At 50.8% G+C, this 64661-nt stretch overlaps 1 protein-coding gene across 1 annotated transcript; it reads right to left on the bottom strand.

Annotated features, from left to right (window-relative positions):
• Positions 1-30788: 30788 nt before the first annotated feature.
• LOC117870000 (hydroperoxide isomerase ALOXE3-like) lies at positions 30789-62339 on the bottom strand. Its single transcript, XM_034757138.1, has 14 exons — positions 61099-62339; positions 53038-53242; positions 48920-49004; positions 48619-48741; positions 47452-47555; positions 46873-47045; positions 46163-46306; positions 45596-45799; positions 45141-45227; positions 36205-36374; positions 33457-33578; positions 32717-32817; positions 32028-32198; positions 30789-31192 (listed from the first exon to the last, which is right to left on the bottom strand). The coding sequence occupies exons 1-14, from the start codon at positions 61243-61245 to the stop codon at positions 31013-31015; spliced, it is 2016 nt and encodes a 671-aa protein (XP_034613029.1). The 5' UTR covers positions 61246-62339; the 3' UTR covers positions 30789-31012.
• Positions 62340-64661: the final 2322 nt, after the last annotated feature.

The following is a 64661-nucleotide window of genomic DNA, read 5'->3' as shown; positions in this document are numbered from 1 at the left end:
CTCCAGACTGCCGGAGGCCCGAACATCCAGCGACCTGCGAATGCAGGGAGGGAGGGAGTGATCTCAGCTGCAGGGGAGAGGAGGGGGAAGCGGAGGAGGGGCTCTCTCTGGCTGCCGGAGCCCAGTGCAAGTGGCACCATCCGGCCGGCTCCCCTGTCAGCCGCGCGCACTCTGCATGGGGGGGGAAGTCCGGACATTTACAAATTCCCCCCGGACGCTATTTTTAACTCAGGAAAGCCAGAAATGTGCGGGGGGAGGGGCTGGAGTCCCGGGGCCCGATCCTGCGGTGGGAGAGGAAGGGACTGGTGGCACTGGGCCCGATCCTGGGTAACCCTACCCAGACACAGCCCCACAGTGAGCCTGTCAGCAGACAGGGGCAGACAGCTTTAACTGCTGTGTAGACACACACCCCCACTTCCCCTCCCAGCATGTGGGACACAGCAGCTGCTAGCCTAGATAGGGGTGTGGGCTCTGAGGTGGGGCCAGAAATGCGGAGTTCAGGGTGCAGTAGAGGGCTCCGGGCTGGAGCGGGGGTTGGGGTGCGGATGGGGGGGTGAGGGGCCCAGCTTGCAGTGTGGGCTCTGGGGTGCAGACAGGTGGGACCAAGGGGTTCAGAGGGCCGTAGTTTGCTCACCCCAATGTAGTCTGACCTGCTGTATAACACGGGCCGTAGTACCACAGCCAATAATAGCGACGTGGAACCAGAACGTGGGCTTAGGCTGTGCGATCACTTTTAGAAGCTCTCCAGGCTGCACGGATTAAGGCAGCGAGGGGTGGGGAATACAGCCGCCCGGCAGAACGGCCCAAAGGGAACAGTTAGGACCTGACCAATTATTTCTCATGCTAGAAAAAAGCCAGAGGTTGTCCCAGAAAGCAGCATGGAAACGTCAAAGACTGACAGAGCTGCACGAGCCTCAGGCCCACGGCTTCACGGGGGGGCCGGTAACAAAGGCAGGGGCAGCGATTGGTTGGATAATTCATCCCGCTGGCTCCACCCAGGCTCCACCTGGGTTCAGAGGAGCCTCTGGCGGAAAGTCCCCCACAGACTGCAAGCAGCACGGCCTGGTTCTCCCGGCTCCAGGCGGGGAACAAGCCAGACCCTCCTGCGCACTGGGTCCGCTGGAGTTCACCGGGAGGTGAACAGATTTTAATCCTCCCCAGTGAGGGCAGCTGCTGCAGCTTCAGCAGATGTGAATGAGCATGTGTGTGAGCCTGACCCTGCTCTGGCTGGAGTCCCGGGGCCCGATCCTGCGGGGGGAGGGGGAGGGGCTGGAGTCCCGGGGCCCGATCCTGCGGGGGGAGGGGCTGGAGTCCCGGGGCCCGATCCTGCGGGGGGAGGGGGAGGGGCTGGAGTCCCGGGGCCCGATCCTGCAGGGGGAGGGGCTGGAGTCCCGGGGCCCGATCCTGCGCCGCCCCATTGTTCCGACTCGGCTGTGGATACAAATTTTGTATCTGGAGCCCGGCAAATCTGCGGTTCCGACCCGGTCGCCTGCCTCCGCTCGCTTCCCCCGTCACAGGCCGGGGGCGGGGCCGGGAGGCAGGAGCAGGGAGAACAAAGCCCAGAGCCTGGGGGCGGGGCTCTGGCACAGACCGGGGGCGGGGCATCTCTTAGGGGCGGGGCTCTGGCACAGACCGGGGGCGGGGCATCTCCTGGGGGCGGGGCTCTGGCACACCAGACGCTGCTGCTGCCTCCGTGTGATCCGGGGGCCAGCTCCTAAGAGGAGGGGGAGCAAACATAAAAAAGCTGCCCCCTTGGCTCCTCCTCTGGCCACCTCCCCCTTGGCTGACTCCCCCTCCGGCCACTCCATGCCCCCCCCTTGGCTGGCTCCTCCGGCCGCACCGCCCCTCCCCCCATCGCTTCTCCGGCCCTGCAGTGCCACTCCCGCGGCCCCCCTGCTCGCTCCTCCGGCCGCACCCGCCGTCCCCTGTGGCTGCCGACCGCCAGCCTGCGCCCCCCCCTCCTCCGGCCAACGGTGCCGCTTTTGGCAAATTTGCTGAGGGGAAGCAACTGCTTCCCCTGCACCCCACTAGCTACGATAGTTGCTGGGGCTGGGCAGGAAAGTGACTCTCCGCCCCGGGGAACCTGGGAGAAGCCTCGGAGCTGCCTCAGCCCCAGTGGAGCTGCAGCAGGATCTGCCCCCGGCACCGCTGGCATTGGGGGGGCAGAGACTGGGGCCCGGCGGGGGGTCCCCTGTTCTATGGGGAGGGGGGGTGTCCGGCAGGGGGGGAGATGCCGGAGTTGCGAGGGGGAGTTGAACTGTCTCTGTGCAGCCAGGAAATCCCCGGGGGAGAAGTGGCGGGCGGGGGGAGGGGAGTTAATTGGATCCTGTCCCTGTTTATGTCTCTCGCCTCTCACGCTCTGGTACAAATTCTCTCCAGTTCTGCCCCTTTTCTCTCTCAGGGTCTCACACGTGGCTGTAAAATCCAGGGAGATCCCCCCCCCCCTTTCCCCCGATTTCCACCGTTCTCTCCATACTTCTCAAATGTCCATTGACAATCTCCTCCCAATTCGGGCGGTTTCCCCACCCATTTTATCTGCACTAATTTGTGTTTGTTTAGTGGGAAATTGTTGCCCTGAGTCAGGGATCGGGGGCTGTTCGGGGAGCCCTGAGACACGGCTGACTCTGGGGTGGGGATGTGGTGTCTGTTCTCTGCCAGCAACAGGGTGGGGGAAGGGAGGAGCCAGTGTCCCCCCCTGGAGTCTGCCCACCCCCTTTGCTTCTGCTCTTTTCTAGCATTTTGTTCAGATAATTTGTTACTGGGGAGGCTGAAAAATCTCCCCGTGGGCTTAGCCTGGCAGGAGGGGCCAGGTCTACACTGGAATAAAGAGATCAGCATGTTCCCAGCATGGCAGAATCGAGGGTGTCTGTCTGCAGGGAAAGGGCCTGGGGGAATCATGCTGTGAAATGAACTAAAGCCTGTTCTGAAACCTCCACAACTGCCCTTCTCGCTCTGCCAGGCTGCAGAATGATGTCCATGTTTCGCTCCACCTCATCCTGTCCTCCCGTGGGACAGGGGAGAGAAATGTCTGCAGAGGAACCCGTTCAGGTAGGGATTATCAGGGGGTTGCTGGTGGGTTCCTGCAGGAGGGAGAGGGATAGCAAATACACCAGAGATGGGAAGGTTTGCACAGTCTGGTTTGGAGGTTGGAGCAGGGCAGATTTTTTAGCCAAAGGAAATGCAGTGGATCTAATGCACCTCGATTTCAGTAAGGCATTTGATACGGTTGCACACGGGGAATTATTAGTTAAATTGGAAAAGATGGGGATCAATATGAAAATTAAAAGGTGGATAAGGAACTGGTTAAAGGGGTCATACTGAAAGGTGAACTGTCAGGCTGGAGGGAGATTACCAGTGGAGTTCCTCAGGGATCGGTTTTGGGACCAATCTTGTTTAATCTTTTTATTACTCACCTTGGCATAAAAAGTGTGCAAATAAAGTTTGCGGATGACACGAAGCTGGGAGGTATTGCCAATACAGAGAGGGACCGGGATACCATACAGGAAGATCTGGATGATCTTGTAAACTGGAGTAATAGTAATAGGATGAAATTTAATAGTGAAAAGTGCATTTAGAGATTAATTACAAGAATTTTTGTTATAAGCTGGGGATGCAACACTTGGAAGTAACAGAGGAGGAACAGGACCTCGGAGTATTGATTGATCACAGGATGAGATGAGCCGCCAATGTGACATGGCCGTGAAAAAAGCTAATGCAGTCTTGGGATGCCTCAGGCAAGGTATTTCCAGTAAAGATCAGGAGGTGTTAGTACCGTTATACAAGGCACTGGTGAGACCTCATCTGGAATATTGGGTGCAGTTCTGGTCTCCCATGTTTAGGAAGGATGAATTCAAACTGGAACGGGTACAGAGAAGGGCTACTAGGATGATCCGAGGAATGGAAAACCTGTCTTATGAAAGGAGACTCAGGGAGATCGGCTTGTTTAGCCTAGCCAAGAGAAGGCTGACGGGGGATATGATTGTTCTCTATAAATATATTCGAGGGATAAATACCAGGGTGGGAGAGGAATTATTTAAGATCAGTACCAACGTGGACACAAGAACAAATGGATATAAACTGGCCATCAGGAGGTTTAGATTTGAAATTAGATGAAGGTTTCTGACTATCAGAGGAGTGAAGTTCTGAAACGGCCTTCCAAGGGGAGCAGTGGGGCAAAAGACATATCTGGCTTCAAGTCTAAGCTTGATAAGTTTATGGAGGGGATGGTATGATGGGATAGCCTAATTTTGGCATTTAATTGATCTTTGACTATTAGCAGTAAATATGCCCAGTGGCCTGTGATGGGGTGTTAGATGGGGTGGGATCTGAGTTACTACAGACAATTCTTTTCTGGGTGTTTGGGATTGCCATATTTGGGGTCGGGAAGGAATTTTCCTCCAGGGCAGATTGGCAGAGGCTCTGGGGGGGGTTTCACCTTCCTCTGCAGCGTGGGGCACGGGTCACTTGCTGGTGGAGTCTCTGCATCTTGAAGTCTTTAAACCATGATTTGAGGACTTCAATAGCTCAGACATAGATTAGGGGTTTGTTGCAGGAGTGGGTGGGTGAGATTCTGTGGCCTGCGTTGTGCAGGAGGTCAGACTAGAAGATCATATTAGTCCCTTCTGACCTTAAAGTCTATGACTCTAAGATTGGACGATTGAGATGATAAAGGAGCACTCAAGGACAATTAGGCCATTGCGGAGAAACTAAATGAATTCTTTGCATTGGTCTTCACGGCTGAGGATGTGAGGGAGATTCCCAAACCAGAGCCATTCTTTTTAGGTGACAAATCTGAGGAACTGTCCCAGATTGAGGTGTTATTAGGGGAGGTTTTGGAACAAATTGATAAACTAAACAGTAATAAATCTCCAGGACAAGATGCTTTTCACCCAAGAGTTCTGAAGGAACTCAAATGTGAAATTTGCAGAACTACTAATTGTAGTCTGTGACTTATCACTTAAATCAGCTTCTGTACCAGATAACTGGAGGATAGCTAATGTGAGGCCAATTTTTAAAAAGGGCTCCAGAGGTGATCCCGGCAATTACAGGCCAATAAGCCTGACTTCATGCAAACTGATTGAAACTCTAGTAAAGAATAAAATTATCAGACACATAGATGAACATAATTTGTTGGGGAAGTGTCAATATGGTTTTTGTAAAGGGAAATCATGCCTTACCAATCTGCTAGAATTCTTTGAGGGGGTCAACAAGCATGTAGACAAGGAGTACCCTCAGGAAGTTTGCAGCTGACACTAAACTGGGAGGAGTGGTAGATACACTGGAGGGTAGGGATAGGATACAGAGGGATCTAGACAAATTAGAGGATTGGGCCAAAAGAAATCTGATGAGGTTCAACAAGGACAAGTGCAGAGTCCGGCACTTAGGACGGAAGAATCCCATGCACTGCTACAGACTAGGGACCAAATGGCTAGGCAGTAGTTCTGCAGGAAAGGACCTAGGGGTTGGATGAGAAGATGGATATGAGTCGACAGTGTGCCCTTGTTGCCAAGAAGGCTAATGGCATTTTGGGCTGTATAAGTAGGGGCATTGCCAGCAGATCGAGGGACGTGATCATTCCCCTCTATTTGACATTGGGGAGGCCTCATCTAGAGTACTGTGTCCAGTTTTGGGCCCCACACTACAAGAAGGATGTGGAAAAATTGGAGAGAGTCCAGCGGAGGACAACAAAAATAATTAGGGGACTGGAGCACATGACTTATGAGGAGAGGCTGAGGGAACTGGGATTGTTTAGTCTGCAGAAAAGAATGAGGGGGGATTTGATAGGTGCTTTCTACTATCTGAAAGGGGGTTCCAGAGAGGATGGATCTAGACTGTTCTCAGTGGTAGCAGATGACAGAACAAGGAGTAATGGTCTCAAGTTGCAGTGGGGGAGGTTTAGGTTGGATATTAGGAAAAACTTTTTCACTAGGAGGGTGGTGAAACACTGGAGTGGGTTCCCTAGGGAGGTGGTGGAATCTCCTTCCTTAGAGGTTTTTTAAGCTGAGGCTTGACAAAGCCCTGGCTGGGATGATTTATTTGGGAATTGGTCCTGCTTTGAGCAGGGGGTTGGACTAGATACCTCCTGAGGTCCCTTCCAACCCTGATGTTTTATGATTCGAAGGAGGATCCAGTGGATATAGTGTACTTAGATATTCAGAAAGCCATTGACAAGGTCCCTCAGCAAAGGCTCTGAAGCAAAGTAAGCTGTCATGGGATAAGAGGATAGGTCCTCTCATGAATTGGTAACTGGTTAAAATATAGGAAAAGGGTAGGCATAAATGGTCAGTTTTCAGAATGGAGAGAGGTAAATAGTGGTGTCCCTCAGGTCTGTACTGGGACCGGTCCTATTCAACATATTAATAAATGATCTGGAAAAAGGGGTAAACAGTGAGGTGGCAAAATTTGCAGATGATAGAAAACTACTCAAGATAGTTAAAACCAAGGCAGACTGTGAAGAGCTACAAATGGATCTCTCAAAACTGGGTGACTGGGCAACAAAATGGCAGATTAAATTCAATGTTAATAAATGCAAAGTAATGCACATTGGAAAACATAATCCCAACTGTACATATAAAATGATGGGGTCTAAATTGGCTGCTCACAATGACTCCAAAATCTTTCTTGAGTGGTGATAGTTCTCTGAAAACATCCACTCAATGTGCAGCGGCATCAAAAAAAGCGAACAATGTTGGGAATAATTAAGAAAGGGATAGATAATAAGGCAGAAAATATCATGTTGCTACTATATAAATCCATGGGACGCCCACATCTTGAATACTGTGTGTAGATGTGGTCGCCTCATCTCAAAAAAGATGTATTGAAAATGGAAAAGGTTCAGAAAAGGACAACAAAAACCATTAGGGGCATGGAACAGCTTCCATATGAGGAGAGATTAATAAGACTTACTTTTCAGCTTGGAAAAGAGACGACTAAAGGGGATATGATAGAGGTCTATAAAATCATGATTGGTGGGCAGAAAGTAAATAAGAAAGTGTTATTTAATCCTTCTCATAACACAAGATATAGGAGTCACCAAATGAAATCAATAGGCAGCAGGTTTAAAACAAACAGTATTTCTTCACACAATGCACAGTCAACCTGTGGGACTTCTTGCCAGAAGATGTTGTGAAGGCCAAGACTATAACAAGGATAAAAAAAAAACAAAAAACAAAAAAAAACTAGATAAGTTCATGGAGGATTGGTCCATCAATGGCTAGCAAGGATGGGCAGGAATGGTGTCCCTAGTCTCTGTTTGCCAGAAGCTGGAAATGAGCAACAGGGGATGGATCACTTGATGTTTACCTGTTCTGTTCATTCCCTCTGGGGCACCTGGCATTGGCCACTGTTGGAAGACAGGATACTGGGCTAGATGGACTTTTGGTCTGACCCAGTATGACCGTTCTTATGTTCCTCTCCCCCACGAATAGTGGTGCTGTGAGTGGGGCAGCAGGTATTGAGTGTTGGACCCTTGCTCTTTCAGGGGCCGGTGACCTTCGAGGAGGTGGCTGTGTATTTCACCAGGGAAGAGTGGGCTCTGCTGGACCCCATTCAGAGAGTCCTCTGCTGGGATGTCATGCAGGAGAACTATGAGAATGTGACCTCGCCGGGTAAGGATTCCCATCCCCTCGGTTCTTAGAAGGGGAAAGGAAGAGTTAATATTCACAACACCCCACAATGCCACCTCTGCTCTGCCCTGTTTCAGCATCACCCCAACATGCCAGTGACACACACACTACCAGAGACCCTCCCCTGCTGCAGAACACTCTGGGAACAGAGCACAGGCGCAGTACAGCACAAAATCTAACACAGTCTCTTTGCAAAGGCCAAATTTGGATATAGGTCCAGCGTAACAAACAGAAGCTTCCAACCCCTGGCCGGCACTCAAACACTGAGCCTACTGCACACGCACCAGCTTAGCCTTGCAAAGCAATACCACTCTGCAAGCCTGCGTGGTCGTCTCTCTGGGTCTAGCCCTGGGGGAGGCCATGCTTCCTCGTTGTCCAGCCCTTAGCACTACAATCAATTAGTGGGGAATTAGCAGTCTTTAGACTGCTCAGTCTACTTGATCCTGACTGAGCAATAGTGAGTCTATGAACCCCTGCACTCAGGCAGGACAGGGCAGCAAGTAGTCAGGGGCTCTGGCAAGGCCTTCTGGCCTAATGTGGGGAGGCTGCCACCCCAGGGGTTGGGGAGTTAGGGGGACCCGGGCCCACCCTGCTCCATTGGGTCCCAGCCCAGTGCCCTAACAGTGGTGGAGTGTTCCACCACTGGGTCAGCAGGGATCCACCTGCAACACGCCAACCTATCAGGCCAAAGCCCAACCAGACCATCGTCTAGTTTCCCTGGGCTACTTCCTACCACCCCCGAGCTTGGTACCTCCATGCTATAGGTGTCCTGTGTCTCCCTGGGATGGGTGGTCAGGGGTAGCCCCAGGCGTTTGTCAACACTGAGCTCTGGCCAGGCATCCTGCGGCAGTCCTGGGATCTCCTCCTCCATGTCCTGCTCCGGCAACAGGGGGGAAGCGTCCATCTCCCTTAGCAGCTCCAGCGCAAATAAGGGCCAGCAGTACTTCTGCTTCCTGTCCCGCCTCTCCACGTCCGGTGGGATGGGCATGGCTTTCCTGGTTCTGAAGCCCAAGGGGCCAGTTACGGTCCTTCCGGGTCTAGCTCTGAGGAAGCCACGCTTTCTCGCTACACACTCCCCTCCCCTCCCCGTGAGGTTTCCTTCAGTGTCGTTGTCTTCACTTTGCCATTGATCGACCTTGGAGTCCGCTAGCACGTATGCCCCTAGGCTGCTGGCAATCTCCATGACAAGAACACACCCTTGTGCACCTTCACTGACACAACCTGCAACACGCAGCATGGGAATGAGGCAGGCTGGGTCCCTCAGGGTTCACATGTACCTCTCTTCATCCCACAGTCTCAGCTCTGCCAAGCTGCTCCAACTAATCCATTCTCCTTTCAATTACAGCTGACACACTGTACACAGCTGGAGGGCATGTGGATAAATGCCGATGTTCCGATCTGTGGAACACAACACAAACAATGGAATGTTCTTAGTCCTTCCTTGTGTCTATTGTAGATTCATAGATTTTATGACCAGAAAGGACTATTCGTTCATCTAATTTGGCCTGCTGTATAACACAGGCTACTGAATTTCATCCAGATACTGCCTTGTGTTTGACTAAATCATCTTCTGGAAAGGCGTCCAGTCTTGACCTGAAGACTTCCTGAGATGGAGAAGATGCCACTGACCTTCCTAGTTTGTAAACCTTTGCACCAGCCTTACTGAACTGTTTCCAGTGGCTAGTGCCAACTCAAGGATTAGAGAAGGGCAGAGTTAAGGTTGTGTTGCAGGTATGGCATCATTTTCTAGTTTTCAGAGGTTTAGCTCCCATCCACATGCTGGGAGGACATGAGGCCGCACTGGGCAACCTTAACTCTGCATTAATGTACTTTATGGGTATTTTACCCTGATCTTTTATTTTTAATGGATTTTTTGCCACTATACTTGTGTCTACCTTACAGCTTTTCCCGGCACAGCTGTGATGGTTAGCGGTGTGATTTTTACACCTCTAAGTGCCAGTGCTATGCTGGCAAACTTGTAAGTACAGACCGGGCAAGACTCTGCATATGGACTTTAGAGCACTTTAAAATAGGTCTCTGAACCCACATATTTTGTAATCAGAGGGGAAAACTTCCAAGAGGAACTTCTGCAGAATGCAAGAAAAAGGCACAACACACATTGCCTGAAACTATCAGCAGTCGGGCTCCATCTCAAATTCATGGGTGTGGTTTGGTTCAGTGGCCGCAGCATAGACCCTCTTGACCCACCCCAAAGAGGCAGTGGGGGCTACGTACTACCTGAGAGAAATGCCAAGTGATGGAGATCAGTCCGGGGACAATGAGAACCGGAGTTTCAGCCCCAGCTGTGTGTAAGAAAATATGACAAAAGGAAGATGATTTTATAAAAAGCTGCCAAAGGAGGTAGGGGGCTGTATCTTAGGAACCTCTTTAACAAATCTCCCCATATTTGACCCACTAACCCTTCCCTGAATGCCCATGAAAAATGTGCCCTGCTAATTTCAAGAGAATCCAAATAAACATGTGGAAATTAGGGGAGTTAGAATAGGTGGTTTTTAAACAGAAAATAATGCTTCCGTCGAGCTAGCTACTGCCTCCCGCGGAGGTGGATGACCTACGCTGATGGGAGAACCTTTCTCCTTGCTGTAGTGAGCGTCTACACTGATGCACTACAGCAGGACAGTCGCAGTGTCTCCAAGTGTAGACAAGCCCTGAGATACGACATTCAGTGACACCCCTGTCCCTCCTTTTCCTTACTGCGCTGAATCCCACCAGCCCGTGCTCACCAGTCCTGGCTTTCCTACACCTCCCATTGTCTCAGTGTTTCTCTCTGATTAAGAAGCAGATCCAGGGTGATTTCCCCTCTGGCTGGAGTCTTTACTTCCTGGAACACGGAGTTACTGACTGTGTTTTAGGAGCTGCATTGCCAAGATGGCCAACGGCATATTGGGCTGCATTACTAGGAGCATTGCCAGCAGATAGAGGGAAGTGATTATTCTCCTCTATTCAGCACTGCTGAGGCCACATCTGGAGTATTGTATCCAGTTTTGGCCCCCCCCTCTACAGAAGGGATGTGGACAAATTGGAGAGAGTCCAGCGGAGGGCAACAAAAATGATCAGGGGACTGGGGCACATGACTTACGAGGAGAGGCTGAGAGAACTGGGGTTATTTAGTCTACAGAAGAGAAGAGTGAGGGGGGATTTGATAGCAGCCTTCAGCTACCTGAAGGGGGGTTCCACTGTTCTCAGTGGTGGCAGATGACAGAACAAGGAGCAATGGTCTCAAGTTGCAGTAGGGGAGGTCTAGGTTGGATATCAGGAATAACTATTTCACTAGGAGGGTGGTGAAGCACTGGAATGGGTTCCCTAGGGAGGTTCTGGAATCTCCTTCCTTAGAGGTTTTTAAGGCCTGGCTTGACAAAGCCCTGGCTGGGATGATTTAGTTGGGATTGGTCCTCTTTGAGCAGGGGGTTGGACTAGATACCTCCTGAGGTCTCTTCCAACCCTCATATTCTATGAGTCTACGAGCAGTGTCTGGCTGTGTGTGTTCCCAGCAGAGATGGGGATAGTTAAATCCCTCATACACAGAGTGTTCTGCACCTTTGAGCACCTGAGGAGCTGCCCCCAGGATTTGACTGCTTTAAAATGGGCTGGGGCTAAACCAATAGACTCTTCTTTGTGAGAAATGTCCCATGAACTCCTCTGATCTCCCTTGTTTTCTGTCCCCTCAACAGGGTTTCCCGTTTCCAAACCTGATGTGATCTCCCAGCTAGAACGAGGGGAGGAGCCATGGGTCCTGGATCTCCAGGGCTCTGAGGAAGGAGACATCCCGAGAGCTGCCTGCGCAGGAGAGGGATCATTAAACAGATTCAAAAACTCTCCGTGCCTGAAGGAAAGAGCTGGGACTCCTTAAAAAGGCCTTGGGAGCTCTTGGAGTTCAGGAGTATCCCCAGGAGGGCTTGTACCGTATGGGCAGCTATCCCTCCCGGCTTCCTACCCATCCTCACTGACACCTGGCAGCAGCTCCCTACTTGATGGGATGTGGAGGTAGAATTGTTCCCCTCCTCTGTCCCCTAAGGAGAAGAGTTTAGGAGAATTCAGCTACTAGGTTTTTTCTGTCTCTCCAGATCGAATTTTGGTTTGTTTTCCCCTTTTCCACCCCTAACCTACTCCCTTCTCCAGTGAGTCTTGGGAGTGTGTGTCCCTCCTGCCAGGAGTTTCCATCAGCCCCAGGTGGGGGAAATAGGGGTGACCTCAAGTAGCTAAACTGAGCTAAAATTGACCTGGGCTTTGTCTCCTCCAGGATTTTGCAGCCTGCTGGAGGTAGCTATCCTAATGTAAACACCCTGCTACATGTGCAGTGCAGACATAGTCCAGGCACAGGGGTTAGCTAGCACTTTCCCCTTTGACCTGTCCTAATCAACACCAATTTTCCTGGTCTGGACAAGCCCTGAGCATCACATTTATACTGTCACCACACTAGCAGAGCGATTGTTACAGTCACCAAGTTCCCCCTTTGGCAACAGATTGTTTCAAGATCATAGAATATCAAGGTTGGAAGGGACCTCAGGAGATCGTCTAGTCCAACCCCCTGCTCAAAGCAGGACCAATCTCCAGACAGATTTTTGCCCCAGATCCCTAAATGGCCCCCTTAAGAATTGAACTCACAACCCTGGGTTTAGCAGGCCAATGCTCAAACCACTGAGCTATCCCTCCCCCCGTTTTCTCATATCCAGTTGTTCTCACACTGGTCCAGGTTGTGCTGGGCAGCAGGTATTTTTCTTTTTACCACTTTCCTTATTGAAAATCTATTTCAATATTGTGACAGGTTGGGTCACAGAAACCCCCTTGGGAACTGCAAACTGATGTGCCAACACTGCTTCTGCCCCTGCTTTCCCTGCCACCTTGGGACTCCAGCACCCTGTCTTGTTGAGCCAGACACGCCAGTCTGCTCCAACACAGATCCAGGATCTGAATCACGTGCCCCAAAGCTGCAGACTTAACTGAAAGCAACTTAAGAAGTGTTTCTGTCTTTAACACTCAGATGCCCAACTCCCAATGGGGTCTAAACCCCAAATAAATCTCTTTTACTCATAAATTGTTTGCCCTCTATAACACTGTTAGAGAGAGGTGTACAGCTGTTTGCACCCCCCGCCCAGGTATTAATACATACTCTGGGTTAATAAGTAAAAAGTGATTTTATTAAATACAGAAAGTAGGATTTAAGTGGTTCCAAGTAATAGCAGACAGAACAAAGTGAATTACCAAATAAAATAAAATAGAATACGCAAGTCTGAGTACAGATAAAAACCTCACCCTTAGAGGAGTTCCAGTAAGCTTCCTTTTACAGACTAGTCTCCTTCTAGTCTGGGTCCAGCAATCACTCACAACCCCTGTAGTTACTGTCCTTTGTTCCAGTTTCTTTCAGGTCCCCTTGTGGGTGGGGAGGCTCTCTCTTTAGCCATCTGAAGACAAAATGGAGGGGTCTCCCAGGGGTTTAAGTAGACTTTCTCTTGTGGGTGGAGACCTCCTCCTCTCGCCTATGCAAAGACCAGCTCCAAGATGGAGTTTTGGAGTCACATGGGCAAGTCACATATCCATGCATGACTGAGTTTCTTACCAGCCAAACCACATTCCTGTGAAAAGCTCCGATGTGGATTGGCGTCTTCGAGTTCATTGTTGGCTTAAGTGGTTCTTGTCTGGGCACTTAATTTGCACATTCCTTTCTCAATAAGCTGACCAAATGCTTTACTAAGGCTACTTAGAAATCAAGCAAGCATACAGCCAATATTCCTAACTTCAAGTACAAAAATGGCACATGCATACAAATATGTGCCATGTATTCATGTATTCAGTAGATCATAACCTTTACAGAGATATGTTACATGGTATATGTAGCATAAAACATATTTCAGTTATCATATATACATTCATAAGCATATTCCCATGAAGCCTTATGGGGTAGACCATCACACCCTCCTCCTGAACTTAGAGCCAGAGACTTGGACACTGTCCACAGCAGAGGCAGTGCATGTAAAATCCCTGTTTGTCTTTCGTCACACTCCCTTTCAGTACCTTTAAACCATATGCTGTCATTCATAAGGGTTCTAGCAAGTTTTGTGGTTCGAGGTCCCTGGGTGCCTGAAAACAGGTTGCGGTGTAGTATTTCTAACAGAATGCAGTTCTGAGGAATAGTTTTTGCCGCCCTCAATAAGGTTAATGCACCGGTGCTGAGGGGTGTTTACTGCCTCAAATAAGAAGCGGATCAGCAGAGCCCCCTCCAACCAAGACATCGCCACCTTCCTGAGCGGCTCCCTGGATGGGGAATTCGGACGGGACGGGCGCGACATCGCTTCACTGTGGTCCCGCACTTGCAACGCCACATGTCACCCGGGGAAGCGCATCGGCTGCTGCTAGGAGTAGTACAAGGAGAACCAGGAGCTGGGAGTCCGGGTGCCGCAGATCAGGTCCGATGACAATACCATCATCACCCCGAGCGCCAGGGGCTTGTTGGAGAGGACTCTGAAGGCCGCCATCCGCTCGCTGTATGTGGAAACCCTGAAGCGTAAACTGGACCAGGGTAAAGCCTTTGAGTTGACCAGCAAGTGGGATGCCAGCAACCACTTCCTCGCCGGGGGCAGCTTCACCCACTTCGCTGACTGGCAGTTCATCCACCGTGCCCAGCTCAACTGCGTCCCGCTCAACAGAGCCGTCCTCCACGGGAACTGAGACAAGCGTTGCAGGAAGTGCGGCTACTCCAACAAGACCCTGCCCCACGTCCTGTGCAGCTGCAAACCCCACTCCAGAGCCTGACAGCTGCGCCACAACACCATCCAGAACCGCCTGGTGAAAGCCATCGCGCCACACCTGGGGGAGATCTCCGTGAACTGCACCATCCCCGGTCCTGACAGCCAGCTACGATCTGACGTGGTCGTCACCAACGAGGCCCAGAAAAAGATCATCCTCATCGACGTCACGGTCTCCTTTGAGAACAGGACCCCGGCATTTCGCGAAGCCCAAGAGCGTAAGCTGGAAAAGTACGCCCCCCCTGGCTGACACCCTGAGACCGAAAGGCTACGAAGTGCAGATGGACGCCCTGATTGTCGGAGTCCTGGGCACCTGGGACCCCTGCAACGAGCGTGTGCTGCGGACCTGCGGGATCAGTCGATGCTACACACAGCTCATGCGGCACCTCATGGTCTCAGACACCATCCGATGGTCCAGGGACATCTACATCAAGCACATCACCGGCCACCGACAGTACCAGGAGTAGGGTGACCAGACAGGAAGTGTGAAAAATCGGGACAGGGGGTGGGGGGTAAGGAAAAGACCCAAAAATCGGGACTGTCCCTATAAAATCGGGACATCTGGTCACCCTAACCAGGAGGCGTGAGTCAGAGTGCCATCGTTCTCCCACTACAAGAAAGGGACCAAGTGACCTTCTCCGTTGGATCATATGAACTGGAACCATAAACTCCCTGAACATTAAATCTCACCAAATGAGGGTCAATCCATCCTCATCATCATATCCACTCATTATACTCCACACCCGAACATAGCCACTTTATGAACTTCATACCCTCATATCTCAATGTCTGTACTTTGACCCATCAATCCTTTACCCCCAATTGGGGATATTACAGATTATGTATTCTTTATGCCACCAGACCTTAAACCAAATTTTGCACCCTCGATAATCTGTACGTTATTCTCTGATAACCAGAAACTTCTATGCTCAAACTCTGTTCGCCTTTTTTTTAAACATCATCTTAATAAAATTTTTAAATCTGTTGCTAACAGAATGCAGTTCTGAGGAATAGTTTTTGCCACCCTCAATAAGGCTAATGCACCGGTGCAGAGGGGTGTTTACTGCCTCAAATAAGGCAAAGGTTGTATTGAGTCTGGACATAATGAATTAAGGTTATTGTTAAATGAGATGCATCTAGATATGGGGAATGAATGTGTGTGTGTGAATGAATGAAGGGGGCCTATGAGCTGCTGACCAGGTCTAAGACTAAGCTGACTCCAGCCACCCCAGGGCTACCCCATGTGGGAGTTCAGAAAGCAAGGGGTGGGAATCAGCTGAACCTTGTGACCCAGCGGAGAGGTTTCCCTTACTTATGAGCTGCTGATCAGGTCCAGACATAAGCCGCTATTCGGTGGAACCCGTGGCCCAGTGGACCCTTTCCCTGGGATGTGAGAATTTTCTCTAGCTTATGAGCCACTGGTCTAGTGGACAGGGCACTCCCCCCTGTGTGATTGAAATATAGGAGGAGGGAAAGGAACAGGTTAATTTGAAAATTCATCTTGGCCTAGAGATAAAGAGAAAGCTGCTCTGCATACAAGGTCAAGAATCAACACAGTCTGCCTTGCTCTGCATGCCAAGCACCAAAAAACCCAGCTGGCTGTGAAAAACATAGAGGCAAAACAAAGGCAACACAAGTTAGAGGACTGAGATTACATTTGCAAAGGTTGGCCACCCAGTGAGACCCAACAGTCTGCCTTTGCGACCCTGGAGCCGTGGTGGTTGGGGGACTGTGACGGGGTTGGAACTCACCACTGCGATGCCTCCCGCTGGTTGCTCCGGCAATTAGCTCAGTCCATGGGGAGCGCCCTCTACTGGCAGTGTCCCGTCCATCTCTTGTCCTCCATTGGTGTCTGGACCCACGTTGCTCCCCGCTTGATGATGTCCTTCTTTAGTCCATCCTCACCCCCTTCCAAGGGGGTGGAGGGTGTTCAGCAGTCCTTGCACTGGCCTCAGTGGCCAACCACAAACTCTAAAGTCTAGCCCCTTGTCTCAAGGGCCGGTTGCAGTTTGTCTCAGCCACACTACTGCATGACCAGGTGCAGTACAAGGGGGAAGGGGAGGATCCAGGCCCGCCCGCTACTCTGGGTCCCGACCCAGGAACACTCTAGTGGCAGCCTCCCTGCCCTCCTTCTCTCCCCTTGTCCAACTGTCCCTGGGCCACTTCCCCTCTGGTCCCTCACACTCTCTAGGCCCTTTCTCTCAGGGCCTGCAGTCTGGCAGCCTGCGCAGTCGCTCTGGCCTATTCTAGCCCCATCTCACATGGGGGTGGGGCACTCGCCCCACCACAGGATGCTGAAGAAGCCACAGGCAGTTGGCCTGGCCTGGAATACTGAGCAAAGGTCTCTGAAAGGGATGCCCCAAGAGACCCCAGGGTGGAAAAAACCCAAGAGCAGAAGGAAGTTGGAGATTTTTTTGCAGTGCTCCTCTGGACAACCTGTGCACAGGATAACCTCCCATCCACCTCTCTCTCTCTCCCTCTCTCCTACCTCCAGGTCTGGCCAGCCTGGGCAGTGTGTTTGTGAGTATGAAGAGGGGGAAAAAAAAGGTTGCAGGTGGGTCTACCCCCAGTCGTAGCAGGACCGGGCAATAAGAGGAGTTGGAAGAGAAAAGATGTGTACCTAACAGCTAGAGAAAATTGAACTGTTAAAAAAATGGAAAACCAGTTGGAAACCTTAAGGGGCATGGTGCAGGACTAAGGGAAAGCAGTAAATATAGGCATGGGGAATTTAATCCCCTGGAACAATAATTTGAATGATAAAATCTGAGTTGATTGGGGTGTCCTTTTGCGAAAATAAACAAGTGATTTAAGGAAAAAATAAGTTAACTCTGTAGTTGCTGGAAGGAATTATCAGTTATATTTTGAAAAAACGCTAAAAAGAAAAAGAATTCTTGGTTTCTTTGCAACCATTCTGAAGGAAAAATGGGCCCTTTTCCAAAGAAATGTCTGTAAATAAATCCAGGCAAAGAGACTATTTAATTAAAATCATTTGGCTATGAACATTTTAGTTGGATTAGAAAAAAACATACAGAGTGTCTATTGGAATTTAACCACCCAAAATGTATGAAGGAATATCAAGGAAAAGAACATGTGTAGTGTATATTGTAAAAGGGGCAAGGAAAATAAAAATATGCAGTGCTACTTAATTAAAATCCTATTAGGCTCCAAGGGGCTACAATAGGTGGTGTTTTCCTTTTTGGATCACTGTGTGGTTTTGAAAACAGGAGTTAAAGGTAACAGGCAATCAGAACTCTGGTAAAAGTTAATTGTGTCCCTTTTAAGTAAAAGATTTTAACCTGTGAATGGCTTGATACCGGCTGCCATCTAGACATTGAGCCGTTGATCACTATCCGTTGAGCCCGATGATCTAGCCAGCTTTCTATCCACCTTATAGTCCATTCATCCAATCCATACGTCTTTAACTTGTTGGCAAGAACACTGTGGGAGACTATATCAAAAGCTTGGCTAAAGTCCAGGTATATCACGTCCACCTCTTTCCCCATATCCACAGAGTCAGTTATCTCATCATAGAAGGCAATTAGGTTAGTCAGGCATGACTTACCCTTGGTGAATCCATGTTGACTGTTCCTGATCACCTTCCTCTCCTCCAAGTGCTTCAAAATGGATTCCTTGAGGACCTACTCCATGGTTTTTCCAGGGATTGAGGTGACGCTGACCGGTCCATAGTTCCCTGGATTCTCCTTCTTCCCCTTTTTAAAGATGAGCACTACATTTGCCTTTTTCCAATTGTCTGGGACCTCCCCCGATCGCCACGAGTTTTCAAAGATAATGGCCAATGGCTCTGCAATCACACCAGCCAACTCCCTCAGCACCCTTGGATGCATTAGATCCGGCCCCATGGACTTGTGCATGTCCAGCTTTTCTAAATAATCCTTAACCTGTTCTTTCGTGACTGAGACTGCTCACCTCCTCCCCACACTGTGTAGCCCAGTGCAGTAGTCTGGGAGCTGACCTTGTCTGTGAAAACAGAGGCAAAAAAAGCATTGAGTACTTCAGCTTTTTCTACATCATCTGTCACTATGTTGCCTCCCCCATTCAGTAAGGGTCCCACACTTTCCCTGACCACCTTTGTCTTAAACATACAGTGAAGGGTAGCATAAAATCCCTCCTTTACCTGTAAGGGGTTAAGAAGCTCAAATAACCTGATTGGCACCTGACCAAAAGGACCAATAAGGGAAGAAGATACTTTCAGATCTGTGGGGGAAGGTTTTGTTTGTGATCTCTTTGTTGTTCTCTCTTGGACAGAGAGGGACCAGGGCAGGAAAAAAAATCTCCTAAAACCCTACCTGAAATAAGCATCTAAGATTACAAAAATTGTAAGTAATAGCAAGGAAATGTGTTAGATTCTCTTTTGTTTTAGCTTGTGAATTTTCCCTATGCTAACAGGTAATTTTATTCCTGTTTTGTAGCTGGGGAGGAATCCTCTGGGTTTTAAATCTTTTTATTTACCCTGTAAAGTTATCTTCCATCCCGATTTTGCAGGTGTGATTCTTTTTTTTTAAATAAAATTCTTCTTTTAAGAACCGGATTGATTTTCAGTGTCCTAAAAACCAGGGATTTGGTCTGTGCTCACTTTGTTAACCTAACGGTTGGTATAGTATTCTCAAGCCACCACCACTCCCGGAAAGGGGGTGAAGAGGCTTGGGGGGATATTGCGGGGGGGATAGGGCTCCAAGTGGCCTCATCCCTGAATGTTTGTTTAAATCACTTGGTGGTGGCAGCAATACCGTCCAAGGACAAGGAAAGGAATTTGTGCCTTGAGGAAGTTTTAACGTAAACTGGTGGAATATAAGCTTAGAGGGTCTTTCATGTGGGTTCCCACATCTGTACCCCAGAGTTCAGAGTGGGGAGGGAACCCTGACAACCTTCTTGTTGCTAACATACCTGTCGAAGTCCTTCTTGTTTCCCTTCACATCCCTTGCTAGCTGCAACTTCAGTTGTGCTTTGGCCTTCCTGATTACACCCCTGCATGCTCGAGCAATATTTTCATACTCCTCCCTAGTCATCCGTCCAAGTTTCCACTTCTTGTAAGCTTCCTTTTTGTGTTTAAGCTCACCAAAGATTTCTCTGCTAAGCCAAGCTGGCTGCCTGCCATATTTGCTATTCTTTCTGCACATCAGGATGGTTTGCTCCTGCTCCCTCAATAAGGTTTCTTTAAAATACAGCCACCTCTCCTGGACTCCTTGCCCCCTCATATTAGCCTCCCAGGGGATCCTGCCTGTCAGTTCCTGGAGGGAGTCAAAGTCTGCTTTTCTGAAGTCCAGGGTCCGTAACCAGTTCCTTGCCCACCTTTCAATTCTCATATCAATCCCCAACTTCTCCAATCAAACTAATAATTTCCCATGGAACTGTATCAAATGCCTCACTGAAATCCAGGGAGATTAGATCATCTGCATTTACTTTGTCTAAAAAATCAGTTATTGTCTCAAAGAAAGAGATCAGGTTGGTCTGTCACGATCCGCTTTTTGTAAAACCGTCTTGTATTTTATCCCAATTACCGTTAACCTCTGTGTCCTTAACGGCTTTCTCTCTCAAACTTTGTTCCAAGTCCTGGTGTACAACTGAGGTCAAACTAACAGGCCGGTAGTTTCCCTGATCACTTTCCCCCCCTGTTTCTTAAAAATAGATACTACATTAGCAATTCCCTAGTCATAGGGTACGATGCTGCGTTCATGGATTGCTTGTCAGGTTTGCAATTTCACATGCCAGTGCATTTAATATTCTTGGATAGAAAAGAGGGAGGAGGTCTAGGAGACCAGAACATCTTTATGCTATAACACACTGTTGCAGTCGAGCAGCAAATGGGTTGATCCTGGCTTCGGGCCCACATTTCAACGGGGTCCTGACATGACCCGAGAGCAGAGGAGGGTGCGCAGGGTGTGACAAAGTGGGGTTTTTCCCTCGTTATGTTGTATGTGAACCTAGGTGAGTCTTACTGTTTGGCATGACTGCTGTGCATGCCTCAGTTTCCCTGTGTATTGCACCAGTACCTAGGTGGTAGGAATAAGGGTGCATGACTTTTGCTGAGGCCCTCGGGGGGCAGGTGAGGCTGCTCCAGCTGCCTGCACATCGGCTATGTCCGATTTCCTTTGGCACCAGGAGGGGATGCAACTGATTGACACAGGAAGCGAGACGAAGAGCAGAAGGAGGAGCAATGGGGGTGTCAGAGGTCGGGTCCCTGGAAGCTGGGCAGTCTGCAGCGTGGGACTGGAAGAGCGGGAGCCTAGGGCAGTCTGCGGCATGGGACTGGAAGAGGGGGAACCCAGGGCAGTCTGGGCCAGGACTCCCCGAGATGGACTTGGCATAAAGTCACTGATTTCTGTGCTAACAAGTTCTGTTCTACGCTGTGTTCCTGTCGACTAATAAATCTCCTGTTTTACTGGCTGGCTGGGAGTCACGTCTGACTGTGGAGTTGGAGTGCAGGGCCCTCTGGGTTCCCCAGGAATCCCACCTGTGCAGACTCTCTGCGGGAAGCGCAGATGAGGAAGGGGATGCTGGATGTTCCAAGGTCAGACCCAGGAAGATGGTAGTTGTGGAAGCTTCTTCCCCTGGAGACAGTCTGCTCACAGAGAGGAGGCTCCCCCAGAGTCCTGCTGGCTTCGTGGGGAGCAGCTCCAGAGCATCGCCCGGGGACTCTGTGACACAGGGAACCAGACTGTCGTACAAAGCACTCGAGCACTCAGGACCCCGCCTCTTCCCGCCTCCACTCTGCCCCTGTCCTGCCTCTTCCTGCCCCACCCCCACCCTGCTGCTTCCCACCCCTGCCCCACCACTGCCTCTTCCCGCCCCCGCTCTGCCCCCACCCCTGCTCTGTCCCCACCCTGCCTCTTCCCACCCCTCCCGCACCCCTGCCTCTTCCTGCCACTGCCCTGACTCTTCCCGCCCCCACTCTGTCCCCTGCTGAATCCCAAATGCCCTCACATGCTACAGGTTCACTTATTAGCGGTCCGAAGATCAGGGCCTCATTTATGCTGGGCGCTGCACAGATGACCCCAGCTGAGATTGGGGCACCCCAATTATGCCAGGTGCAGCACAGACCCTTGCCAAAATTGGGCCCCCCCGGTGATTCTGTTTCCTTTCGATCCTGATCCCTTCACAACCATTCCCCTTTTGCATCCATTTCTCTTTGATCCCGATTCACTTTGTTGTGAGCTTGACGAAACTTGCCAGCCCAGATCTCCTGCGTTCAGTCCGGAACCGCCAACGGTCCTGGCCTGTGTCTTCCTTCTCTGCCCTCCTTCCTTTGAGTGTGGGAAATGATTCACGGCTCGCAGGCCAAAATCAGCGTCCGTAGCAACTCTGCCTGCCTAGCAGCTTCTCAAGACCCACCCGTCCGTAAGCTCCTGGCTCGGGCATGTTTTAATAAAGACAGAGCACCATTTATTTTGGTGCCTTGGGCCCAATGGCTCCCTGGCAGGAGATTAAAGCCGTGGCATAAATTGCTATGAACAGGTCAACTGGCCCACATCAGTGGTTGGGCGTGAAATTGCCTTAACAGCTCTCAGCTTGAGCTGCCAATCAGCTGTTTAGCAGGTGGCAGGAAGTGCACAGGGCAGGGAAGAGGCAGAGCTAGAGCGGGGCTTAGGGGGTGTGGGGGCGGAGCTTCGGGCCAGAGCACCCACGGGGAAAAATAAAGTCAGCACCTATGCTCCACGTTCAAGTTGCTTCCTGGCCCAAGAGACCAGTCCCTTACCCCAGGTCAACTGGTCCCCCTAGATCTCACCTGTAGCCGATCCTGAAATAAACTTTCTAAAGGTTCATTAACTAGGACAAAGGTATCGGAGAGTTATTTACAGGCAAAAGCCAGCAAACAGCTACCGACCAATGAGCTGCCAGCGAAATCATAGAAATATAGAAGATCAGGGTTGGAAGGGACCTTGGGAGGTATCTAGTCCAACCCCTGCTCAATGCAGGACCAAAACCTACTAAATCAGTGGTTCTCAGACTTGTGTACTGGTGACGCCTTTCACCCAGCAAGCCTCTAAGTGTGACCCCCCTTATGAATTAAAACCCCCTTTTTTTGTATATTTAACACCATTATAAATGCTGGAAGCAAAGCGGGGTTTGGGGTGGAGGCCCCCCCATGTAATAACCTCACGACCCCCTGAGGGGTCCCAACTCCCAGTTTGAGAACCCCTGCACTAAATCATCCCAGCCAGGGCTCTGTCAAGCCGGACCTTAAAAACTTCTAAGGATGGAGATTCCACCACCTCCCTAGGGAACCCATTCCAGTGCTTCACCACCCTCCTAGTGAAATAGTGTTTCCTAATATCCAACCTAGACCCCCCCCCACTGCAACTTGAGACCATTGCTCCTGTTCTGTCATCTGCCACCACTGAGAACAGCTGAACTCCATCCTCTTTGGAACCCCCCTTCAGGTAGTTGAAGGCTGCTATCAAATCCCCCCTCATTCTTCTCTTCTGCAGACCAAACAAACCCAGTTCCCTCAGCCTCTCCTCATAAGTCATGTGCCCCAGCCCCCTGATCATTTTCGTTGCCCTCCACTGGACTCCCTCCAATTTGTCAACATCCCTTCTGTAGTGGGGGGCCCAAAACTGGACGCAAAACTCCATATGTGGCCTCACCATTGCCGAATAGAGGGGAATAATCACTTCCCTCAATCTGCTGGCAATGCTCCTACTAATACAGCCCAATATGTTCTTGGCAACAAGGGCACACTGCTGACGCATATCCAGGTTCTCATCCACTGTAATCTCCAGGTCCTTTTCTGCAGAACTGCTGCTTAGCGAGCCGGTCCCTAATCTGTAGCAGTGCATGGGATTTTTCCATCCTAAGTGCAGGACTCTGCACTTGTCCTTGTTGAACCTCCTCAGATTTCTTTTGGCCCGGTCCTCTAATTTGTCTAGGTCAATTTGGACCCTATCCCTGCCCTCCAGCGTATCTACCTCTCCCCCAGCTTATTGTCATCCGCAAACTTGCTGAGGGTGCAGGCCATCCCATCATCCAAATCATGGATAAAGATGTCAAAATCCACGGAGTCACAGAATTGTACTCGGGCGGCCAACCTTCCGGGGTTGTCTCCAGGAATTAAAGATAAACCTTGAATTAAAGATGATGTCACGTGAGGAATCTGTCCAAGCAACATTGACAACCCAATGTTGTAGTGATCCATCAGTTCGAAGCGTCTGTCAGGGCGGCCCTGGGAGGCAGCTCTGGGGATCTCTGGCCCTTCAGAGCTCAAACAGCTGAACGGATGCCGTTTTGGCTCGTCAGGGGGTTTTGTTCCTTTCCCCCGGCGGTCAAGATGTGGGGACGAGTCTTCTCTTCCCGGGTGTGGGAGTTGGGGAAACAATCAACACAGTCTTTGCAGGGCTGTCCTGAGGCATACACAGCGTATGTGGCTGCGTAGGGCACTGGAAAATGTGGGGCACCCCCCCGCACTGGCTGCGGCGCAGATTCCTCTCCTCTCTGGCCCATCCCTGCGCTGGGCTGGCGGGCTTCTCCCTGACCCAACCCCCTGGCCCCTGCCCTCCGCCCGCTCACTCCTCAGCCGGCCAGCTGCTCACGGGGCTAGGAGCGAAAACTTGCATGTGAGTGAGCAGGGGGAGCTGGGCTAGGCTGGGAACACAGCAGGGGGGATACCCTGAGGCTGGGAAGAGAGTGGGGGAGCCGAGCTCGGGAGGGTAGAGCCGGGCACGGGACCTTAGGGAGCAGGGGGGCAGAAGAGGAGCCGGGCTGGGAAGGGATAAAAGCAGGGGCTGTCTTTCGTCTTTGACCGAGGGAGAGTTCTAAACCCTGCAGAACTGAGTGGGATTTGAAAGGTCCCTTCAAGAACACAGCACCGTCTTCCTCCCCTGTGGGAAAGACCTTTTAAAACAGCCTTAAATAATCCAAAATAAGAGCCACGGTTCAAGTGAGACGTGGCTGCTTATGGCTCCAGCCCCACTGTTGAAGCATTGTCGAAACTGTGTTCTGAGTTATACCCAGTGCGATCCCACTGAGCCGTGTGGGGCCACCTGGTGTGCAGATCAGGGCAGAAAAAAGACCGTGCCTGACTATAATTCCTGTTCTTATTAAACTGCACATCCCAAGCCCCTCGTTACTTGTCAGGGTGAGAGGGAAATGCTCTATTTTAGGGAGAACAAAAGGCCATTTGGGAGTCGATGGCCCAGAGAGGTGGCAGGCAAGGGACTCAGCCATTGGTATCAGCTATTTCTTTTTTGTCATTCAAATGGATTTGGGGTCATGGCTGACATCCCACCATCATGTAAAATGCTTCCCTGTGGCCTTTTGACATGCACACTGAGGTATCTCACTGCCAAGTCCCTATCCTAGGAGGGGAGGAGGGGGAAGGCTGCAGGGTGATCTCCCACCTCCCTGCAGCCTGTGGCCTGTTCTCGCCACTGCCAGGCTGGAGCCTCCACATTTATTTATTGACAACATTTGCAGAATTTTCAAATATTGTGCACAGAATTTATTTCTTGGTGTGGAGTTCCCTCAGGTGCTGGGCAGTTGCAGGGGGTCTGTGGTGGAGATCTCTGGGTGAGGGGCCACTGAGCATGGGGGTTGCTGGGCATAACGGGGGTACAGGGCAGGAGGGCGGTGTGGCGGGGCACCCTGGCAGTGCAGGGCCAGGGTTGGGGGCACAGGTGGGAGTGAAGTACAGGGGTTAGGGGTGAAGGCAGCACTATTAAACTGTTTTTAATAAAGTGCATGTGGCAAGATTTCCAATACCGTAAGTTTATGTTTGTGTAGCTAAGAGCAAGTCGGGCATAGGGGCACCGGTTTTATAATACTCCATAGGGCCCCATAAATCCTAAGGCTGCCCCCGTTTGTCAGTTCTTAGCTCGTGCTTGTAGCCTGGGTGAGACCTGGCACCTGGCCTGCTAGCATCACGGCATCTGTTTTAAAGCATGCCCTGAATACGTCCTCTTGTCTGCTCTATGCCCTTCTACTTTTTACTGGCTATAAGGGTGAGCGATCGGGGCCACAAGGAGTGAGCAGGGGGCGGGGTCTTGGGGGAAGAGGTGGCACAGGGACGGGGCATCAAGGGAAAGGGGCGGCACAGGGGGCAGGACCTCGGCTTGGGTATTGGTGGTCCCCCCACTTTTAGGAAGCTTCCGCCGCTCCTATCTAAAAGGGACCCCCAAGAGGCCACTGGGTCAAGCCCCCTGCATTGATGCAGTACCAAGTAACCTTATAATTAGAGCCAAGTGACCAAACCAGCCAAACAGAAAAGACTTTGGTCTCACCCCACTGGCTAACCATAAGTCATACAAGCAATTCCCTTAGACACTCCAGTTTCCCAGTATCCCCACCAGTGTCACTTGTTATGGGGATGAATGGTTATGAAAACCAATACCCCAGTGTCACATTATTGACTTGAACTGGGACCATATAGAACATGGTTGCAACCAAGGTCCTGTAGGGGCACCAAATCTTGTATAAAAGGGGTTTAAGGAAAGGTTATGGTTTGCTGGTTATGATTATGCTGTCTATATGTGTGTATCATTTTGTAGTTGAAGTTATGAATATTGGCTCTATACTGTCTGTAAAAAGAAGAACAGGAATACTTGTGGCACCTTAGAGACTAACAAATTTATTAGAGCATAAGCTTTCGTGGACTACAGCCCACTTCTTCGGATGCATATAGAATGGAACATATATTGAGGAGATATATATATACACACACATACAGAGAGCATAAACAGGTGGGAGTTGTCTTACCAACTCTGAGAGGCCAATTAATTAAGAGAAAAAAAAACTTTTGAAGTGATAATCAAGCTAGCCCAGTACAGACAGTTAAGAAGTGTGAGAATACTTACAAGGGGAGATAGATTCAATGTTTGTAAAGGCTCAGCCATTCCCAGTCCTTATTCAAACCGGAGTTGATTGTGTCTAGTTTGCATATCAATTCCAGCTCAGCAGTCTCTCGTTGGAGTCTGTTTTTGAAGTTTTTCTGTTATAAAATAGCCACCCGCAGGTCTGTCATAGAATGACTAGACAGGTTAAAGTGTTCTCGCTCTGGTTTTTGAGTATTATGATTCCTGTCCATTAATTCTTTTGCGGAGAGACTGTCTGGTTTGGCCAATGTACATGGCAGAGGGGCATTGCTGGCACATGATGGCATATATCACATTGGTAGATGTGCAGGTGAACGAGCCCCTGATGGTATGGCTGATGTGATTAGATCCAATGATGATGTCACTTACTATCTACTTACTAATACTGTCTGTGTTTCAAACTTATGTTTTGCTTCTGGGTGACATCCCAGACAAGTTGGTGTCAGCTCTGCCTAGCCTGCTTGATGGCCTATTAAGGACCATCAGCTATACAATTGACCCATTGAGAGAAGGCAGCTATGCCTTGAGACTCAGCAAAGTATGCAGGGACTTGCCCATGTGACTCCAGACTCCATTTTGCTGTAATTTTCCACAGTAAGAACAAAGAGGTGACCTTACACCTGGAAAAGACTATATAAGGCTGATGCCTCATCTCCATCTTGTCTTCAATACCTCAGCCATTCCCAGTCTCTATTCAAGCCTAAGTTGATTGTATCTAGTTTCAGAGAGGTAGCCGTGTTAGTCTGGATCTGTAAAAGCAGCAAAGAGTCCTGTGGCACCTTATAGACTAACAGACATATTGGAGCATAAGCTTTTGTGGGTGAATACCCATTGCATGCATCTGAAGAAGTGGGTATTCACCCACGAAAGCTCATGCTCCAATACGTCTGTTAGTCTATAAGGTGCCACAGGACTCTTTGCTGCTGTATCTAGTTTGCATATCAATTCAAGTTCAGCAGTTTCTCGTTGGAGTCTGTTTTTGAAGCTTTTCTGTTGCAAAATTGCCACACAGAAAAGCTTCAAAAACAGATTCCAATGAGAAACTGCTGAACTTGAATTGATATGCGAACTAGATACAATCAACTTAGGCTTGAATAGGGACTGGGAATGGCTGAGCCATTACAAACATTGAATCTATTTCACCATGTTAAGTATTCTCACACCTCTTATCCAACTGTCTGTACTGGGCTATCTTGATTAGCATTACAAAAGGTTTTTCTCTTACTTAATTAGCCTCTCAGAGTTGGTAGGACAACTCCCAGCTTTTCATGTTCTCTGTATGTGTATATATCTCCTCACTATATGTTCCATTCTATGCATCCGATGAAGTGGGCTGTAGTCCACGAAAGCTTATGCTCAAATAAATTTGTTAGTCTCTAAGGTGCCACAAGTACTCCTGTTCTTTTTGCGGATACAGACTAACATGGCTGCTACTCTGAAACCATACATTATTAAAGGTTAATACCTAAGGTAGAAAGGAAAAGGGAGAGGGGGAGGGGGATCTCACTGCTCCCTGACGCTTGAACTGGTCGGGGTTCCCAGGTGATGGTGGTAGCTCAGGATCCTGAGGGCAGGAGACAGGCAGAGCCCCCAGCACGATCAGTCAGGAGAAGATGGAGTCCCAGTGGAACTGATGCATAGTTTGGATCTAAGCATCAGAAAACTGACTGGAGGGTGAGTAGGGATTTTTGTAGAGAAAATACAATGGTTCAAGGGAGAACACTAGATTTGTTTATAGGTAAGCTGATGACTCAAGGGTTTTCTTTAGACTAGACAATAGGAGCTGATCACTCTTGGCTATGGGTGGTGTTTTCTTCCAGGGAGCTCACAATGCAACTAGGCTGCTTCAGTATTTTGGATATCAATCAAATATATCAGAGGGATAAATATCAGGGAGGGAGAGGAATTATTTAAGCTTAGTATCAATGTGGACACAAGAACAAATGGATATAAACTGGACATTAGACTTGAAATTAGATGAAGGTTTCTAACCATTCGAGGAGTGAAGTTCTGGAACAGCCTCCCAAGGGGAGTAGTGGGGGCAAAAGAAATATCTGGCTTCAAGACTAAGCTTGATAAGTTTATGGAGGGGATGGTATGACGGGATAGCCTAATTTTGGCAATTAATTGATCTTTGATTATTAGCAGATAAATATGCCCAATGGTCTGTGATGGGATATTAGATGGGGTGGGATCTGAGTTACTACAGAGAATTCTTTCCTGGGTGCTGGCTGGTGAGTCTTGCCCACATGCTCAGGGTTTAACTGATTGCCATATTTGGGGTCGGGAAGGAATTTTCCTCCAGGGAAGATTGGCAGAAGCCCTGGAGGTTTTTCACCTTCCTCTGCAGCATGGGGCACGGGTCACTTGCTGGAGGATTCACTGCATCTTGAAGTCTTTAAACCAAGATTTGAGGACTTCAATAACTCAGGCATAGGTTAGGGGTTTGTTACAGCAGTGGGTGGGTGAGATTCTGTGGCCTGCATTGTGCAGGAGGTCAGACTAGATAATCATAATGGTCCCTTCTGACCTTAAAGTCTATGAGTCATTACTAGAATTGGTCATAACTGCTGAGCTGGGTGTGTGCAGGCGTAGGTGTCACGGACTCACAGATCATGCCCACTCTTGGCTCCGTGCGGTCCGTGGGGGGTGCCCCTTTCAGTGCGACAGCCCTTCTCGGGGGTCCACTCTCTCTCGGAGTCAGGCCCCTCCACCTCCTGGAGCCACACCTCTCTGAACCTGAGCACGTCTGTCTCTGCCGTGGGCCCCCTCAGGGAGTCCACTTGCTCTGGACCCCCGGGGCCTCCACCCCCAAAGAGGTTGATGCCACCCTGTTCTCTAGACCGGAGTGACTCTCAGCCAGCATAAAACAGGAGGGTTTATTGAGAGTTGAACACAGCACAGGAAACTCTCAGGGCCTCAGGCCTGGCCTCCCTCAGCCCAGCACATCCCAGTCTCTCTGCATCCAGGTGGGCTCTGCCTGCTCCCCCTCTCCAGCCCCGAGCCCCCCTGCTCCCAGCTGGGCATCTGAGATCACCGGCCCCAGGCCCCGCCTCTGTCTATTGTCTTCTCTCCAGGGAAACAGGGTCGTAAACCTCCTCTCCTCGCTTCTGTCCTCTGGCTGGAACCGACTGGTTAGGTCACTGGGTCTTCACTCTGCAGCCCATTGTCCGCCCACTGGCCAGAACCGGCTGCGTCTCCTCAGCTGGGCCTCCGGGTCACCAGGTCGCCAGGTCACCGGTCGCTTGGGGACCCATCGACTGGGTCCCCAAGTCCTCTCTCCGGTCCTCTGCAAAACACACTCCCTCTCCCCTCACCTCGTTAAACCAGTAACACCCAGGGAAACTGAGTCCCACCCCCTCCACATGCAAACCATTGAAACTCCACAGAAAACAAGAAAACCCCCCACTTCATCATAGTAGGTTTATTAGCAACTGGAGTAGAGATTCCCAGGATGCAGTGCTTCCCTGCTTTTTCTGGTCCCAGAGTTCAGTGCGGTTCTCTGTTCTCCATTCTATATGTAAATTGAGATGTCTTCCTGTCCCATCTTTCATGCAGATGAAGCTAGGGGAGTTATCTCTGCTCTCCATTCTGTTTGCTAATGGAGATGTCTTAATCTTGTCATCCTTGTCAGGAGGGGTCTAGGTGTGTCTCCCAACGCCCTTCACTGCTCTCTGCAGGTTTTTTCCTCTGATGGGTTTTGGTTTAAGCAGAGGTTGGGGCGGGGTGTCTTTCATGATTCAGGCTGGATACTACACCCTGGTTCTTCAGGAACACAGAGCTGACTGGTATCATGGCACTCTCAGTTGGGTCCCGCCAGAACCAACATTGTTACACCCAGTAAAAGAAAAAAGGTTCTTCCGATCCCAAAGGACCAAGCCCCAGACCCAGGTCAATATACAAGTCAGATCTTACCCACAAATCACACTGTTGCCAGTCCTTTAGAATCTAAAATCTAACGGTTTATTCATAAAAAGAAAAAGATATAGATGAGATCTAGAATTGGTTAAATAGAATCAATTACATACACTAATGGCAAAGTTCTGGGTTCAGACTTGTAGCAGTGATGGAATAAGCTGCAGGTTCAAATCAAGTCTCTGGAGTCCATCCCCACCTGGGATGGGTCCTCGGTCCTTTGTTCAGAGCGTCAGTCTGTAGCAAGTCCCTCCAGAGTCAGGAATCAAGATTGAAGATAAGATGAAGGAGATTCAGCAGCCTTTTATAGTCTCTGCCCATGGAAGAACACCTTTAGTTTTTACGGTGGAAAATCATAGCAGCAAGATGGAGTCTGGAGTCACATGGGCAAGTTACCATTGTTTACCTGTTAGTTTTAAAGTTCCCAGGTGAGCTCAGATGTGGATTGGCATCTCCCAAAGTCCATTGTCCATTTAATGTTTTTTGATTGGGCACTTCCTGAGAATAGTCCCTTCTCAAGAAGCTGACCAAATGCTTCATTGAGGCTACTTAGAATCAAAACATATTAAGATACAAGCACATAGCCAATATTCATAACTTCAACTACAAAAACAATACACACATCCAGATAGCATAATCATACCCAGCAAATCATAACCTTTCCATAGACACCTTACACAACAACCTTTGTACAATATTTGCTGCAAATATATAACAGTGGTTGCAACAATGGTCTATGTTGTCAGTAACATCACATCCCACTAGACAGAATCAGCCATTCAGAGTGGAGCCAGGCTGAGGTTTATTGATCCCGGGACAGGATCACAGGGACAGCATAGCCAGTGGCCGCAGGGGGCCCGTCCCTGGGGCTCGCCGGTCGGACTCAGATGGATGTGCTGTTCTCAATTTGGTGGGGATCCAGGTAGTGGTAGGGGATGGGCAGGGATTTGTTCCTCTCTTGGATGTCCTGGGAGATCTGGGCCAGGCGCCCCTGGAAGGCTGCGATCAGCCGCTTGGGCTCCTCCTCCGTGAAGTGCTCGTCAGGGTACGTGCCCAGGGATCTCTGCAAGGGAACGGGAGAGTGGTGAGGGACAGCTCGGAAGGGCTCCCTCACCTTGCGCTGAGATGCAGTCACCTCTGGGGTGGGGCAGTGGTTACACATGGATCCCTCACATGCCCTGGAGCATGGGGCAGGTGTTTAACAGCTGCATAGCAACACTGGGAAGAGTTCAGGCCAGGGTGGGAAGGAGACTCCTGCAGCCGGTTGAAACAACACGGTGGAATTTATGGGTGTTTGAACGGAATCCCCCAAATTGCAGCTGGGCCGAGACACCTGGGTTCATGCCCCGGCTCAGGTGAGACATCAGCAGGTCCTTTATTGTTACCACAAAGGGGGAAGAACACAACTGAACAGCTCATTAAAGAGACACCCCCAGCTGCAGCCCAGCGCCCCCTAGCGCCACCCTGGGGCCAGCCCTGCCAGCCAGGGGAGAGCGCCCCCTCTTGAGACACCGCCCGCTCTCTGCCGCACAGAGCCCCCTAGTGCTGCCCTGGGGCCAGCCCTGCCTGCCAAGGGAGAGTGCCCCCTGCTGAGCCCCCCACCCCGCTCCCTGCCCCACAGCGCCCCCTAGCGCCGCCCTGGGGCCAACCCTGCCTGCCAGGGGAGAGTGCCCCCTGCTGTCCCGCTCCCTGCCCCACAGCACCCCCTAGCGATGCCCTAGGGCTAGCCCTGCCTGCCAGGGGAGAGTGTCCCCTGCTGAGCCCCCCACCCCGCTCCCTGCCCCACAGCACCCCCTAGCGATGCCCTAGGGCTAGCCCTGCCAGCCTGGGGAGAGTGCCCCTTGCTGCCCCCACCCTGGTGCCTGCCCCACCGCGTCCCCTAGCTCCCATGTCCTCACCGAATCCACCGGCTTGCAGCAGAGGACCCAAAGGGTGAGGACAATGTGGCTGGTGCTGTTGACCTCCGGGATGGTGTCCAGGTAGCTCTCCAGGGAGGTGGTGCCCTTGGCCTGGGGTGGGGGGTTCCTCATGGTGGCCGGGAAGTTGGGCATCCAGGCACCATGGTCATACTGCAGCCCAGAAAGACCCCCGCAGTCAGAGCAGCCAGGGACCTCCCCAGCCCAGCTGGGGATCCCCCCATCCCAGACGGGGACCAGCCTAGCCCAGCTGGGGATCCCCCCTGGCCCAGCCAGGGATCTCCTCCTCACCCCGCCCAGGGTGCACCATCATAGGGAAGGTCTGGCTCAGCCAAGAGACCTGGGCACCCGGGGCTTGGTCAGAGTTTCACCCATGGGCAACGATTAGGAAAGTCAAGGCGGGGGTTGGGGGTACTGAGCACAGCAGTGGGGGAGGGTCTTGGAGGACTGGAGCAGGGTCCTGATGTGTCCGGGGTCTCATTGGGGTTGGGTGCTGGGTGGGGGATTGGCTGCTAGAGCAGGGTCCTGGGGATTGAGGTGTCAGTGGGGTGGGGGGCAGGGTGGGGATGTCGGTGGCTGGACCCCAGGGTGCTGTGGGGTCAGAGTGGGGGTGTCAGTGGCTGGACACCAGGGCCCCGTCGGGGGCAGGGAATGGGGCCCCAAGCACCTACCTGCCCATTATTGAGGGCAGCATGCCGGGCCGAGCAGCAGTAGATCCACATAGTCAGGTACTGGATGACCTCAGGGATGCTTTGCAGGGATGAGGGGAAACCTGCGGGATGGACAATGGCATCACTGACCAGGCCCGGCTGTGGTCCCCTCTGCGGCCTTGGGGCTGGGACCGCTAGAGCTGGGTTTGATGCCTCCTTCTGCTGGATCCTCCCCTGGGGAGTCACTCCCTGCTCCGGGCTTCAGCTCCACCACACGCCTGCTCCCTGCCCTGCCAGTTCCTACGGCGGGGATGTTCCTAGTCACCCCTCGGCCCCGTCCCACCACCATGACCCAGGCCACCCTGTCCCAGTGGGGTCGGAGACCTTGCTCCCCATCCGGGGGTCATGATCCCTGCCTGCAGGGCCACTTGATATGAGCTGGGGTCTGACCCATTGACTCCAAATGGAGAGATGCCCGTTGACACCAGCTGGGATCTGGCCCCATTGACTCCAGTGGAGAGACACCCATTGACACCAGCTGGGTTCTGACCCCATTGACTCCAGTGGAGAGACACCCATTGACTCCAGCTGGGTTCTGACCCCATTGACTCCAGTGGAGAGATGCCCATTGACACCAGCCAGGATCTGGCTGGTAGTCATTTGGTCTCCTGAGACACGCAGTCCAGAGATGCCCCCCAGCAACCTCCGCATGGAGCCCAGTGACTAGTGCCTGCAGAGCTCTGGGTTTACATGGCCCCTACCGGACGCCTCGTTCCCCAGGAAGCCTTCACGGAAGATCTCGTCTGCCCAGGCCTGCAGCTCGCAGTCAGCCAGGACGTGGGCGTCGCTGCGGTAATAGTGTCTGACGATGCCGGAGACGAAGCTGGAAACAGCAGAGATGTGTCATCTTGGTGGGTCAATGCCGGCCTCATTGCTCCCCAGTGCGCCAGCATCAGTCAGCCAGTGACCGCAAACAGCCCAGTGGTACCACGCACCCTTGCCTGTACCTAGTGTCCCCTCCACTACGCCCTTTCCTAGCTGTGGGAGCATGGCCTGGTGGCTCTGGCCTGACCTCCATGTGATCCTGGAGCTTGTCTACAGCAGAGTTGAAGTTTTCATTTCAAATTGGACTTGCTCTTGTGGAAGTTAACACATTAAACAAGAGTTGCCATTGACACAAAACGTCTTGGCTTGACTGAAATCAAGTGTTTCCATTCACCCCCAATGAGACCTTTTCATGGAATTTGGTTTGGGGCAAAATTCCCAAAAGTTTGACTTTTCCTCTCCCTTTTTCTGTATTTACAAGTTTTCATTCATTTTTCCAAAGTTAACTGTAGCAGGGTGGACACCCGCTCCTGCCCTGAGGGCTTGGAAAAGCCCTGCAGAGGGCTGGGGCTGGGCAAGGTAAAACCCTGGCTGATTTGGGGAAGTAGCTGCAGACGACCTGTATAAAGAGGCTGGGAGCCAGGAGCTCAAGAGTCTCTTTCTGCCTTCAGAGAGAAGGGCCTGGTTGTAGGGAGCTAGACACAGGGTACCTGAGTGGTGGAGGGCTGGGGAAAGATTGAGGAGCTGGGGAGCTCCAGCCTGGAAAGCCCCAGGCTGCAGCCTAGTATTAGGCCAAGGGGTACTGGGGGTTGCAGAGGGCAGCCCAGGGCTAGGCCAAGGCAGCAGGTCCAAACCCCTCCTTGCCGGTGATGAGTGGCCTATACTGCAGTCTGCCCCAGGGAGCAGGGGGGGGTGACTGGCAATGGCCTAGTGCTGAGGCTAGGTGGGGATAGTGGGTGGGGGTTCCCCAGGGAGGGGAGACCCAGATCTGTGGGTTACTGCCAGGGGACAGCATCCCAGTATTAGGGGCACTGGATCCTGGGAGGGATACAGGTGCCAGAAGAGGACAGGTGGATCACTGGCCTGCAGAGGGCGCTCGAGAGGCTGGTGAGCTAATTCCCTGGATGACCAGCAGGAGGCACCACAGGGGTGAGTCTGGACCTCTTACACTAACCAATCAACCACACAAAGTAAGAACGGGAGTTAGGATAAAGGCAGGAGAGGGGATGTGACAAATCTGGGTGTACATTGATCATAGACCTCTAATAAGTCATCCCAGACTGCTTTGCATTTTTCATGCATTCCCTTTCTCCGGAATGCCAGCCATTTGTTAGCTGTGTGATCAGCCAGATCACCAAGCCAGGCATCAATATTTGATGGGGGTTGACTTTTCCATTGTGGTAGGGTTAATTTTTTAGTGCCCAAATCTGTCCAGTGGCATCACGCTGCTTTGTTACCAGGGAACCTCCAGATATCAGGAATAGAATCTGTGACACGCTGTACCTCAAAATAGCTCCCTGTAAAACCCATATGCATCATTCATGTATAGTTGTGATATTTCATACAAAGCATGCCATGTACGATATCGTATGAAAGGTCATGATCTGTTGAAACCCCTTGTTCTTTCCAAATATGTGAATCATTAGTGTGTATGAAGTTGAGAATTTTTTGTGTGGTTGTTACTGAAATATGCTATAAATTTGCTAGTGACATTCAAAGAACTTCCTCCCAGCCCACCCAGGAGATTGTTCAGACCATTAATAAGCAGGGAAGTTGTAATCAAGGGATTTACAATTCAATGAGGGCTGCCCAAACACCACACAATAGGGACTGCTCCCCTCTCTGACCCATTTGCCCAAGACCCACCAAGGGGATTGCTCAACCCAGTGATTTAGCAAAGCCCATCAGCATATGTCTGGGCAAGTCTTTTCTAGGCACATGGACTGAGGGTATAAAATAAGGGAAAGTGGCATCATTCCTTGGCCTGTCTCCTCCTTCACCTACGCTGGAAGCAACAAGAATGCTGGGAAGACGAAAACTTTAACTGAGGAGACTGGTCCCAGGCTTCAGGGAGAAGCCTGTGTGTTAAGAACTGTAAAATCCAGTGGGATGAGAAAATTGTTTGATCTAAATGCTGCCTAGGTAATGAGGTTTAAGATTTAGACTGTGCACTGACCTTTTATTTTCTTTGGTAACTATCTCTAACCTCTTATGCCTACCACGTACAATCACTAAAATACTATCTTTCTGTCGTTAATAAACCTGTTTTATATTTTACCTAAAACAACTTGGTTTGGTTGAAGTGCTCAGGAAATCTCCGCTCAGGTACAAAGACTGGTGCATGTCCTCTCTGCATTGAGGGAGGGGGGGACTGGGTAATAAACTGAAACTGGCCAGGCTTCTGATTAGGGCAAGATGGTATAGTTCTGGTGTGCAAGGCTGGCGAGAATTGGCTGGTGCCCTTCTCTGTGTGATTCATTAGTGGTTCAAGGAGCATTCATGCAATCTAGCTGGGGGGGGCGGTGTCTTTGAAAAAGTGCCTTTTGGGGAATTACGATTTTTTTTAAAACTAGAATTCTTTACGTGGCAGGAAAGCCGTGTTTCCAAGGAACTCTGAGATGGTAGGAATTTTCCACATGCCATTTGCTTCCTCGCCACCCTCTGCCCCGGCTCCTGCTCCTTACCTCTCAGTGGCTGACCAGATCTTCAGCCCATCATCCCTGTAGTAGTAGTTGGGAATGCAGTCAACCCCACGCTCTTGGATGTCCTCAGGGAAGCAGAGGGAGGCATAGGTCAGGCCGGATGTGCCCTTGGCCATCAGCACCTTGGTCCCCTCGAGCCCCAAGCCTATGGCCTGGGAAGGGACCAGAGACAGAGCCTTCAACCTCCGAGCCACCGGGCTGGGGGGCAGGTTAGAATGAAATACCACTGAGATCTATTTCAGGGGCAACCGAACGACAGACAATACGCCCTGTGACAAAGGTACCTCCCCAATATTTCGCTTTGTGTTGTACCCCAAAAGTGACTGATCACTCGCAAGCCCCAGTGTTTGACCAACCAGTCCTTAGAAACCTCCAAGGATGGAGATTCCGCAGCCTCCCTTGCATGCCTGCCCCAGAGTTAACTATCTTTAGAGAGAGAAAGCTTTTCCTAATATCTAACCTAAATCTCCCTTGTTGCAGATTAAGCCCATTACTTCTGGTCCTGCCTTCAGCAGGACCAGAGAACAATTGATCACCATCCTCTTTGTAACAGTCCTCACCATATTTGAAGACTATCAGATCCCCCTCTTGGTCTTCTTCTCTCAGGACTAAATGTGCCCAGTGTTTTTGTTTAGTTGGTTTTTTTTAACCTGGCCTCATAGATCAGGGTTTCTAAACCTTTTGTCATGTTTGTTGCTCTTTTCCGGACTCTCTCCAATTTGGTCTCCTCTTTCCTGAAGTGTGACGCCCCTCCCACCCCACCCCCTTCTCCATCTGAGGTCAGACAATGACCTCCTGTGCCGTTTACACATGACACTCCCATTAATACAGCCTAGAATTATATTAGCCTTTTTCCCAACTGGGTTCCATTGTTGTCTTTTATTCCACTATAACTCCCAGATCTGTTTGAGCAGTACGACCCCCCAGCAGCCAGATATGTCCCACTGTGCAGGTGAGCATTGGATTTTTCCTTCCTCAATGGCGCACTTTGCACTTGTCTTCATCAAATTTCAGCTTGTCGATTTCAGCCCAATTTTCTGAGCTGTCATAGTTGCTTTGAGTTCTAATCCTGCCCATTGAAGTACTTGCAACCCATCCTGCTTTGGTGTCAGCATAAATTTTATCAACAAACTCTCCCTTTTTTTTTTTTTTTTTTTTTTGCGAACAGATGCTGCTAACAGGGAGTTTCACAAGGGAGTTTAGAAAGGAGCACGGGTCCCTTGCCGGTTCTATTTTATACCCTTTATTCCCCTTAAAACCTATAAACCAAACTACATTCAAAACTTCTTGCTTTAAACAACCCCTTCATGAACTAGGAGAAAATGCAGGCAGAAGCCCAGCTGCAGAGTGGGGGCTATCCAGTTTATTGCACTGAGTGTAGCATGTATGATTACCTGCCCTGTGGGCGGGTGGCGTATGTGTGCATTCGGTGCAAGGAGCTACTGGCCCTCAGACCACAGACGGACTCTGGAGGCAAGGGTGGTGGAACTGGAGGGGCTAAGGAAGGCAGAGAGGTATGTTGATGAGGCTTTCCAGGATACTGTAGAATTGTCCCACTTCCAGTCAGACAGCCCCTGTGCTGTTGTGGAGGATGAAAGGGCCAGGGAAGCAGAGCAGCCAACAGGAGCAGAAGGAAACCTTCCCATAATTGGGACTCTCCTTCCAGATGGTGCTGGGGTTGCCTCTCGCACTGAGGTTACCTGTCGGGGGAGGGAACTCCAGTTGCTAGGAAAAGGCAGGTATTAGTATTGGGAGATTCAATCATTAGAAATGTAGATAGCTGGGTTTGTGATGACCAGGAGAACCGTATGGTGACTTGACTGCCTGATGCGAAGGTTGCGGATCTCCCGAGGCATCTAGGCAGACTTATTCATAAATGATCTGGAGAAAGGGGTAAACAGTGAGGTGGCAAAGTTTGCAGATGACACTAAACTGCTAAAGATAATGTGATAGACCAGTGGGTACAGGAGTCTGGTAGAGGGAAAATATACTGGTCACTGGATGAGTAGTTTTCTGTTCCCTGAGTGACCAGAGCAGGGGCTGCACTAGAGTAATCAGGAACCTGCTAGAACCAGTTAAGGCAGGCAGGCTAATTAGGACACCTGGAGCCAATTAAGAAGAAGCTGCTAGAATCAATTAAGGCAGGCTAATCAGGGCACCTGGGTTTAAAAAGGAGCTCACTTCAGTTTGTGGTGCGAGTGTGAGGAGCTGGGAGCAAGAGGCGCAAGGAGCTGAGAGTGAGAGGGTGTGCTGCTGGAGGATTGAGGAGCACAAGCGTTATCAGACACCAGGAGGAAGGTCCTGTGGTGAGAATAAGGTAGGTGTTTGGAGGAGGCCATGGGGAAGTAGCCCAGGGAGTTGTAGCTGTCATGCAGCTGTTACAGAAGGCACTATAGACAACTGCAGTCCACAGGGCCCTGAGCTGGAACCCGGAGTAGAGGGTGGGCCTGGGTTTCTCCCCAAACCTCCCAATTGACTTGGACTGTGGGCTCTTCCAGAGGGGAAGGCCTCTGGGCTGTTCCCCAACCCACATGGTGAATCTCTGAGGCAAGAAAATCCGCCAATAAGCACAGGACCCACCAAGATAAAGGAGGAACTTTATCACACTGGTGTCAGAAGTGGGATCTTGGGGTGCGCAGCGGAAGAAGGAGGGTGATTTAAAAAAAAAAAAGGGAGAGGTTTTACTTTTTTTTCACCACAATGGATGATGTAGTGCGGGCATGGAGGCATGGATACGAGCTACGGCGGCCCAGCAGGAGGCTACCCGTGTCCAGGCAACCGCCCAACAGGAGGCAGTGCGGCTGCAGCAAGAGACTAATCGCCTACTGATGGACCAGGCTGCTCAAGACCGAGCTATGCTGCGGGAACTGGTAAACCAGGTAAAGTCCCTTACAGAGCTGAATCACAGCCATGATGGGATGCGGCTCATACGGGCCAGCCATTGGCTGCAGAAAATGACACGGGAGGATGATGTAGAGGCATACCTTCTGGCCTTTGAGAGGACAGCCCTACAGGAGGCCTGGCCTCGAGATCAGTGGTCTGGTATCCTTGCCCCATTCCTGGGTGGGGAGGCCCAGAAGGCCTACCATGATCTGCCTGAAGAGGCTGCGGCAGACTGAAAGCAGAGATCCTGGCCAGATCTGGGGTAATGACAGCAGTGCGGGCCCAGCAGTATCACAGTTGGAGGTACCAGGAAGACAAAACCTCGCGGTCCCAATTGTATGACCTCATCCATCTCTCACAAAGTGGTTGCAAACAGAGTCCCGGAGTCCAGAAGAGATACTAGTGGTTCTGGTCATCGACCGATACATGAGGGGACTACCGCCAGACCTTCGTGCCTGGGTAAGCCAGAACGAACCCTCCACCTATAATGAGGTTGTTGCCCTGGTCGAGAGGCGAAGGACAGCGAGGGAGCTGACCCAACCAGTTAAAGAAGAGGCACCCCAGGTTAAACTAGCATCACCAAGCCCTAAAGTTGGGTGACTGGGCCACCAGGAGTGCCCAGGTGGAAAAAGAGAGGCTGAAGGCCCATCAGAGGCCACAAAGAGTCGGAGCACTGGGGGAGAAGAGGATCGTGATGTTAGACTGCCCAAGCCAAGAGACCGGGGAACGCCTAGGGCTCCATACAGATGTTATGTCTGCAGGGAGTGGGGACACACAGCTGCACAGTGTCCCAGTGCTGAGGAGCCTATGCAGTGTAACCTGGGGACCTGGGCAGATCCATGCTCCCTAATCCACCTTGTGGGGGTCTCACTCACCCCACATATGTATACCAGACCAGTGAAACTAAATGTGGTAGGGTCCACGGCACTGGTTGATTCGGGGAGTGCTATCACGCTTATCTCAGGGAAGCTCGTGAATCGTAGTCAGCTGCTGCAGGCTAAACGTACAGAGATAACCTGTGTCCATGGGACAATTAGTTACTACCCCACCATCCCAGTAAAAATCGAGATCCAAGGGAACACTACTGAGGTAGCAGCAGGTGTAGTCCCTAAACTCCCATACCCGGTGCTCACAGGGAGGGACTTCCCAGGGTTTGGAAACTTTCTCCCAGTAGGGGGATTGGAGAAAGATGGGGACCCAAAAATTGGTGAGGCATCCACAGCAGACTGTCAACCCCCAATCTTCTCTGAAATATCCCCAGATTTGTTCTCCACTCCCAGACAGGGTAGAAAGACAAAAGGGAAAGAAGGGCAGCTAAGGCCTTGGGAACCCGAATACTGACCCAAAGCCAGAGGGTCGCTCTTGCAGGTAGGCGGACCCGCGCAGCTGAAAAGGAGAAGCAGGAGGGAGAAGCATCTGAGTCTGACCCCCACCCTAATGCTTCTGAACCAGTAGAGGCAACAGAGACTGGGCCCCTAGATCTTGGGCAGATTAGCCCCAGGAGAGGAAATTTTGGACGGGACCAGGCAGAAGACCCAAGGTATGACAACATTAGGAAGGAGGTGACTGAAATAGATGGGGTCCCCGTGGAAGGGAAAACCCAGGGACCAGGACCCTACTTCATAATGAAGAAGGATCTCTTATACCGGGTTGCATCAATACAGGGGCAGAAGGTACAGCAGATCCTAGTACCTCACAAACACCAGAATGCTGTATTAAGTCTTGCTTATAGTCATCTTTTTGGGGGGCATTTGGGGGTAGAGAAGACCCTAGCATGAATCCTACGATGGTTCTTCTGGCCCGGAGTACATGAAGAAGTGCGGAGGTACTGTGCCTCCTGCCCGGAGTGTCAGCTGCACAGTCCCTGTCCCCACTTAAGGGCACCTTTAGTACCCCTTCCCATCATAGAGGTCCCCTTCAAGCGAATAGCTATGGACCTAGTGGGACCCCTGGAGAAGACTGCTCGGGGCCACCAATATATACTTGTTGTTTTGGACAATGCTACTTGCTACCCAGAAGCTGTCCCCCTGTGGAACACTGCCTCTAAAACTATAGCCAAAGAGCTGGTGGGGAACTTTGCCCGAATGGGCTACCGAAGGAGATATTAACTGACCAAGGAACCCCATTTATGTTGAAGCTAATGAAGGACCTCTGTACGCTGCTCCATATACATACCCTGAGAACTTCAGTTTACCATCCGCAGACTGATGGGTTGGTAGAAAGGTTTAATCGAACCTTCAAGGCTGTGATAAGGAAGGTGATAAGTCAGGACGGGAAGGATTGGGACACCCTACTACCCTACCTTATGCTCACTATCCAGGAGGTACCACAGGCCTCAACTGGGTTTTCCCCCTTTGAGTTATTATATGGGTGTCACCCCCGTGGCATACTAGATATTGCCAAAGAAATTTGGGAAGAGGAACCCAATGAGGGGAGAAATATAATAGATCATGTAATGCAGATGTGAGACCGGATAGCCCAGGTTACCCCTATTGTACGGGAACATTTGGAGAAGGCACAGGAGGCCCAGCGAACCCATTACAATCACCAGGCAAAAGTGCGACAGTTCCAACCAGGGGATCGGGTGATGGTGTTGGTACCCATGGCAGAAAGCAAGCTTCTGGCCCAATGGCAGGGGCCCTATGAGGTGGTTGAACCCGTGGGGGAAGTAACCTACAAGGTGCGGCAGCCAGGATGCAGAAAACAAGAACAGATTTATCACATTAACCTTCTGAAACCCTGGCATGCATAAGAGGCATGCACAACGGTCCAAAAAGACCTAACCCAGGAAAACAAGCCTTCCAAACAGGTGAGAGTGTCTCCCGATTTAACACCAGACCAGAAGAATGGGTGTCTGAGATGATCTTCCGGAACCAAGATGTGTTCTCGACAAAACCGGGTCGAACAACTGAGACATATCACCACATCGTCACGAACCCTGGGGCCAGAGTAACAATGAGGCCCTATCGGGTGCCAGTGGCAAAAAGGGAGGATAAAAGCAGAAGTAAAAAAAATTGCTGGAGTTGGGGATCATCGAAGAATCCCAGTCAGTGGTCCAGCCCAATCGTGCTGGTGCCCAAACCTGATGGCACCACAAGATTTTGCAACGACTTCTGGCGACTAAACGAAGTATCCCAGTTCGACGCGTACCCCATACTTCACATAGTTGAGCTAGTGGACCGTCTGGGTAATGCCTGGTACTTGACTACCCTAGACTTGACAAAGGGGTACTGGCAGATTCCCCTTGCAGAAGATGCAAAGGAAAAGACTGCGTTCTCTACACCAGAGGGTCTTTTTCAATATACTGTCCTCCCTTTTGGACTACATGGGGCCCCAGCTACCTTCCAGTTTCTCATGGACAAACTTTTACACCCGCATAACAGTTATGCTGCTGCCTACTTGGACGATGTGGTCATTCATACCCCAGACTGGGAAACTCACCTGGAGAAGGTGGAGGCAGTCCTCGATACCTTCAGGCGAGCTGACCTTACAGCAAACCCTGCCAAGTGCACTGTAGGGTTTACAGAGGCCAAATATCTTGGCTACATTGTGGGAAAAGGTTTGGTAAAACCCCAAGTGAACAAGTTAGAGGCCATCCAAAACTGGCCCCGACCAAGTCACAAGAAACAAGTCCAGGCGTTCCTAGGTGTGGTGGGGTATTACCGACAATTTATCCCCCACTTTGCCACAAGGGCAAGCCCCCTGACAGACCTAGTGAAAGCCCGTGGACCTGATCTGGTGAGATGGTCTGACGCAGCAGAGGAAGCATTCACAGACCTGCAGACTGCCCTCTGCAGTAACCCCATACTGATAGCCCCTGATTTCACCAAGGAGTTTATCCTGCAGACGGATGCATCGGAAGTAGGGTTGGGGGCCGTTCTATCACAGATGGTCGGGGAGGAGGAACACCCAATTCTCTACTTCAGTCGGAAACTCCTTCCAAGGGAACAAAAATATGCAGTGGTGGAGAGCGAATGCCTCGCTGTAAAATGGGCCATGGAAACATTGTGCTACTACCTGCTCGGGCGCAGATTTGTCCTTGTGACCGACCATGCCCCTCTTCAAGGGATGCAGCGGAACAAGGAGAAGAACACAAGGGTGACCAGATGGTTCTTATCCCTCCAACCTTTCCAGTTCCATGTGCAACACAGAGCAGGGAGCCATCATGGCCATGGCGATGGCTTGTCACGTGTGCACTGTCTGGCGTCCCAAGCTGCCCAACCCCTTGGCGTTGAGCAGGGGGAAGGGATATGTGAGAGACCCAGACCAGTGGGGTACAGGAGTCTAGTAGAGGGCAAATATACTGGTCACTGGATGAGTAGTTTTCTGTTCCCTGAGTGACCAGAGCAGGGGCTGCACTAGAGTAATCAGGAACCTGCTAGAACCAGTTAAGGCAGGAAGGCTAATTAGGACACCTGGAGCCAATTAAGAAGAAGCTGCTAGAATCAATTAAGGCAGGCTAACCAGGGCACCTGGGTTTAAAAAGGAGCTCACTTCAGTTTGTGGGGCAAGTGTGAGGAGCTGGGAGCAAGAGGTGCAAGGAGCTGAGAGTGAGAGTGAGTGCTGCTGGAGGACTGAGGAGCACAAGCATTATCAGACACCAGGAGGAAGGTCCTCTGGTGAGAATAAGGAAGGTGTTTGGAGGAGGCCATGGGGAAGTAGCCCAGGGAGTTGTAGCTGTCATGCAGCTGTTACAGGAGGCACTATAGACAGCTGCAGTCCACAGGGCCCTGGGCTGGAACCCGGAGTAGAGAGCGGGCCCGGGTTCCCCCCAAACCTTCCAATTGACCTGGACTGTGGGTTCTTCCAGAGGGGAAGGCCTCTGGGCTGTTCCCCAACCCACACGGTGAATCTCTGAGGCAGGAAAATCCACCAATAAGCACAGGACCCACCAAGATAGAGGAGGAACTTTGTCACACTGGTGAAGGCTAGGACTATAACAGAGTTTAAAAGAGAACTGGATAAATTCATGGTGGTTAAGTCCATTAATGGCTATTAGCCAGGACAGGTAAGGAATGGTGTCCCTAGCCTCTGTCTGTCAGAGGGTGGAGATGGACGGCAGGAGAGAGATCACTTGATCATTGCCTGTTAGGTTCACTCCCTCTGGGGCACCTGGTATTGGCCACTGTCGGTAGACAGGATACTGGGCTTTGGTCTGACCCGGTACGGCCTTTCTTATGTTCACTCCATTATCCGAGTCATTCATGACAATATTGAATAGTGCCGAACCAGGCCTGACCTCTTGTAGGACCCTCACTAGATTCACCCTCCCCATTTGATAGCGGAGCATTCAGAACCACTCTTGGCATCTAGTCTTTGAACCACCCATAGTAATTCCATCCAGCCCAAATTTCCCTCGTTTGCACGTGGGATGTGTCAAAAGACTAAAATCAAGATATCACATCTACTGCTTCTCCCCAGCCACTAGGCCAGCAACACTGTCCAAGAAGGAAATTAGATTGGTTTGGCATGATTTGTTCTTGACAAATCCATGTGGGCCCTTCCTTCTAACCCTATGATCCTCTGGGCACATATTGATTGTTTAATAATTTGTTCCAGTATCTTCCAGTTAGACTGACTGGTTTGTAATTCCCTGGGTCCTCTTTGTTCTTCTTTTTGAAGGCAGATGCCGTGTTTGCCCTTCTCCAGCCCGCTGGGACCTCACCCGTCCTCCAGGAGATCTGGAAGTTAATTGCTAACAGTACTGACGAGCTGAAAGCAGAGGCTGCATCTGCAGAGCCGTACGGTGCAAACAAAGGGACCAACTGAGATGGAGGCTGGCCCGAAGGATCTGCTCTCCGGGAGGTTCCCGATGTGGTTTTCACAGAGACAATACGGGAAGGGAGCTTCATGGGTTCCAGGTGAGGCCAGTAACTCGGGTGACAGGTGCATTTTACTCCCAAGTACGTGGCTCTGGGAGGGGAGTGGGGGCTAGTGGTTAGAGCTGGGGAGCAGGAAGCCAGGACTCCTGGGTTCTGTCCCCAGCTATGGGAGGGGAGCAGGGTCCAATGCCCCTGACCATGGCATCTTCTCACCCTTTCGACGATCCCTCCACATCCAAGTAGCTGGGTCCTTCCCACGACGTTGATGTGCAGCGTGTAGCGGGTGTGGGGCAGCAGCAGCTGGGGGGGAAGAGACACAGGGGTGGGTGAGGGCAAGCAGACAGCACCCCCACCCCTGCATGTATCAGGGGCGAAGGGCAAGTACCCAGACGCAGATCCTCCGAGAAGCCAGCGGCAGCTCCTTTCCCATCATTCATGAGGTCAGGAAGGTGCTGGACCACGATGGGTAGAACGTGACCAGCGTGGGGCACGCCCAGCCTGGCAGGCCGAGCACACACACCCCACCAGGCACAAGCAGGTATGGCTGGGCACAGGTGGGCGCTGGCAGCGGGGCTCGTCTGGCACGCTTCCCCTGCTAGGCTCTTCTCTCCCGCACATCTGAGCACAGCTGGCCCCGGGGGGTGGGGGCGGCCCAGCCCCTCTCTCACCTTGAAGAGCGGGTGGCACATGGGCAGCTGGCGCAGGGTGGCCAGGGTGAAGGCCTCGTTGATCAGGTGGGTGAACAGCAGGTGGCTGACGGACTCGTGCACCAGGAACTCGGCGTAGCGCACCCAGGTCTTGGCCAGGATCCAGTCCCACTCGGAGTCACTGGGCAGGAAGATGGGGCTGTCAGGGCCTGGGCACTGGCTGAGCTGTGGGGGGAGAGACACAGGAAGGCTGGGGGGGATGGATTGGCACAAACCAGGTGTGTGAATCCTGCTGCTTCCCCCAGGGGAGCCCAGGGGCTGGGACCCGGCTGCCAGGATGAGGGGACATGACGGTGCCGCAAATCCAGTGTTAGGAAGAGGAGAGACATAGCTGGGGTGTGCACACACACAACTGGGCACATGCATGCACACCCAGAAGGGTGTAGGGGGATTAGGGAGCCAGGACTCCTGCATTATCTCCCTGGGCTGGTCCTTTTATATGACAATGCCCAGCCCTGGGACTGTGTAGGGGTGGGGGCTGCGTGGGGGTCCCCCTAGGCAACGTGTGGGGGCACCAGGGGCTGTTACCTGGATGGCCACGGGGATGAGCTCCCCAGAGGGCTGCAGGTGCAACAGGCAGAGGGGCGCGGCGATGTACTGCTGGTAGCCATTGATCCTGTTGGCCGGGACGCCCTCCAGGATTTTATAGTCCGCGAGGAAGATGTTCCCCTTCTATAGAATCATAGAATATCAGGGTTGGAAGGGACCTCAGGAGGTATCTAGTCCAACCCCCTGCTCAAAGCAGGACCAACCCCCAGACAGATTTTTTGCTCCCTAAATGCCCCCCTCAAGGATTGAACTCACAACCCTGGGTTCAGCAGGCCAATGCTCAAACCACCAAGCTATCCCTCCCCACACACAGGGAAAGCAGAGCAGAGTGCAGGGGCTGGCAGGGGCCAGTGCATCTGGGGGTGCAGAGCGGGGTCCCCGGGGTGTGGGAGAAAGCTTGGATGCCAGGGCTGTCAGCTTCCCCACAGCAGTGCCCTCTCACAGCACGGCAAGGTTCCCCGCAGCAGTGCCTCTCCCAGCGCTGTGAGCTTCCACGTAGCAGTGCCCTGGGACTAGCCCTTGGAGCCAAGTGGCCAGTGCAAGCACAGCCATTGGCTCTGGAGTTGGGCCCACTGGACACCTCTGACACGTGGCTGCTCGTCCTTGGAGTGACGCTGGAGAGGGAGCCGGAGCGATAGCTCAGACCATAGCCAAGTCCCCCCCAGGGGTATCCCCAGCGCCCCACTTACCTCCAGCTCGTCCTGCAGGCTGGTGCTCTCCCCCAGGGAGGAGGCCACCATGGCTGACGTGATGGGGAAGTTGCAGGGGAGCTCCATGCAGTGCCGGATCACCACCGGGTGGACCCCGTTCAGGAACTGGTACCCGAAGAATGTGTCCTCTCGCCAGTGCGCCCGCACGTACTCTGGGGGGACACGGGTAGGGCAGCTGTGGGGTTAGCGCACTGGGCCGGGACTCAGGGGAGCCGGGTTTGAGTCCTGCCCCAGGCACCTGAGGCAGCTTACGGTGTCTCTTGGAGCCACAGCCTCCCCCTGCTGGATAACGTGGCTAACGGTCCAGCATGACGACGGCTCCATCTCAGTGGGGGTCTGGGCAGCACTGGGACAAGGGGGTCCCTGATTGGGGGGGGGGGGGGTGTCTGGGCAGTGCCTGGCACAAGGGATCCTGGAGCGCGCTGGGCAGGCCTGGCACAAGCAGCGTTGGGCTGTCTAGGTGCTTGGATCACACCCATTCCAATCAACCTGCTCTGTGCGTGGGGGCTTCTGTGGGCCTAGGCAAACAGGGCTTGGAGTGGGTGGGGGGTCACCCACCTGTGATTGGGGTTTTGTTGAAGTAGAAAACCTTGTTGATGTCGTCCAGCTTCGCCCAGGAATTGGTGCAGTTCAGGAAACCCTTCAGCTGCAGCTCCACCTTCCTGGGCGGGCAGAGAGAGTTGTGAGAGCCTCTGCGGGGGCTTGGGATGGAGATAGCCCTTTCTCCCCATGAGAATAACAAATAGGGCCCCCCTTTTCTCCTCCCCAGAGATGCACTGGTGGCAAAGTGGAGCCACACTCAGGGCAGCTGCCCCCTGTCAGAGCGATGGGCTCAGGCTCTTGGCAGACTCAGGCAGCATCGCTGCATTGGTTACACCTGGGTTTTCAAGCTCTTCTCCCCTACTACAAGGACTAGAGTGAGTAGTATGGGATGAGGGGGTGTATGGGGATGCATAGATAGACAGATAGATTGATGGGTTGGGATGGAGAGAATGAGAGAGAGAGAGAGAGAATGGATGTGTATGGGAATAGATAGACTTAGGTCATAGAGTAGGGTGAGGGATAAGGGCTAGGGTAAAGAGCAGGGTTGGGGGTTAGTCCCTGGGGCTGGGCCTTGGGGGCTGGGGCGCACACACACACATCCCTCCACAGGAAGGCGGATGTCTTGCTGAAGGGTCAGAGTTAAGGTTACGGAAAGGCGCTAGGCTACACGGTTGGGTTACAGCTAGAGAAGGACTATAGGGCATAGGCAGAGTGAAAGAAAAAGTATGGGATATGGGTTAGGGTAGGATTAGGGAAAGGAGATAGTACAGGGTTAGGGTTATGGCTAGGGTTTGGGTTTAGTCTCTGGGAATGACCTGGGCTGTGGGGGCCGGAAGTCACACATTGACCCCATGCTCGAGGAAGGGGGAGGTCTTGATGAAGGGTTAGGGTTACTGTGTAGGGTTAGTGTACAGAGTTAGGGTTAGTGTATAGAGTTGTGTATAGGGTTATGAATAATGTACAGGCTTAGGGTTACTATATTGTGTTTTGTATAGGGATATGGTTAGTGTAGGGTTATGTATAGGGCTATGGTTAGTGTATAGGGCTGTGTATAGGGGTATGGTTGGTGTATAGGGCTATGTATAGGGGTATGGTTGGTGTATAGGGTTGGGGTTAGTTTCTAAGGGCAGGCCTGGGGCAGGTGCTGAGAACAGGTCTGGGCCGTGGGGAAGCAGCACTCACGCGCGTGCCCCACGCAGCAGGACGTTGGTGCTCTTGGTGAAGGAGTACATGCTGTTACAGTCCAGTTCACTAATGTTGTCCACATCCAGGCACCGAGGCAGTCCAGGGGCGAACTCCTTCCAACTGGGCAGGGAGAGACCACAGAGAACGTTAGCCCTGGCCTGCCGCTGCCCTGACATTCCCTCAGCCGCAGTCCCGGGCCAACCTGTACTGCAGTTCCTACCACCCCCTCCATCCCCAGGACCCCGCGCAGCCCTGAGCCCCGGGGAGCTCCCCCAACCCCCACCGGGCTCTCACTCACCCATAGCACTTGCGTCGGTGCTTCAGCTCAGCCTGCCGCTGCTCCAGCAGCAACGGGGAATCGGCATTGTTACAAATTGTCTGGCCTGGGCAAAAGAGAGAATGTGAGAGAGAGACTGGGTGTGTGGGGATGGATGGATAGATAGATAGATAGGCCAACTGACCGAGGGGGGGGAGGGGGAGGTATACAGGAATGGATAGAGAGAGGGGTGGAAGGGGATGGATAGAGAGAGGGGTGTGGATGGGGATGGATGGATAGAGGGGTGCAGATGGGGATATGATGTTTGTCCATCATTATCGATGAAGACCTCAACAACTCATTCTTTCGATGAGCGGGCTCTGTGCATCCGGAGATGACTGATCTGTCTGATTCGGGCGTGGAACATCCTGTCACACATCAGACAGACATATAATGGCACTCTCGATGGTGTACGAGCAGCTCTGGACTTGCGCAGCTCACGCTTTTTTTCAGCCTCAGCAATACGCCTCGCCTCAGAGGTATTCCTGCCTGTGTGAATGAGGCTGCGCTGTGCTGGACGGTTCAGTGCCAAGGTTTCCCATGTGGCGGTGTTGATCTCAAAGAGGTCTTCAGCGTATCCTTGAACCGCTTCTTTTGTCCTCCATGGGAGCTCTTTCCCTGAGTGAGTTCTCCGTAGAAGAGCTGTTTAGGAATGCGTTCATCTGACATTCTCACGACATGTCCGGCCCACCTGGTCTGGGCTCTCATCAGCAATGTGTGAACTGACGGCAGACTGGCTCTAGTAAGGACATCAGTATCAGGCACTTTGTCCTGCCATCTGATTTTTAGAAGCTTTCGCAGACAGGAAATGTGGAAGTGGTTGAGCGTTCGTACATGACTCCGATAGACAGTCCACGTCTCACAGGCGTACAGCAGAGTTGGAAGCACCACTGCTCGGTAGACCTTCAGCTTCGGTGGTAGGCTGATCCCTCAACGTTCCCAAACGTTGGAGCGCAGTCGGCCAAATGCAGAGCTGGCTTTAGCAATTCTGCAGTTTACTTCATCATCGATTGACACTGCTCAGGAAAGGGTACTGCCCAGGTATGTGAAGTGGTCCACTGTCTGAAGTCTGTCCATTTACAGTGATGGACGGTTCTGAGTACGGAGCGAGGGGAGCTGGCTGGTGCATGACCTCAGTGTTCTTGATGTTAATGGTGAGACCGAAGTTGTTGCATGCAGTTGAAAACTTGTCCATACTGGCTTGCATTTCTGGCCCTGTACTAGCATTCAGAGCACAATCATCGGCAAAGAGAAAGTCTCGAGGTACAGTTTCCTTCACCTTGGTGATGGCACGCAGTCGCCTCAGATTAAATAGTTTCCCATCAGTTCTATACTTCAGGCCTACTCCTTCAGTGCAGTGCTAAAAGGCATCAGTCAAAGTGGCAGAGAATATCATGCTGAACAAAGTGGGTGCTAAAACACACCCTTGCTTGACGCCGTTGGTGACTGGGAAGGCCTCAGATGTTTCACCGTCTTCCAGGACACGAGCCATCATACCATGATGAAATTGACGTACCATTCGTATAAATCTGTCTGGACAGCCAGATTTCGACATGATCCTCCACAGGCCCTGGCGACTGACAGAGTCCAATGCTTTCGTGAGGTCCACAAAAGTTGTGTAGAGTTCACGATTCTGCTCTTGACACTTCTCCTGTAGCTGATGCACAGCGAAGATCATGTCAATAGTCCCATGTCCCTTGCGGAAGCCACACTGTGATTCTGGCAGTAAGCCCTTCTCCAGGTGAGTGATCAATCGGTTCAACAGAACCCGTGCAAGAACTTTCCCCGCTGTACAAAGCAGCGAGATTCCACAGTGATTGTCGCATACCTGGCGATTGCCCTTCCTCTTATAGAGGTGCAAGATGGACACGTCTCTAAATTCTTGTGGAACGGTTCCCTGCTTCCAGAAGGACTGAAACAGCTTGGGCTGGGTCTACACTACCCATCTGAATCGGCGGGTAGAAATTGACCTCTCGGGGATCGGGACGCGACAATCTATCCCCGAATCGACACTCTTACTCCACCAGCGGAGGTGGGAGTAAGCGCCGTCGACGGGAAGCCGCAGAGGTCGATTTTGCCGCCGTCCTCACAGCGGGGTAAGTCAGCTGCGATACGTCGAATTCAGCTATGCTATTCATCCTGGGGCTTTGCCACTTGACAGCTGATTGATAGCTTTCTTCACTTCATCCTCTTCTGGTGAAGCATCCATGGAGTCATTGACTGCAACCTGGAGCATCTTGTCAATGGCCTCATCATTGATGACTGAGGGGCGATTGAGAATTGCTTCAAAGTGTTCAGCCCATCTCTGGAGAATCTGCATCTTCTCTGTCAGGAGCACAGTACCATCAGAGTTCAGGAGGGGAAAGCTCCCAGAAGACTGTGGACCATAGAGTGTGTTAAGGGCTTCATAAAACTGCTTATAGTCGTTCCTGTCCACATAAGCCTGTATTTCATCTGCTTTGGTGCTCAGCCACAAGTCCCGCATTTTGCACAGTTGGTTCTGTACTGTTCTGCGAGCGTTGATAAAGGTGGTCTTCTTTGCCGCTGAGGATGGATTGTTTTGATATGCATGATGCAGGCGGTGCTTCTCAGCAAGTAAGGCCTGGATTTCTGCATCATTTTCATCAAACCAGTCTTGCTGCCTGCATGTGGAGGGCCCCAATACCTTCCATGCAGCTGTATGGACAGTGTTGCAGAATCGCTCCCAGTCTTTCTCAGCGTCATTCTCAATATGAAGATCAGCAGGCTCATTCTCTAGGTCTTCCGCTAGATGGATAGAGGGGTGTACTCGGGATTGGATAGTCAGACGGGGTGTGTATGGGAATGGATAGATAACGGGGTGTGTATGGGGATGGATACCTAGAGGGGGTGTTCGGGATGGAGAGATATAGGGGTGTGTGCGGGGATGGATAGATAGAGAGGTGGATGGGGTTGGTTAGACTGAAGAATGTGTACAGGAATGGATAGATTGAGTGGGTGTATGGAGATGAACAGAGGGAGGTTTCAGGATGGATAGATAGGGGTGTGTGTACAGGGTTGGATAGATAAAAGGGCTGTAGGGAGATGGAGAGGGGTTTTTCGGGATGGATAGATAGTGGGGGTGTACAGGGTTGGATAGACAGGGGTGTGGATGGGGATGGGTAGATAGAGGGGAGTATAAGGGCATGGATAGATAGAGTGGAGGCTGGGGATGGATCGGTAAAGTGCTGTGGATGGGATAGATAGAGGGATGGATGCGGTTGGATAGACAGTAGGGTGTATATGGGGATGGATATACGGGGGGGGTGTACACGGATGAATAGATAGAGGGGGTGAACAAGGATGGATCAATACAGGGGTTGTACGGGAATGGATAGACAGAAGGGGTGTATGGTGATGGATAGGTAGAGGGATGTTGACGTGGATAGCTAGACAGAGGGGTGGGATATCTCAGTGGTTTGATCATTGGCCTGCTAAACTCAGGGTTGTGAGTTCAATCCTTGAGGGGGCCACTTAGGGATTTGGGGCAAAATCAGTATCTGGTCCTGCTATTGAAGGCAGGGGGCTGGACTTGATGACCTTTCAGGGTCCCTTCCAGTTCTAGGAGATAGGATATCTCCATTTATTATTATTATATAGAGGGTGTGCATGGGAATGGATAGGTAGAATGGTGTGCACACGGATGGCTAGACAGAGGGGGGTGTACAGGGATGGATAGAGTGGTGTGGACGGGGTTGGATAGTTAGAGGGGTTGTGGGGGTTGGATATATGGAGGGGGTGTTGGGGATATATTGATAGATGGGTGCGTAGAGAGATGCATATACAGAGGGGTGTGTATGGGGATGGATAGATAGAGGGATGGACAGGGATGGGTAGACAGAGGAGGTGTATGGATATGGAGAGGTACAGGGGCGTGGACGGGGACGGATGGATAGAGGGGGGTGTACGGGGATAGATAGAGCGGGTGTATAGGGATGGATACAGAGGGGTGTGAACAGGGATGGATAGATGTAGGGGTCTGTATGGGGATGGACAGATAGAGGGATGTCTATGGGTATAACTATCTACGACCCCCAAGCGGCACCAGCCCAATCCCCATGCACCTTCCCACAGCCCCCTACCTTTGCCCTCCCGCAGCTCCAGGGTGCAGTAGTCCTCGACCCACTGGTAGCAGGGGAAGCGGTAGCTCTGGCCGTGTGGGGAGACGACCTCCACGAAGCTGCAGTACCAGTTGTCGGTGGGGTAGAAGGAGTAGGGCTCCTTGTGGAGCCGCACCAGGACGATGTCCCCCAGCCAGCGCCGGCTGCACAGCTTGAACTCCTCCACCTGCAATGGGTGGGGGTTGGGGGACCGGAGCGTGAGGATGTGACTCAGGGATTAATCCAGCAACTCAGGGGTGAACCGTCAACATCTGTCCCCCCCTCCCCCAATAAAATACTTGTTGGCGTCCTGTGCCCCCATTGTGTGGAAGTCTCCAAGGAAACATAAGTCGACCAGGTCACTGTTGCAACTACTGTTCTACTCAGCACCTGCCTTTCATTAGCCTGGAGGTAGAGGCCAAGGGTTACCGGTTTGGCTAGAGCTTGAGGTACCTCAGCATAGCCTAGCAGTGTATAGGAGAAGGGCACAATCCCTTTAAAGCCTTTGTGAGCCCTCAAGTGGTGCCCACCATGTTTTAGAAGCTGCCAGAAACCGGTCAGAGCAGCCCTGTGCATCTAATCTTGGCCTCAGTTAAAGCAGAGGCTGATATCCTGCCCCCCGGCCATCCAAGCCCTCTACCGTTGGCCCAGCCCGCCACATCCATGCCTTGTGGTTTAATGAGAGGTGCACCCAATGTGACGTTGCACTCCATATGTTTTATGAAAATATGTTTATAAGTGTGACTATGATGCAACTGGAATAGGCTTTATGCAAAACGTCTCTTGTAAGGTATCATTACAAAGCTTATAATCTACTGCGTGTGGTCATCCTATTTGTATGAATGTATCATTCTTGTATCTGAAACTAGGAATATGAAATATAACTCTGAGGGCCTATTGTAGTTATGCAAAGTGTGGGTCATTAATGGTGGTTTGGAATCTTGATGGCTCCCATTAAGCAGGACAATTGGTTGTAAATGGCTCTGTTTACCCGTAAGCCTTCCTGTATACGTGTATGCCAGCAAGTCTGACAGTGGCATGTGATCATGTCACCTGAACTGGAATCTATGGGTACGTCTACACTTACCGGAGGGTCCGGTGGCAGGCAATCGATGTTCTGGGATCGATTTATCACGTCTGGTTTAGACGCGATGGATCGATCCCGGAAGTGCTCGCCGTCGACGCCGGTACTCCAGCTCGGAGAGAGGAGTACGCGGCATCGACGGGGAAGCCTCTGCGCCGCGTCTGGACCCGCGGTAAGTTCGGACTAAGGTACTTCGAATTCAGCTACGTTATTAACGTAGCTGAATTTGCATACCTTGGCCCGAAGTGGGGGGTTAGTGGGGACAAGGCCTAAATTAAACCTGGTGCTTTTCCATTTAGAAGGAGGGGTGGAGACCTAGAGAGAAAGGATTCCCACTTTGGGCCAAAGCTATAAAAGGGGGGGGGGGAAGAACAAGAGGGGAAATCCTTAAATTACCCCCTGAGGTGGAACTAACAAGGACTGTACCAGGAGAAAGGATTGGGCCCAGACTAGGAATGAGTCTAGTCTGTGAAAGAAACTTATTGGAACATCTCTGAGGGTGAGATTTACCTGTATTCAGTTTCTTAATGTATTAGGCTTAGACTTGCGTGTTTTGTTTTATTTTGCTTGGTAACTACTTTGTTCTGTCTGTCATTATTTGGAACCACTTAAATCCTCCTTTTTATACTTAATAAAATCACTTTTGTGTATTAACTAACCCAGAGTAAGTGATTAATACCTGGGGGAGCAAACAGCTGTGCATCTCTCTATCAGTGTTATAGAGGGCGGACAATTTATGAGTTTACACTGCATAAGCTTTATACAGAGTAAAACGGATTTATTTGGGGTTTGGATCCCATTGGGAGCTGGGTGTCTGGGTGCTGGAGACAGGAGCACTTGCTGAGCTGTTTTCAGTTAAGTCTGCAGCTTTGGGGGACGTGGTTCAGACCTGGGTCTGTGTTTGCCCCAGGCTAGTGTGTCTGGCTCAACAAGGCAGGGTTCTGGAGTCCCAAGCTGGCAGGGAAAACGGGCTCAGAGGTAATTTCAGCACGTCAGGTGACAGTCCCAAGGGGGTCTCTGTGACCAAACCCTTCACACCCTACTCCCCAGGGCCTCGCCAGGGCCCCAGTCTTGAACCCCGGCCTTCCAGGTCCTCGCGCACCCTCCTGAGTCACTGCCCCTCCTTGAACCTGCAGCCGAGGGGCTGGGCTGGCCATGCTGTCTGTGGGTACCCGGACTATATGAAGACCCCAAGAGCCAGAAGATCTGGCTGAGTGACAGACTGATCCCTGTTGCCTCGCCCTGCCCCATGGCTTCACCCAGCTCTGCCCCACAGCCTCACCTGATCTGCACCCAACCCGCTGACCCAGCCCCATGCACCAGATCTTCCGGCCCTCCATGAAAACTCAAAGCATCGCCCCGGATGTCTGATTCTGATCGACCTCCCAGCTATCCAACCCCTTGAGTCTTGCTCTAGAACCCCACCCCCCAGCCCGCCCTATCCCCTGGGCATTACGGTCCCTGTGAACTGTTCCCCAGTGATCTCCAGTCCCTGGTGCTGGCTACTCACCAAAACACCAGGCCTGCCATCCCAAAGGGGCAGCAGCTTGGGACTGGCACAGCACTTAATGCCACTGCAGTGAGATCTAGTGCTAGCGAAAAGGAGACTGAGTTCGTTTTCCGAGTAGATGCAGATTGTGAGTCCGGGTTTTGGCCTCCAGGGCCTACCATGAAACATATCAACGCGAGTTTGGCAGCTTCTCTTCTGTCTCTTTAGACACCAGACTGTGACTCCACAAAGGAATACAGCAACTTCTGCACTTGGATGGGACCAATGGGCCCATCTAGCCCGGTATCCCATCTCCCACCGCGTTGCGGAAAGCCTCTCAGTTTGAGTAAGAAAACCCATGGAGAAACATTTTGTAATAACCTTCCATGAGTGAGGCATCTCCTTCGCTCCAGGCACTTGGGAACTGGCTGGAGACCAGGAACGGCAGGGAAGACAACCCTTGTTTATTGCAGCAGGTGGAAATCTGGATGATATTATAATGACTTTGGGTTAGGGTTAGCGTTATTTAATGCCTCTGCTCAACCCTGCTAAACTCTTCCAATTAGTAGCAGTGAATCCTGGAGTGAATGTAAAGCCCTTTAATCTGATTACGGTTTCGCTGCTTTTGTTGAATGTCCCATTATTTATTTATTTATCTATTATTATTATTAATATTAATATAAGAAGAGGTCACATTTTCAAGATTTTTTTCTGCCCTGCAAATGGAAGAAATGGAGTTTCTTAAAAAAAATAATAAAAACCTAGATTCTCACAGATTCACATGACTCCAGGTGCTTGGGGCTTTAAGATATATCCCAAAGATCACATGATGCGCAAAAAAGTCAGGTGAGTTAGCAGTGCTGTAGAAATGCCAGTGCTGTTAACTATTTCAGTACTATCTGCAAGTGTTCACACACGGTCAGTGTATAGGCTTGTTTGTCAGCCTCAGATAGAATTTGGGGTGTGACTTTTTCATATGCTTAGATCTTATACTAATATGTGTCAACAAAAGACAAAGACTAGGGGCATGCACGGCAGGTATATGTGGGCCTGCTAAGGAGGCGGAGTGGGGAATAGGGAAGGGGGACACAGGCCGGGCTCTGCAGCGTCGGGGCTGGGAAGAGGAACACGGGGGAACAGACACTGCCGGTGTGTAGAGCGATGGATATGCTTGCATGGAACTAACCCCGATAAACATCTCATTGCCTGTACTTCGGCCTGCTTCCCGCCTGCTTTCTGTCCGTGTGACAAGAACTGGGGACAGGGTGAAGGGTTGGCATGCACATGTACACACTCCCATCGGGACTAGGGTGCACGAATGGATCTGTGGAACTCATTGCTGTGTGCAATCGAACCAGCGCACACTACCCGGTTCCATACCAAGTGCTCAAGCCGGTGTGGACAATACCCCGTTTGCCTGTGACTATCCAGTGGACTCATAATACGGACAACAGCATGTGAAACCTGCAGGAGCAGCTCGCTGCCACTGCCAACAACCGGACAGATTTAAAACATACACTCCAGAATGGTGTTAAAAGACCTTGACCCTGTCAGAGGAGGAGAAGCAGTTCTGGTGGTGGCCTGGATGTTAGTCTATATTACAATAACCAGGGCTCCCAATGTTACTGTGGATTATTATGGCTATTGGCCTGTTGTTAAGTATGCTAATTTTGCAATGTCTACTGTGGTGGTGAAGGGGAGCACAGACCCACAAGGTACAACCACTAATTGTCATGGAAGAGCCCTCCACCACAGTGTGACAGATAACCCAGACCCAACCTCTCGGGCACACCATTATGGGCGTCTGGCACACTCATTGGAATATGGATGTCCATACGAGGGAAGGTGCAGAGCAAAGGGGGCAGTGGGGCAAATGGAGCATCAAGACATTCCACCTTGATGCCTGGCCCTATCAAGAAATGTCACAATATGTCCTAGGCTTTTCCCGGGATACCTGGGGCAGTGGATCCCAGAAGAAAATAAAAAGAAGGGGCTGGAGTGTTAGGATATAGGCTTGTTTGTCAGTCTGAAATAGAATTTTGGGTGTGATCCTTATATTGATATGTGGGAAGGAAAGACAAAGCTGTGTGTTACATCTCCCACAGCCAGATGGGGTGATAAGAGGTGGAACTAAAATGTTACAGGGCATGCTGGGAGAGTACTCTACGAGCATGCCCTGTGAGGCTGCCTGGCTCCTCGATCCAGCCAAGATCAAGCTACCAGTTAGGAGGGAGCAATGGGGGTGGGGGGGGGGGGGGGGGTGTAGGAGCAGGATTTTATAACTACTATGAGAATGAATGTATGATTTGATTTCATCCTGCCAGCCACCCTTTTTGAATAGCAGAAAGGAATGACCCTCTGGGACTATGGGATTCTGTTTCCCATATGCATTACAAATTGGGCCCTTTTAGTTCTGTGTTTTAATTTTAGTTAGTAAGAGACAGGATCCTGTATTGTGTCTACGTTAAGTAGATTAGAGGAACGTTGAGGGCCTGGGTCTCAATGTGAATCGTTTCGGTTATAAAACTTAGCAAGGTTTAATTTACAATGTCTTTTTGCTCGATATAAAATACTGCTGTTTGTGTTCTCAAAGGTCTGTGTAAAAGACTGTTTGTGTGAATGAGGAATGCATGCATCAGGAAAAGATAAGGTGTGACGGATGGTCAAGAAAGGAGGAATGAAGACACTCATCGAGACTTATTGATGCCAGAGAACCATCACGGTGCATCCATGATTGAGGAAGGGCAGATTGATGACCCTGAGGTGGAGGCTGGAACCCCTAAAGACAATTGATTAAATCCAATCCGGGATGACCCTCTCGGAGGTGTTTTGGAAGGTTTACATCAAAAGATAACACCAGTTAAGGAGTAACCGGTCATAAACCGACACAGCAAAATCCATAGACTTCAACAGAGAAAAGGGACTATAAGAACAGGGTGCTTTGCCATGGGACTGTGGGTTCATCTTGCCACTACTCCAGGAGCATCGGATTGAGACCGACAGAGCCCGGCTCCCCTCTGCAACCAATCTGCCTGGCCACTAGATTGATCCAGACTCTGGACTGGTAACTATAGACATCGACTGGCGGGGGTGTGTGCATGGTGTGTGTGTGTGTGACTGAAAAGCATATGCTAACTGCTGTATTCTCAATACATGCGGCGTATTGCCTTCTCCCCTATAAAAGATCTCGTGTGCTTTGTTTAAGCATAACAGGGGGAAGGCATACGACACACTAAAAGCCGGAGATGAGCCTGGCCTTGCCCAGGACACAACCTCACTCCTTACCCCTCTGTAGCGGTGCAGGTGGCCCACTCCAGCCGGAGGTGGGGCAGAAGCAGCCAGGGAAGCTGTGGAAACCTGTAGCTAATTAGGGTGAGGCTTGTTAGGAGCCGGACGGGAGGCAGCTGCTGCAGCAGCACAGATATAAGGAGCGGCCCAGCAGAGCGGAGGGGAGTCCCCCCCCGACAAGCCAGGGAGGAGGACGGGCTCCCAGGGATAGCACCGAAGATAGAGCAGTGCTGGGCAGGCTCGGGAGCGGAGGGGGAGCTCTGGCCTGTTGCCTGCTAGGCTGCAGGTCCCTGTTAGAAAGGGCCAAGAAGGGCCAAGAGGAAGTGGCCCAGAACGATATGTAGAGAAGGGGAGAGGAAGGCAGGGAGGCTGCCACTAGAGGATCTCTGGATCGGGACCCAGAGTAGTGGGTGGGCCTGGGTCCCCCCTGTGCACTGCACCTGGCCACGGAGGAGCAGGGCCAATACAGACTGCAACTTGCCCCTGCAGAGAGGGGCCAGACTTTGGGTTGTGGTTGGCCCCGAGGCAGGTGCAAGCCACAGGACTGCCGTGACCCCCGGAAGGGGGGTGAGGAAGAAGTAGTGGGCACTGCCGGAGGGCAGCATCCTGAAGAGAACCCCGCCAAGCAGGGGAGCAACGTGGGTTTGAAACAGCGGAGTAGGGTAGACAATGGGCAGGACACCCGCTGCAGAGGGAACTCCAGAGCTGGAGTGAGCTAATCCCCGGAGCAACCAGCAGGAGGTGCCACAGTGGTGAGTCGTGCTCTATTATATCCTCCCACGGAGTACAAAAGTGCTGGGACCCCACACCCCTCCAAAATGGAACATGACCATAAGCTGCAAGGGGTGGGACCAGGGGTGTGCGCGGCTGGTATATGTGGGGCTGATAAGGAGGAGGTGGGGGAAATGGGGAACAGGGACACAGGCTGGGCTCTGCAGCATCAGAGCTGGGAACAGAACCCTGGGAAATAGACTCTGCCGGCGTGTAGAGCGATGGATGTTTGCTTGGAACTAACCCCAATAAACATCACGTTGCCTGCAGTTCGGACTTCTGGTCTTCTGCTTTCTGTCTGCGTGACAAGAACCAGGGGAGGGGGTGAAGGGAAAGCCCCCTAACACGCACCATCCCTCAGCATCCCTCCCAAGTTTGGTTTACAAATCATGAGATTAAAAAAAAGCAGCAACCCGTGTGCTTTGTATTTTTGAGGCATTTCTAAAGCTAGTCTATTTTAGGCACTTATCTGGCACCCATCACTGCTATATGGAGGCATCTTGAATCTTTAATGTATTTACCCTCACTGCACTTTTATGAAGTAGTACAGTGCTGTTATCCCCATTATATAAATGGGGAAACTGAGTCACAGAAAGGCTTTCAGACAGTGGTAGCACAGGGAATAGAACCAGTATCTGGCATAGCCCTGTCAATTACTTTAACCACTGGACCATCCTCCCCACATAGTATAATAAGGGCAGAGAATGGATTTTTCAATTCTGGCAATTCCAACAAAGTTGGGGGGGTGGGATTCACTTCTGGTCAAACCGAAAAAATGAAATTTTTGGCTAATCAAAAAATCAAGGGACATCATTTCAGGTTGAACAAAATATTTTATTCAACCTGAAACAAAATGTTTTGTTTTGATCTCAAGCAATTTTTTAATGTTTTAAACAAAATGAAACATAAAAGAAATGCTCATTGCCTAGAAAAATTGAATACTTTCATTTTGAAAATGAGAAGACTGAAACATTCAGATTTTTTTGTTTTGGAACTCAAACAGTTCAGTGGAATCAGTGAAAATTTGTGAAAGGTCGTGCCAAATACCAATTTTTCACCATAAAAAAAATTACTGTTGAAAATTTGCACCCCTTTCTCCTCTCTAGCATAAGCAGTAACATTCTCACAATAAAAGCTGCCAGTCTCCTGTAATAATCACGTGACTCCAGGCACTGGAGATTTAAGAAAAAAACACTAACTATTTGGAGATCTTTTAAGCTGCACTTAGTTCAGACTAGAAACTTCAATATTTTTTCAAATGAATGCAGAGTCGCCCAGCGTAACCCCATGACTCCAGAAGCTAGGGATTAATGATCAAACAGCCCCAAGTCACAAGCATTGGCAACCCCCACACACACTTTTTACTGGGAGGTTCTGTCCACAGAGCCTGGCCCGTTCTACTAGTACTCACCGCCCCGGGGTTGAAGTCCTTCCCCCAGTTGTCGAGGAGCTTCTTGTCGCTTTCCTCATGGGTCCCCACCAGGGTGATGGAGATGGAGCTGAACGTCCCAGCTAGCAGGAAGTTCCCGGTGGTGACACGGACTTTGTAGGTGCCCATCGTAATTTGTGAGGCAGGGAGGAGCGTATCTGGCGGGATCCCTTGTCTGGCTGGCTGTCCTTGCCAGAGATCCGGTGTTATCTCCCAGTTCTGCCCTGCTGCTGGTTTTTATATTGCCCTCATTAAGCAGCTGGTGATGTGAGTGGTGATGTGATGTGAGCACTGGGGGTTGGACACAGGCAAAGGGCGGTGAGGCTGACTTGGCTAATTTTCATTTCCAATGAATACTTAAGGACGCCTCTGCCTGCTGCCCACACAAGGTGATAAAACAAAGTGGTGACAGACCAGGTGTTGGACTGGATAGATAAGTGGTATATTTCTGATATGGGAAATGTAAGAAAGAGTGACTCCACCGCAGACTCCAGGATTTGGAGTGACCATTAGAAAGAAATATGTCTCTCAGCCGGCTCTCTCATCCTGCTGAGTTTGTGCTAATTGAAACAGGCCTGCCAGTTTGCAAGGTCTGTGCTAATTGTAGAACAACATCCAGAGACAAAGAGTTTGCTGGTACAACTTTCTTTCCCTGAACTCTGGAATAAGATGTGTGAACCCCCCACTCTTCCATGCTTATCTTGTTTGTTTCCTTTAGATATAACCAGTAGGATGAAAAGAGTTATTGAAGTCTGCCATGTCCCACTGATTTTAGAATGGTTATGTTAAAGAATGAGTAGATGATTAAAATGCAGATGTGACAGGATATATGTTGGAGTGTGAGTGTGATTGTATGTATGTATGTATGTATGATTGAATGAGGAATGAAAGATTAAAGGTTGAGATGCCAACTTAAAAATCAGATTATCTGGCTGAAGAAAGCAGTGGACGAGATAGGCTGATAACCCTGAGGGCATACTTGCCCCAAGGACAGGAGGGCTGAAGAACAAGATAACAACATGTTGTCATTCCGTCATTGCTGTGCCATCTTCATGATTGACTATCAGCTGAAATGAGAACGATGATGGATTATCATTTCAAACATGAAAACAACATGATGAAGCAAACCCTGTAAACTTGTAGGAGGAGAAATCACTATAAGAACAGATCCTGAAGACTGAGGACTTTGGGTCTGATTCTGCAAACCAACCTCCAGGAGCATCGGATGCGCATCTCACAAGACCCTGCTCCACCCTCATGTCCAGGCCACCTGGCCAGTGACTTGGCACGAGCAACTCCGAGGCTGGGAACTATAACAACTTTGCAGGACTTGTGTATGTGAGTGAATGAGATGTGACAGCTATAACTGATTGCTTACTCTGATTCTTTCTGTATTCACAATAAATGTGGCATTTTGCCTTATCCCATTTAATAAGATCCTGCTGGTTTTTATTTTCTTGGTTTAACATTTTGGTGGAGAATTGCGAAAGGGGAATATTGGCATATGTCTTGGCTATTGTGAAAATTGGTGTGCACACCACCAGCTCTAGAGAGCTTGGCACTTCTATCTTGACAACCAGACAAACTGTGAAGGATATAGGAGTTTGTCCACCCTCTAAGTCTTGAAGGATATATATATAGACAGGGGTAAATCAACCTCCTTGCCTTGAAGGATATGTATAGGCAGAGGTAAATATTATTCAGCTACGATTTCAGAATCCAGGCTGTGTCACTCACTGAACTGTGTCAGGGGTGATGGAAAGTTTGAAGTATCGGTGTTAGTCTTGATCTGTAAAAAGCAACAGAGTCCCGTGGCACCTTATAGACTAACAGCATAAGCTTTCATGGGTGAATACCCACTTCATCAGACGCATGTGAAAGTTTGAACAAGCTTTTAAAAAATATTCAAGACAAGGCAGGGTAAGCTTTTGCCTGAAGGGGAAGTCAAACTGGAGGTGGCCCCGACCTCACCTGTTAAGGAAATCACTCCTTTTAAACAGATCTTGTTCTGTTAACCCAAACTCTGAAACATATAGGAATTTGGGCAGTGTAGGATTTTTTTGTGAGTGATATTGCGGTGATTTTACAATTTTGAAAGAAATGTCCAAGGAAAGGCAGCAGGAGGGGTGGGGGCTAGTTATGGAGCCCTTCCTCCTTGCTAAATTGGTAGTGGAACAAAGCCTGTGCCCATGGAAAGGGACGGTTCAGTGAGGAAAGCAGGATCGGGCCCAGAGAAGCAGGCAGGCAACAGATAATGAAATTAGAAAACAGGTTGGAAGCCCTGAGGGCAGAATGGCAGGAGTAAAGAAAGGAGTAAGTAAGTACAGCCATGGGGAATTCAGATCCTGGAACAATACTTGAAATGGTAAAATCTGAGTTGATAAAAGTGTCATTTTGGGAGGTATGCAAGTGATTTAAGGAAAGAGAGTGAGACGTTAACTCTGTAGAGGCTGGAGGGAATTAAGCAGTTAAACTTTGTGAAAAGGACCTAGTGGTTACAGCAGACAAGAAGCTGGATATGAGTCAACAGTGTGCTCTTGTTGCCAAAAAGGCTAACGGCATTTTGGGCTGTATAAGTAGGGGCATTGCCAGCAGATTGAGGGGCGTGATCATTCCCCTGTATTCGACATTGGTGAGGCCTCATCTGGAGTACTGTGTCCAGTTTTGGGCCCCACACTACAAGAAGGATGTGGAAAAATTGGAAAGAGTCCAGCGGAGGGCAACAAAAATGATTAGGGGGCTGGGGCACATATGGGGCACTTATGAGGAGAGGCTGAGGGAACTGGGATTATTTACCCTGCAGAAGAGAAGAATGAGGGAGGATTTGATAGCTGCTTTCAACTACCTGAAAGGGGGTTCCAAAGAGGATGGATCTAGACTGTTCTCAGTGGTAGCAGACGACAGAACAAGGAGTAACGGTCTTAAGATGCAGTGGGGGAGGTCTAGGTTGGATATTCGGAAAAACTTTTTCACTAGGAGGGTGGTGAAGCACTGGAATGGGTTCCCTAGAGTGGAATCTCCATCCTTAGAGGTTTTTAAGCTCAGGCTTGACAAAGCCCTGGCTGGGATGATTTCGTTGAGGATTGGTCCTGCTTTGAGCAGGGGGTTGGACTAGATACCTCCTGAGGTCCCTTCCAACCCTGATATTCTAGGATTCTATGGAAATGTTAAAAAGGAAAAGCGTTAGGGAAAAATAACTCTTGGTTTCTTTGCAGCTGTTCTGAAGGGAAAATGGGCCCTTTTCCAAAGGAATGTTTGTAAATAAGCCAGGCAAAAAGAGACAATCGATTAAAATCATTCGACTATGGACAATTTAGTCAAATTTGCTAAAAGAACATAAGGGGTTTCTATTGGAACTGCCCCCAAATGTATACAAATGTAATCTATGGACACCTGTGTAAAAATTAAAGCAGTGTAAGAATTTTTAAAAAATAAAGAATATGTGGGTGTATTGATATTTTGAGTAAAATATGTCCGCTTCTAAGGACCAATTGGTTTTGTTTTGTTTTTAATAATGCCACTAAAAATCCATTTGACTGTTTAAT

Source organism: Trachemys scripta, chromosome 25, assembly GCF_013100865.1.
Source record: "Trachemys scripta elegans isolate TJP31775 chromosome 25, CAS_Tse_1.0, whole genome shotgun sequence".
Taxonomy (NCBI): Eukaryota; Metazoa; Chordata; order Testudines; family Emydidae; genus Trachemys; species Trachemys scripta.
This window is presented reverse-complemented; position numbering and strand designations above follow the sequence as displayed.

Coding starts and splice junctions, on each gene's coding strand:
- LOC117870000 (XM_034757138.1), bottom strand. CDS start 61,245: ATGGGCACCTACAAAGTCCGTGTCACCACCGGGAACTTCCTGCTAGCT. Junction 49,005..53,037: donor GGAGCTGCGGGAGGGCAAAG/GTAGGGGGCTGT, acceptor TCTTTTGCCCAG/GCCAGACAATTTGTAACAAT. Junction 46,307..46,872: donor GCCTGCAGGACGAGCTGGAG/GTAAGTGGGGCG, acceptor ATGATTCTATAG/AAGGGGAACATCTTCCTCGC.